Genomic DNA, 70,591 nt, shown 5'->3' on the forward strand with positions numbered 1-70,591 from the left:
CAAGCAGGGGATGAAGATGGGTCATAGATTCCGGTGGCCTGAAGCTTCCTCGTGTCTCTCAGAAGAAACAGGCTCCTTGGTGTTGCTTCCTTCGCATTGCATTCCTCTTTTATTCAATGTACCCCTCAAAACCAAAAGCTTCTAGGGCAAGATGCTAGTCCAGGAGCCACAGGGAAAAGGAGCTGGCACAGTGCATGGTCCTAGACCTTCTTGGCTTCCAATCCCAGTGGCATTTGTGATCCTCAGGTTACCTTCCACTCACTGGGAGCATCTGCTCCTTTTCTGACTGGCAGCCTGGACCTGTTGAGTAGGCAAGTGTGACATGCTGCCCACGTGCAGCTTCTCGTCTTTTCCTTGTGCTCATTGTCCTTGGACTACGTAGCTGAAATAACCCCATACTTCACTGACTGAAGTTCAGTCTTGCCATGGTGATACCAGACACTCTTGTTTTCTCTACCCCTGTCTTTCTGTAGGGCTTCAAGGAAGAACATGAGGAGCAGGGAATATTCCTGGGACAGTTCACATTCCTGGCGGTGCTGAATCCCAGTCAGACCTTCCAGCTGAAGGTATGGGGACAAAGAGGGAGGAGAACTGTAGGAGAGGAGGAGAAATGCGGCTGGATGGGGAGAGGCTTCCCTGCCAAAGGAAGCAGCAGGAAGGAAGCTGTTGAACAAAGCCATCGCTGCGGCACTATTCTGTCAGTGCTCACGTGCCAGAGAGGAAAAGGCGACTCATTTCTTCTTGTAATTTCAGAACGAGCTCCCTGGGGTCGTGAAGTACATCAGGCTGCAAGTGCTGAGCAACTGGGGCCACCCGGACCACACCTGCGTGTATCGGTTCAGGGTGCACGGTGATCCGCCCAAAGACGGGGGAGAGGTGCCGGTTTCAGTTGTCAATAAATTCCATTAGTTTTCACCAAGTCAGGTTCCGGTCTGCTTTGCCTGTGATGTTGACTGGTCCTCCCTGAGCTAACTGGAGCTCCCTGTCCTTCTCTCAACCCACCAGCTTATGGGAGACTTGAGGAGTACACAGCAAGATTTTGCTTATTAGGGAAAACAGGAGAACTCAGTCACAAATCTGCAGAAAGCCTGACATCCACATTCTTGTTGCCTACACAGGAACATCAGCAAGGCCCTGCCTGTACACCAAAGATCAAATTAATGGACAGTTTTCCTGTGCAGAAAGCAACTAAGGATCAACTCAATGGAACCATCTGTTATTAACTGTTTTGGCAAGAGGCAGATGCTACTTCAGCTTCCATCTTTCAATCTGTTGCCCATGAGAAATTGGAAGTGTGGTTTTTTGTAAGAAGGAAACCTTAATTGGAAAGTTGGTTCATAGACTTATTTGCCTCTCTGGGCACATATTGAGTTCATAGCCCAGGAAAAGTTACAGAGTGATTAGCAAAGCAATCTCAGGACAGTTAAGAGATCCCATAACTGCATGAGTTTCTTTCCTTTTCAGCCCGAGTTCCCCAACCCCAAGGCAGGAGCAGGCAGGGCACTGGTGCGCTCGGGTCGCACCAGGGAGGAGAGAGCAGGAACAGCATTTGGAACCCAGGGCTGGCAACAGCAATTTGTGCTCTGAGCTGGGGCTTAGTCCATGTGCAAGCCCAGCATGGATCCAGATAACAAACTGAGGGTGTCAGTTCACCCCCGGTGCCACACACACGGCACCTTCTTCCATCTCCTCCTCAGGATGAGCTGTTTTCCAGCCCCTTCCACCTCAGCCCAGCTCTAGACACCTGCACTCTGGCCCAGGGCTGACTGGGGCTGGTGACCCTCGGGGCAGCAGCAGGAACCGCTCTGACCCTGGTTGTGGGGCTGTCCCTGGGCTGAGCCCTCGGGCCCAGGTCTGGTGAACTGGGCCATGGTGGGGCCCAGGGGTGGTGAGGCAAACAGGTCCCCCTGTCTGTCCGCGCTGGGAGACACTTGCTCCTGCAGCACCCCTGGTACTGATCCTGAACCTGGTCCATCTTCATCCAGAAGTACACTTTAGTTTGGGGTTTTTTTCTTAAAACTGAAGATAATTCAGGTAGAGGTACAGCCTGTTTAGATATCTGAGTAGTCTGGGGACAGAGGCCAGTTAGGGGCTAGGGCCCTCGGGGGTGGGGGATCTTTCTGCCACGTGTCGTTGGCCTGGTGCTCACAGCTGGGAAGGGACTTTCCAAAATCCTGGTGGGAGGTGCCAGATGTGGCCACCCCCGGCAAAGCCTCAGGATCTTCTGCCAACCTGCCCTCAGATCATCTCTTCCCATTAACCAGGAGTCACTACGGGTGTTGCTGTTCTCCTTCGGGCAGTGTGGTGCTCACCAGGCACAGCCAGAGCTGTTCCTGTGCCAGGAGAAGACTTCACACAGAGCCTTGGCTGATGGTGATAGTTCCCACCAGCCGTCCAGCTCTGGAAGGTCCAGATGCCACAGAGGGGACACGGACTGGTTGTCACTTCTCTTGCAGGAACAGGGTTGAACAGCAGAAGGGAGGTGGGATGAGAGGGTCCATGAGGTCAGAAAGCACATTGGACAGCTGGTACAGTCATGATGACAGCAGAGGGAGAAGAGAAAGAGATGCAGTGACCTGGCTGGGACAATGCTTCTGACGTGACACCTGCCACACAGACACAGAGACAGATACATCACCACGTAATGCAGAAGGCAGAAGTTAGAACACATGAATCACCATGGATCAGCTAGAAACCATCCAAAGTGCATGTGGGAAGGATGATATACCTGGTGACAAGAACATCATCTGCCAAAGGATGCAACAGGAGAGCACTCGAAAATGAAAGATTAGATAATTTGGAGCAGTAGCTGACCTAACAATATCAAAACTAAATACAAATTCTGGATGGTTGCCTGTGGACATAACATGACATACGTAGAAGACAACTGAACAGGGAGAATGAATAAATTGGTATAATATGAGTGAAATATCAATGACACACAGAATATACCCTCCCGGTAGAAACTAAAGCTACGCTATTTTTTTAAAAAATGGAGTACAGGGAAAAATTAGGGTTACCCTTCCCCTTAAAAATGTTTTTATTTCATGCGGTTATTTGATGGCATCAGTGTGGAAAGTTTTTCTTTCCTTTTAGTCTCTATGGAGACAGACAGAGGCCTTGGTGGGTCCTGGAGCAGGTGGGAAAGGTGCCTGGGAGGGAGGAGAGCACGGGGAGATATGGAACAGAGGTGGAGAGAGAGCAAAGAGCCGGTGCTGGCAGTGAGGACACTCCTGCTGTGCAGGTGCTGCTGAGGTCACAGCCCCCAGAGCAGGTGACAGACATGAATGGGCCACTGGCTTGTGCTGGTCCCCGTGGAGCAGAAAAACTCCTGCAGCCTCTGGAGCTCCACACAGGAGCAGTGTCGCCACCACGACGGTCCTTTCTCCAGCCCTTGTTCCACCCCATGGACGTCAGGCTCAGGTCCCACACGATCCAACACGTCCTCAGCAACCACCGCTCCCCTTCCCACCCTTTGCTGTCACACACACACAGTTGCCCTCAGCCCATGGCCCGCCCCTGTGAAACGTCCATGAAATGTTACAACTCCCCATTGAGCTCATGGAGTCCGAGGCTTTGGGCTCTGTCTGTTCCGTGGCCACTCCGGACAGCACAGGTGTCTGTTCTGTGGGGTCACGGGCACCAAACCCAGCTCGGGTGGGAACCAAGAGGGTCCCCTCGTGTTCAGGGCCCAAAGCGCCATCTGTAGCATCTGCCCGTCCTTTTGAGTGCCCAGAGCCTCCTTCTTGGGGCCCAGATCCTCATGTTATGGTCGCAACGTGTCTTTTATCAACCACAGATGTTCGGATTCCACAGTTTCATGTTTAGGTGGAGCTCGTTGCCTGGCAACAACAGCCCAGAAGTCTATGGGGAGTCAATGGACCAAGGACAGCCAATCACATTTGAGAAGGTGGGGCAAGTCATGTGATTGATATGTAACCAGCCAATCCAGCTTTGAGGCCTGCAGGACAGGTGGCTAGAGTTGACCAATCTAGGCAGTGTTCAGGGGCGGGCTGTGCTGGCTGCACCAATCACACCTGGCGGGAGAGCGGCACACAAATGATTGATAAGCCATCCATCCAATCACTTGATGGGAGGAGCCAGGAGGAAATGCGAGACAGCCAATCAGAGGAAACAGCGCCTCAGGGCAGGGTGGGCCCCAAACCAGGGCAGAGTGACAGCCCAGGCAGCCAATCCCAGACAGCACCAGCTCAGGGCAGGAGACTGACAGCCCTCCCAACCAATGGCAGTGGAGAGTGATGTGAGCAGGAGGCGGCACTGCGGCCAGCCAGGCCGAGCTCTGACATGGTGCCCATCAGACCTGCCCCGAGCTCGAGCAGCCCCGGCCCAGCCCCGGGGCCCCTTCCTCTCTGCCGCCCTCCCCTTCCCTCCCGTCACCCCGGCCACCCCCATGTTCCAGACCCCGCGTCTCCGTGGCACCACCCGCTCACACAGTCGGCATCCCGGGCCGTGCCGCTGGAACGCAGCCATGGGCCATCTGGCTTCTCGCCGCCACCGCCGACTGCGTGCAACCGTCATGGCCCCTGCTGTCCCCTGGGCCACGGCCAATGGCAGCGGAGCCGCTGGCAGCGCAGAGCCCAACCCATCGGGGCTGCTGAATCCTGGCGAGATATCGCTGCCAGGCTGGAGAACCTGCCTGTGAGAGTGCGCCACGTAGAAGCTCATGTGCCCGAGAGTCGGTCACTGAAGAACCCGATCCAAACAACCAGCAGGGGGATCGAGCTGCCGAGATTAAAGTGGCTGAGGTAGATTTGCACTGGCAGGATGAAGGTGAATTATTGATGGCCCATTGGGCCCACGGTGCCTCAGGTCGTCGAGGAAGGGATCACAGAATCACAGAATCACAGAATGTTAGGGATTGGAAGGGACCTCGAAAGATCATCTAGTCCAATCCCACTGCCAGAGCAGGAACACCTAGGTGAGGTTACACAGGAAGGCGTCCAGGCGGGTTTTGAATGTCTCCAGAGAAGGAGAAACCACCACCCCCCTGGGCAGCCTGTTCCAGTGTTCCGTCACCCTCACTGAGAAGAAGTTTCTTCTCACATTTAAGTGGAACCTCTTGTGTTCCAGCTTGAACCCATTACCCCTTGTCTTACTGTTGGTTGTCACCGAGAAGAGCCTGGCTCCATCCTCGTGACACCCACCCTTTATATATTTATAGACATTGATGAGGTCACCCCTCAGTCTCCTCTTCTCCAAGCTAAAGAGACCCAGCTCCCTCAGCCTTTCCTCATAAGGGAGATGCTCCACTCCCTTAATCATCTTCGTTGCCCTGCGCTGGACTCTCTCCAGCAGTTCCCTGTCCTTCTTGAACTGAGGGGCCCAGAACTGGACACAATATTCCAGATGAGGTCTCACCAGGGCAGAGTAGAGGGGAAGGAGAACCTCTCTGGACCTACTAACCACCCCCCTTCTAATACACCCCAGGATGCCATTGGCCTTCTTGGCCACAAGGGCACAGTGCTGGCTCATGGTCATCCTGCTGTCCACCAGGACCCCCAGGTCCCTTTCCCCTACACTGCTCTCTAATAGGTCATTCCCCAACCTGTACTGGAACCTGGGGTTGTTCCTGCCCAGAAGCAAGACTCTACATTTCCCCTTGTTATATTTCATTAAATTTTTCCCCGCCCAACTCTCCAGCCTGTTCAGATCTCGCTGGATGGCAGCACAGCCCTCTGGCATGTCAGCCACTCCTCCCAGCTTGGTGTCATCAGCAAACTTGCTGATAGTACACTCAATTCCCTCATCCAAGTCATTGATGAATATATTGAACAGTATTGGTCCCAGAACTGACCCTTGAGGCACTCCACTAGATACAGGCCTCCAACCAGACTCCGCCCCATGGATCACAACTCTCTGGCTTCTCTCCTTCAGCCAGTTTGCAGTCCACCTCACTACCCGATCATCCAATCCACACTTCCTCAGTTTAGCCATGAGGATGCTGTGGGAGACGGTGTCAAATGCTTTGCTGAAGTCAAGGTAGACCACATCCACTGCTCTGCCATCGTCAATCCACCTTATTATGTCTTCATAAAAGGCTATGAGGTTGGTCAAGCACGACTTCCCCTTGGTGAAGCCATGTTGACTGTCCCTGATGACCCTCTTATCCTTGATATGTCTTAAGATGGCACCAAGGATAAGGTGTTCCATCACTTTCCCAGGGATGGAGGTGAGGCTGACCGGTCTATAGTTGCCCGGGTCCTCCTTCTTGCCCTTTTTGAAGACCGGAGTGACATTTGCTTTCCTCCAGTCCTCAGGCACCTCTCCCGTTTCCCAAGACTTGGCAAAGATGATGGAGAGCGGTCCAGCAATGGGATGCAACATATGGATGGGCTCGTGATCGAGGGATGCACTCAACCATGGATGCTCTTGCACAGGTTATTCACCATTGTGAAACATGCGCTACCATGAAGCAAGCCAAGCGGTCAAAGCCTGTGTGGTATGGGGGCGATGACTGAAGTGTAAATGTGGAGAGGCCTGGCAAATTGACTATATCACACTGCCAGAAAATGGTCATGGCAAGAGCTCTGTGCTTACAGTGGTGGAGCCACCACCGGATGGCTGCAAACATACGCCCTGCCCCACGGCACTGCCCGCAACACTGTCCTGGGCCTTGAAAAGCAAGTCCTGTGGCGACGCAGCAGCCCAGAGAGAACTGAGCCAGACAACGGGACTCATTTCTGGAACCTCCTCGTAGACGCCTTGGCCAAGGAGCACGGCAGTGAGTGGGTCTGTCACATCCCCATCATGCACCAGCCTCCGGGAAAATCGAGCGGTGCAACGGACTGTTAAAGACTATGCTGAGAGCAGTGGGTGGTAAAACTTGAAGAAACTGGGATTCAAATTTAGCCAAGGCCACCCCGAGAGCACCCAGGTGCCCAGGGCTGAGCTGACCCTGAGCCTCCCAATGGGGCACCCTGACCTCCCTCCCCAGGCGCAGGGTCACAGTGGGGCCCTTTGTGACCTCACTTGCTGGCGCCCTGTTGCGGGGGAGTAATTGAGGGGTTTTGCTTGCTGCAGAACAATGTTTAGATTTCTTAAAGAGAAGCGCGACTTCAAAGAGTTCGGTGGCAGGTTCACTCTATTATTTACTGCATGGGGGAAATACGGCAAGCTGAATGCTGCTGACCTTCTCTCCAGGTGCCTGTACCTGTTCACGAAGGAAACTTTCAGTCATCTTCCCTTCCTGAAAACTGTTCACTCCAGGGGGCTGTGTCTTGGAGCTCCGGAGACAAACTTTCAGGTGAGGCCGTGTCCGTTGCGGTGCAAACTGTCAGGATTCCTCTTTCCCTGATAACCGTTCGCTCCAGAGTTTGTATTTTAGAGCTCCAGCAGCAAACTTAGAGGCAAGGCTTTATGACCATATGCAGAGCAGACTTTCAGGAGACAAAATTCTCAGAAAATAAAAAATTTAATGGAGTAGAATAGCAGAAGGGCTGGCTCAAGCTGGGTACCTGCGCAGAGGTCCGCCCCAGCATAGAAAACTACAAACTTTTATATCTTTACAGACCATTCACACCAAGATCCAAGTCCAATAGCAAAATTTTACCACCAGGTCCTTTGCTCCCCATTGGACCCTTTTTCCCTGAGTCCACATGGGCCTCTGTTTTGTTCAGTTGTAGACATTGGTTTTGGTCCATATCCTTGAAGGTGACATTTTGTCTGGATAAATCCTTCTCAGTGAAGTGCAAAAATAGGCCCGGCTTTGCAGATGTCTGTGATGTCTCTGCGTTAGCCTTGGATCGTTGTTTTCCCAGTCAGTTCCATTTTTCCCAGCAAAATGCAAGCTCGACTTTATCATGCAAGGCGTTTAGTGTAGTCTACGGTTGCTTTTGGCAAATACGAGCTTAAAATTTTAGCAAATCTAGTCTACTAAGTAACATGAATTGAAGAGTATATTAAAAAATCATACAAACTTATATCTCTAAATAATCCATTACATTTGGTGTGCGTCTACTTAAGCTAAATGATGAATATTGAAGTTGAATTAGGCTCATCCAGTGACCCGTGAGTAGTAAAATCGTAGCCATACAGCTCACTTATTTAGCAGGGAGAGCTCAAAGTGGGCTCATCCAGGCTGTCGTATTTCTAGAATGAAGTGGTTGACTCATAGTCAAATTGCGCAGAGTAGGAAAAGTCTGCACGAGACTCCCTGCCCCCACAAGCCACCGGCGTTCAGTTGCCGTTCTGCTTCCCTGTGGGTCTCCTGGAAGGAGTTCTTGGCCTGGCTGTGGCTCAGGCCCTTCCCTCCTCTGCAGCCTGGACCAAACTGCTGCTGGTTTGGCTGAGGGGGGGTCGAGTGCGCCTGCCACACTCCACCCCCTTGACCACAGTCAATCCCCTTCATTCTCTCATAGACTGGTAGTGTGGTTACCTCTTGCCTCTATGTCATAAATACATGGCATGTTGTAGTTCAGTGGTAAGAGTCCAATTGTTTGATAAACTATTCGGTTTAAATGCTAATATCATCTATATACGGTGTTAGCGTGCATGTGAACTTTTGTTTAAGCAGTTAACTTCAATAATATAGAATATCACTATAAATTGTATTATCAGGGTGTTTGTCACAACAAATAGAGATCCTTTGCTTATATGTGTACTGGGCTTTTATACATAAAATGATTGTAAGGAACAAGCACAATAATGTTAGAGTTAACAGAATTACAACTGGATGAAGCATCACATTCAAAGTTCCTGTTCTGGTCGGTGACCATCCAAATAGTCTTCCACTTTAGTCCCAACAGGACATGATGTGCCTTCAGCAGCAATAGGATGATATATTGTACTTTCATCTTACAGGAAGCTGGAAGACAAAAAGATGAAATAGACTGGTCTCGGCAGTGTTTGCCGGACAGGTTATGCCATTAGACATATGGGAAACTGCATTGTGCACTAATTCTGCATTTTGTAGCATTGCTTTTATCTTTGTCTGTAGGAATCTTAAGGATATATGGTGAGGTGTCTTTATGATTATTCACAGGCCTATTATCTAAACCCAGAGGTTCTACTTGTAGTTCATGTGCTTTTCTACATCCCACCTACAGTGGCTTGAGTGTCCTTACAATACTCCTCCTTGCCATTCTTGCACAACTCCCATGTATTCCACCCCCCTCAGTCAAGAAACTGCTTCTGCTGGGGCCAGCAAAGCCGGAGATGTTCACTTGGATTTGTGTAGTACAGGGCAAGTTAGAGAGGTACATAATAAACACATACAGGAGGAGGAATAAACATATCTGTACAATGATGCTTTAAATCAGGTGTTCCATTCATTTTATCAAGGAATTAAATGAGCCATTCATCCAGGCATCATCAGTAGATTGCTCCATTTGATGCACAAAGTCTTGGAGATGTTAAATGTTGTCTTTCATGTTGGCTGATTCGTCACTTATGTTGAAGCAACAGATGTTTTTAAAATTGAAGCAGCTTTTTCAGCCATTACCTGCTGAGGGAAAACAATAATATAAAACATTAATACCAAAAATCACCTAAGATGGTATAACTCAATAATACAGATACCAGGGTTGGCATGCTGGTAAAATATATTGTCAAAAGATCTGCAGTTGTCGGTCTACCCTTAATGCAAAAGTCAGATGAGTTAGTTACAGTAGAGGCAACCCAAATCTAAGTATTTACATGGAGAGATATCAGCAAAGGAAGGAAGATGCTCAGACAAGAGCAAGGTGGGGCAGCAGGGGAGATGTCTCCAGCCTGCAGGGAAAGAGGTGCAGGGGATGCCACAGCATAGGACAGGCTGTCGTGGAGATGATCAAGGGATGTAAAGAGGCTGAAAGCCCCCAACAGACATGAGCTCCTTCTCCCCTTAGCTGTGGCTGTTGTCTCCAGCTCTGATGCCTGTGAGGAGACACCTTGTCCTTACAGCACAGGGGCCTCATGGCCTCCTTGTCCCCAGCCAGGAACCTGGGAGTTGTGGGACCATAGTCCTGCCCTTGGCCTTGCACAGCCCCACATCACACTGTCCCAGGAACAGCCCTGGGCAACATGGGAGGGACAGGATCTGCCTTCCCAGGGGATGGGGGTCAGGGCTTGGCCCTTTGATTAATGAAACACATCCAGGTTTACTGATCATCAGAGAGAACTTCACCTTGATTTTCCTGACCTGTCATCTCTGCCTCCAGTTTTCTTCTCTAACCAAATCTTGGAGTCATTTCCTCAATAGTGTCCTTCAGTGGGACTCATAAACATTACAAGAAACTTTGGAGTTTGAATCAGACTTTGACTTCTTGAGAGGTTTTATTCAACTTCCCCTCAGGGTCTGAGGTTCATGGGCTCAGCACCAAAGCCACCAGATGGGTCATTAAAGCGCCTTGGGCTGCTCCTGTGCTGCTGAGCTGGGCTGGGCTCCTGGGACAGAGGGAGCTCATGGCAAGCGGCAGCGCTGCAGAGAGACAGCTCTGCCCAGGAGCAGCTCCTCTGCAAAGCGCAGCAGGGCTGAGGGCTCTGTCTGGGGGTCTCAGGGAGACGAGCAAGGCAGAGAGAGATTAAAGGTGGTCAGGATGGGGAGGATGACTGAGAGCTCACGGAGGAGAAATCTCAGCAACCCTTGCCATGGTAAGTCTGTGGGTGCAGGGCAATGCAACTGTAGCTCCTGGAGGCATCTCTTCAAGTTAGCACAGGCACAGCTTGTGGGATGTGTAAGGAGGGGGCTCTTGTCAGGCAATTTTGAATAGCTGTGTAGCTGGGTGAGTGCCCAGGGCTGTCCTGCAGAGCAGGGTCCCTGCACCCCAGGGCTGTGCCAGGGCAGGGACTCTGCCGCCTGCCAGGGTCAGCGCTCAGCCTGCCCAGGGACATCCCCACGGTGCTGTGGGGAGAAGCTGTGGGGGGAAGGGATGACCCCTATCAGGGCAGGAAAGGTGCTTCTGCTGTTAAGGGGGTGCTGTGTGGATCAGAGCTGCTCACAGCTCCAGATCACCCCCAGGATTTTTCCAAGTGGATGCCTCAAGCAGAAGATCAATGCAAGGATTAGCAAACAGATAGGGAGCTTTCCTGAGGCTGTCTTTTCAGTTTCCTATCCCGAGGGTTGGGGGGTGCAGGACAGGTTAAAATGAAAATGAGCTCTCATGCTTAAACAAGTCACTGTGACTCCTGAACTGCAATTCAGAGTCATCAGTACATCTGCCAGAAGCCTCATAACATCCCTTCAGCTGCTGCTCTGCCTGTGCACAGCACCAGCATCACATCTGCTGAACCCCTCAGCCTTTGACCTCTCCTGTTTTCCAACCTGCAAACAGGAAGATGCCCCCAGGCAGTGCCCTGTGAACAGGCAGGATCTGTAGGGCCAGGGTGAGGGCACAGAGGGTGGGATGGGGTCTGTGAGCATTGACAGGGAAAAGACATGGACAGGGAAACTGTTCCCAGGGGGAGAATGTCCAGGCAGCAGGGAAATGATCAGAAATGAGAGGAAACTAAACCTGGAATTGTTCTGGGAGGGGGAACACAGAAAACTCCCTTTCATCCTCTGCAATGCAGATCGCTCTTCTGAGCAGCCCCCTCGCCTCCTCTCCCACCCAGCAAAGCCTCTGCCCTCAGGGCCGGGGGCTGCAAGGCATGAAGCAGCTGCTGTGCAGCCAGAGCTCCAGTTCCCTCTGCAGAGCAGAGGGGCTGAGAGCAGCTGCCCGGCAATGCTGGTGTGTGGGAGGTGGCTGCACAGCTGGGGAAGGGTGACGCTGTCTGAGTGCCCGGCTGCCTCTGCCCCGGCCTCTCTCACACCCACCCTCAGCGCATTTTCCTTCTTGCTCTGGGTCACTGTTGTTGTGATCTTGTTCTTGCTGTCGGGCTCTCTGGGGATGGGAGTTTCAGCTGCACAGTCACAGCCTGATCTTGTGGGTCCTTTCCTGCAGGTGTGTCCATGGGAACACGTGTCCCAGCTTTGCTCTGACCTGTGGGGCTGTGGGCAATGCAGTCTGTGGGGCAGGGGAATGAGCATTATCTGAATTCCCCACAGAGAAGTGCAGAGATGCTATGATGGAAGAAATGCAGTTCGGTTTGTGAAATGAGCTGTGTGTGTCTTGGGATAGAAGTGGGGTGCTGAGACCTGAGGAAAGGGTGGGACATGTCATGGTCTGAGGTGGGTCCCTCTGCTCTCAGCAGTGCCCAGTGGCTTTTCAGGGTAACATGCCAGTGTGATCAGCCTCCATCTCAGAAAGGGCAGCTGGAGCAAGACAGAGGGACAGAGCAGCTGCCCTCACTCTGCACTGACCCACAGGCATCCTCTGGTCTCGCAGGACTCGTTCTGTTCTCCCTGAGTGCAGCAGAAATGCTGAGGGTTTCTGACACCCAACAACACTCTCCAGTGGAGTTGCAGGAAGCTACAAAAAGACAAGCCTCTCAAACTGCCTTGTTCTGTCCTGGTTCCTTAACACTAGGAGAGCAGATGCTGACAGTACCTTCTGCACCGGGAACGGGTCCATCTGACACAGCTGAACCCCAGGACTGGATCCTGTTCTCCCATTCCATGACCCCTGCTGCAGAGCAGGGCTGACTCCTGGGCAGCCAGCGGGCACAGGCCCTGCTCCTCACGGCACCTCCAGCCAGCACCACCCAGGGCTCAGCCACGGACCCGAAGGAAGGTCTGGAAAAGGACAAGGGGTGTGGAGCAGGGGAGGGTGTGTGAGAAATGGCTTGGATTTCGCTCAGAGAAGTCTCCTGTAACTTGTCACTGTCTTTTCTTTTTGAGTCAGTGCCCTATGCCCAGAGGCTGTAGATGTCCAACAGCAGCTCCATCACCCAGTTCCTCCTCCTGGCATTCTCAGACACACGGGAGCTGCAGCTCTTGCACTTCTGGCTCTTCCTGGGCATCTACCTGGCTGCCCTCCTGGGCAACGGCCTCATCATCACCACCATAGCCTGTGACCAGCACCTCCACACCTCCATGTACTTCTTCCTCCTCAACCTCTCCCTGCTGGACCTGGGCTCCATCTCCATCACTGTCCCCAAATCCATGGCCAACTCTCTGTGGGATACCAGGGTCATTTCCTATGCGGGATGTGCTGCCCAGGTCTTCTTTTTAGCTTTCTTGTTAGGTGCAGAGTATTCTCTTCTCACCATCATGTCCTACAACCGCTACATTACCATCTGCAAACCCCTGCACTACGGGACCCTCCTGGGCAGCAGAGCTTGTGTCCACATGGCAGCAGCTGCCTGGGCCAGTGGGTTTCTCAATGCTCTGCTGCTCACGGCCAATACATTTTCACGGCTACTCTGCAAGGGCAATGTCCTGGACCAGTTCTTCTGTGAAATCCCCCAGATCCTCAAGCTCTCCTGCTTACAGTCCTACTTCAGGGAAGCTGGGCTCCTTGTGGTTTGTGTCTGTTTAGGATTTGGGTGTTTTGTGTTCATTGTGGTATCCTATGTGCAGATGTTGAGGGCCGTGCTGAGGATCCCCTCTGAGCAGGGACGGCACAAAGCCTTTTCCACGTGCCTCCCTCACCTGGCCGTGGTCTCCCTGTTTGTCAGCACTGCCATGTTTGCCTACCTGAAGCCCCCCTCCATCTCCTCTCCTTCCCCTGACCTGGTGGTGTCTGTTCTGTACTCGGTGGTGCCTCCAGCAATGAACCCTCTCATCTACAGCATGAGGAACCAGGAGTTCAAGGATGCCCTGTGGAAACTCGTATCTAAGTGTTTTCCGAAGCAATAAACTGTCCATCTCATTCTACATAGCAGTTTTAATGTAACAACTTAGAGGCCCAGCCTCTCATCTCTGTTTTCTGTTGCTATTGATGTTTTTTTTATTGTGATAACATTGTCATCCCCTTTCTAAATTGCTTTCTGCTTTTCTTTTATAACCACTGGGTGTGTAAATGAGGAGCCACGATCTGTGTGTATTTAAAGAAAGTAAAGGGTCCTGTAGTGACTTGTTTTTCAATATATATTCTTCCTGCAAGGCCTTTTGGAGCTGCAGGGACAGTTCCTGTGTGCATGGGAGGAGTGGAGAAGAGTCCAGCCTGGCAGCACTGCCAGGGAGCAGCAGCGCTTGGCCTTCCAGAGCTGTTCTCGTTCCACTCCCACACTCTCCTTCTCATCCCTTGTGTTGGTGCAAGGCCTGAGTGCTCTGGCAGCCTGGTCACCGTCCTGCTGTGTGTCAGTCCTGTGAGCACAGGCAGGGACAGGCAATGGGCACTGCTGTGACAGAGCTGGCCTCAGAACAGCCTTTCCAGAAAGAAAGGTGATCTCCTATGGGCAGGGCCTGAAGGTTTAGCTCTTTTTCAAAGCTTCACTGTAGAACACGCTGAAGTGACATGCAGATGCAAACATCAGTGTACAGCTGCACAGTGTGTGTGTGCAGGGCTGGGCACACAGCAGTGTCCTCTCACAGCCAGGCCTCATGCCAGAGACCTGCAGGACCAGCAGAGCAGGGGCTGGGCTGTGCCCCTGTGCACTGGACACCCCATGGAAGCTGCCCCAGGGCATCGTCATGAACTGGCCCCTCACAACCACCATTTCCAGCACTGGCCTTTCTCCCCATCTCGTAGAGGTTGTTCTTCCCTCCACGGATGGACACTGAATGAGTTGTTCAGCAGTCTGAGTTTGTATTGTACAGATGAGATGTGAGCATGCACATCATGTACATGAGGTGACATGAACACGAGTGAGCACAAACACCATGAACTATTCCTTCGGGTTCCATGAAGGCCTGTGGCACAAAAAAGGTCTTGAGGTCACTTCATGGTGGGAGGAACACTCCACGGGAAATCACCTGCATGCAGCACTGGGATGTTCTTCCTTGAATTGAGGTCCCCGTGTCCATTCCTCATGATGTGGGACATCTCAGATGAGTGCAGAGCAGGGTGACACACCACAGGGCTGAGGTGTCTCTCGACCCTTTGGAGTGGCAACAGGAGGTCAGAGAGACACTGTGACTCCTGCCTCTGTATGTAAAATGGAGAGATCTGTCTCTGAACATCTCTGGGTGCAGAAGGATTCCATGAAGCCAGCTCAGATGTGAACACCTCACAGAACCCTGACATTTCTGTGTGTGGCTCCAGGAACAAACCCCAGTGGCCCAGTGAGATTCATCTCAGCTGCCTTGGACAGACTCATTGCAAGTGCTCCAGTCTGCTATGTCACCCTTGCCCGTGATTCCATATTGTGCTCTCAAATGTGCCATAGAAACCAGAATGGTTCTGGGGTCCTTAGAAAATGCAGACCTCAAACCCATCTTCAAGAAGAGCACAAACAGGAACTCAGAGAATTGCAAGCCAGCCACCCTATCTCCCTTCCTGGGAAGGGGATGGGACACGTCCTCCTGCAGCCATTTCCAGGAATGTGATGGACAAGGAAAAGATTGCTGAACACAAATGGACAGTGGAAAGAAAGCCATGTTGTGTACAGGGCATTTGCAAGGCCTCAGACATAGTCTCCTTCTGGGCAGAGTGCTGCTGATGGGGCTCAAGAAGTGGATGCTGTTTGGGAAGTCGGCTGAACCATCAAGCCCAAATATCATCAGTGGTACAAAGTCCTCCGTGCAGCCAGTTACCAGTGTCATCTCTCAGTGACCAGCACTCGGGCCAACACTGTTGAACGTCTTTATTCTCCCCTTCTATGATGTAACAGAGTGCACTTTCAGTGCCTTTGAGGATGATGTAAACTTGGGTGGGTGCCTTGAGCAACCTCCCCTGGTTCACCCTGCCCTGAGCAGGAGAGTGAGACAAGATGAGTGAGACAAGGGCTCTCTTCAAACCTGAGGTATTCTGTGATTTGAAATAATTTTTGACTTGGAGATGTTTCTGGAGAGAGAATAGGTAGAAGAATCATAAAAAAAAAAAAAGACAGAAGAGGAGATATAGAAGGTGTTAACATAAATACAGCAGTTCCAGTGAGGAGTGCTTTTCACTTCACGTTGTTACTAAGAAATATATTTGACGAATTTGAACACGGAGAGGAAGCGAGATGGGTGTCTGCAGCCTGCAGGGAAAGAGGGGCGGGTGTAGGACCATGTAGAACAGCCTGTGATGGAGATGGCAAAGGGCACTGGTGAGGCTGGAAGGGACCAACAGAACCCAGGTCTCTGTCCCCTTGGCCATGGCAGTTGTCCCTGCCACTGAGGCCCAGGAGAAGACATGTTGTCCTCATGGCACTGGGGCCTCGTTGCCTCCTTGCAGCCCCATGGAGAAGGTGGAAGTTGCTGTACCAGTGTTGTCCTTCCCTCGGCCTTGCACACCCACATCCCACGGTCCCAGGAAGAGCCCTGAGCCGTGTGTGAGGGACAGGATTCCCCTTCCCATTGCCTGGAGGTCATGGCTTCTCCTTTCTGCCTCAGAGAGCAAACCAAGGGGTTTCTGAGCATCAGAGGTGAAGAAAAGACTAAAAGGAGACCTCACGGTGGCTACAGCTTCCTCACAAGGGGAGAAGGAAGGGTAGGTACTGATCTCTTCTCTCTGGTGACCAGTGACAGAACCCAAGGGAACGGCAGGACGATGTGCCGGGGGAGGTTCAGTTGGACATGAGGAAAAGGTTCTTCACCCAGAGGTGCTGGACACTGGAACAGGCTCCCCAGGGAGGTGTCACGGCCCCAACCTGACAGTGTTCAAGAAGAGACTGGACAACGTGGGGTGTCCTGTGCACGGACAGGAGTTGGACTCGATCCTTGTGGGTCCCTTCCAACTCAGGACATTCTATGATTCTATGGAATACTAGGTCAAAAGTCCATGTTTTCCTTGCATAGATGAGTTCTAAACATACACATCATGTGCATGTCCACTGTGTGCATGTGATGAGATGAACCCAAGGGAGCACAAATGCTATCAGCTATTCCTTAGGGTGCCATAAAGGACAGTGGGACAGAGACGGTGTTCAGGAGTCTCTTCCAACCTGTGTTATTGTAGGATTCCATGAATCTTTTCCTTGGAGAGCTCTTTCACATCAGAATAGACACAGGTAGAGGAAGAAGAAAAGAAAGAGGCAGAAGCAGAGATATAAAATGCCCCCGTGTAAATACAGCAGCTCCTCTGAGGAACGTTTCTCCACTCAGACCCTTCATAGGAAATCTATTAGATAGATTTGATGAAACCAGCTTAGTTTTACCTGCTCACACACTGGAGCACAAGGAGGGTGATGGCTGGGTACGATGTCATGTGCTCAGCTGTGTCTCAGGAACTCATAGTCCAGTAGGAAGCCAATGGCTGTGGAGGGGACTGTGAGTCACTTGTGCCCCTGCAGGGGATAGGCCAACAGCAGGAACATGGCTGGGAAAGGGACTGTGAGGTCACACATACGAGACGAGCAATCAGGCCCAATAAGCACAGCTTTATGAAAGGCAGGTCCTGCTTGACCAACCTGATCTCCTTCTATGACAAGGTGACCGGCTTAGCAGATGAGGGAAAGTCTGTCGTGGGGGAGTGAATCCACCACACAGGCTGTGGATGCTGTGCACTTAGACTTCAGTAAAGCCTTTGATATCGTATCCCACAGCATCTCCTGGAGAAGCTGCAGCTCAAGGCCTGGATGGTATATCTGAGATGGATAAAGAACTGGCTGGAGGGCCGGGCCCAAAGAGTTGTGGTGAATGGAGCCAAATCCAGTTGGTGGCCGGTCACAAGTGGTGTCCACAGGGCTCAGTATTGGAGCCAGTTCTGTTTAATCTCTTTATCAATGATCTGGATGAGGGGATCGAGTGCACCATTAGTAAGTTTGCAGACGACACTGAATTGGGTGGGAGTGTTGATCTGCTGGAGAGTAGGAAGGCCATACAGAGGGATCTTGGCTGACTGAGGCCAGTTGTCTGAGGTTCAACAAGGCCAAGTGCTGGGTCAGGTACTTGGGTCACAACAACCCCCAGCAACAACACAGGCTTAGGGAAGAGTGGCTGGAAAGCTGCTTTTTGTAAAAAAGACCTGGGGGTGTTGATCGACAGCAGTTGAACATGAGCCAGCGTGTGCCCAGGTGGCCAAAAAGGCCAATGGCCTCCTGGTGTGCATCAAGAATAGTGCAGTGGGCAGAACCGGGGCAGTGATCATCCCCTTTACTCGGCGCTGGTGAGGCCACAACTTGAATCCTCAGTTCAGTTTTGGGTTCCCCACTGTAAGAAAGACCTTGAGGTGCTGGAGTGAGTGCAGAGGAGGGGACAAGGCTGTTGAGGGTCTGGAGCACAAGTCTTCTGAGGAGCAGCTGAGGGACCTGAGGGTGTTTAGCCTGGAGAAAAGGAGACTGAGGGGAGACCTTTTCACTCTCTACAACTATCTGAAAAGAGGCTGTAGCATGGAGGGTGTTGTTGTTCTCCTGAGTAGGAAGTGATAGGATGAGAGGAAATGGCCTCAGCTTGTGCCAGGGAAGGTTCAGAATTGATATTAGGAGACATGTCTTCATGGAAAAGGTTGTGAAGCAGTGGAACAGGCTGCCGACAGAAGTGGTTGAGTCACCATTCCTTGTTCCTTAGCCGAGCTTCTAGGAGGATCTGTTCCATGATCTTCCCAGGCACAGGTAAGAGGCTGACAGGTCAGTAGTTTTCAGGATCCTCCTTTCTCCAGCAGAAACACTGCCACACAGCGCAGCTTGGAATGGACATGAGGAGGAAGAAATGTCACTCAAAGGGTGGTGCTGTGATATGAGAAATCATCCAGAAGGAGCATGAGATCAGTCCACCTCCTTGTGTTTCAAGGAACAGAGCACGAGAGTGGAGACACATCAGTCAATGTATGGAAATACCAGGGCGAGAGCAAGGGGAGGAAGTGAGATGGGTGTCTAGAGCCTGCAGGGAAACAGAAGCAGCTGTGTGACAGTGTAGGACAACCTGTGGTGGAGATGGCAAAGGGCACTGGCAAGGCTGAATGTCGCCAAGAGAACCCAAGTCTTTGTCTCCTTGGCTATGGCAATCATCTCTGCCACCAAGGCCTATGAGGAGCCAGGTTGTCCTCAGGCACTGGGGCACCTCATTGCCCCCTTGCACACCCCAGTAAGGCTGGGAACTGTCACACCATTGTCCTTCACTCAGCATTACACAGCCCACATCCCCCTGCCCCAGGAAGAGCCCTGAGCAATGGGTGAGGGACAGGATCTGCCTTCCCAGGGGCTGGGGGTCAGGCCTTGGCCTCTCTGCTTCATCCAACAAAACCAGGGTTTTCTCAGCACCTCAGCTGCCTGCACATGACCCTTTGTTTATCTGCCATCATGGCCTCCAGTTATCTGCTCTAACGAGCCCCTGGGGAGGCTTTGCTGGTACTTGCCCTCAGTGGAACTCATTAATACTTCAAGGGACTTAGTACATTTTTCTTCTGACTTTGACTTCTGGAAAGGTTTGTGCAATCTCCTCTCAGCACCTGAGGTTCAAGGACTCAGCACCAAATGCACCATGGGGCTCATTACACTAAAGAAAGCTCTAAGAAAACATGTCTCTTCTTGTAATTTCCTTCTAGTCTTGTACAGTTAATTAGAGAGGTTTCCTACTATAGTTACGGAGAGTGATTTCAAAAACATTCTAATAAAAATGACGTGGGTTTTTTTTTTTTGTTAAAGGGTATAGTTTATTGTGTTTCAGTGTGGAGAAGAGGTGATTGCAGCATTATCTGATACTGACCCAGGGTCTCTCCTAAGGAGGTCTGGACTGGCTGGAGAAGCTGTCCGTTGAGCTCTGACACCGTGTGGACAACCTTGCTCCTCACCTCCCCAACCCCATCATTTCTCTCATTGGCCACCTGGAACTTGCATCCCTTTTCCTTACCCCAGACTTCTCCACTGCAGTCTGCAGCTGGATGTTCCAGCTCCTTTGCACCAGCTCCCACCTGCTCTCCTTGGAGACCTGGCTGCACACAGACAAAGAGGGACTTTTCTTTACTTTTGAACAAACAAAATAAAACTGATAAGATTCATGATTAAAAGAAAGCACACTCCTCAACTGTATGCCAAGGACAAACTGCCACCAATGATGTTCACTGTCTCCAAGGCATGCAAGAAATGATTTAGACAGAAAGGAAATTAGAAAATAAACACAATAAAAGAGTTGGCTAAAGACAGAATTAGACAGACTACTGAAAGACAAGGAAGCTTTTAACTCCTAGAACCTGGAAGTGGCAATTGGATTGTTGACAAATGTCTGAGTGATCAAAGAGTAAGGGGAAGGGAAATCCAGATAGTAATACAAGTGCTTGTGTGCAGTTCAGCTGCTGGAAATGGTACTTCAGATGCACAGCCTAACAGAGAGAGTGCTGAGAAGGCAAATCTTGTGGAAGATCTGACGTTCTCCTCTTGCTCTTAATGCGCATCCTGAAAAGTCTCATTTTGATCTCATGGGAAAACACTGATACTTAAAGTATTCAAAACAAAGAAAGGAGAATTACAACACCAACAACATTTGATGCTTAAAGTTGCAAGAAGACATTTCCTTCACTCTACATCTTTCACTTGGTTTCTTTTTCCATCCATTTTTAGAAAATGTTCTCTAGACTTCTATCCTACCAAAGCCTACAGCATTAAGAAAGATAATCCTTGTGTCTTGCACAGAGTCAAAGGCACCAAAAAATCCACTGCCCTGGACTGTCAATGCCACTTTTTACTCTTGGCACAGTGTGAGTCATGCTCAAACCTGTTGGCCACTCTTGCCTGATGGAGGAAAGAAGGATAAAAAGGTTAATTGAACTGTTCTTTTTACACATGGTCATGTTGACAGTGATCTCAACAGATCTGTGTTATCTGTCTTTCTATGTGAGTATAGGGAAAAATAAATATTTATGTAGAGGTAAATGTATAGTAAAATGCATAGGTGCATCCAGTTACTCAGCAAAACACATTTCCTACCAGCACTCTCAAAAGAAGAATCTTTCTTCTGAGAAATTGCTGTTTCAATACTGTCTTTGTCACTCCATCCCCTACCCCACTGGCCACTGGGACCAGGGTTCCCTCAGCTGCCTTCCTTGTGCTGACAATATCTTTGGAGAAGCCCTCCTGGGTGCGCTCCCCTTGCATGGCCATTTCAGCCACTGCTCAGCGCTGGCTTTGCTGGCTCCATCCCTGCACCCCCAGGCCAGGTGTCTGTCTGTCTGTCTCCTGGGCAGCCTGTTCGCCTCCAGCCTCCCCGCACGTCCTTCTGCTGTTTGGTCTCCTAAGGCAGGGGGTTGCTGTGCACCCATGCTGACCTCTTGCCAGGCCCTGCTCTACTCCCTGTCCATCAGATTGGCTTCTTCCTGGGCTTTGAGGATGTCATCTCTGAAGATCCAAGAGAGTTTAACAGCCCCTTTGTTCTCCAGGACAGCCCAAGGAGATCCTCAGTTAACTGAAATCAGCTCTCCTGCAGGACTGCACTGTTGTTCTGCAGTTGTCCTGCTTCTCCACCATCTCACAGTCACTGCAGCCATGGCCGCACTCATCCTTCAGATCCCCAGCCTGATCCACCTTGTTTGTCAGTAAGAGACCAGCCCTAGTCAGCTCGTCCAGTGTTTGTCTCAAAATGCTGTCTTCCACACCCTGCGGGAACCTCCTGGGTTGCTTGTGCCCAGCCCTGCTGCCCTCCCAGCAAACCAAGAGATGGTCCAACTTGCCATGTAATCCAGGACCTGTGACCATGAAGCTTCCTCCAAGGCAAGGGCTGTGCACGCCAGGCTCCCCTCTTCACAGAGCTCATCTCCACCTCCTCATCCACCCGCCTGCCTTCCTGAGGAGCCCTGCCCACCCATGGCTGCCCTCCCACCACCGAGCTGTCCCACCAGGGCTCTGCAGTCCCCATGGGGAGCACGTTGCTGCCTGCCCAGCAGAAACGACAGTGCTGGGTAGGAAAGAGGAGAGGCAGGTAAAGGAGCAGTGTCTGGGAGGTTGGCTGGGAGGTGACCCCTGGTGCCAGAAGAGGATGATGCAAGGTGAGGCATCATGGGAGGGAGGTGGATTTTGAGGTCACATCTTTGGAAACCTCCCACCTCGGCACGTGATGAGACAGGCCTGGTGATGTCACCTGGATGCTGGGAAACACCCCCAGCAGTGCTGAGAGCTTGGGAGATGCAGAAGGGGAAGATGACACGGCTGGAGGTGGGTTATGATGCCACTTCTATTGCAGTTACGGGGGGTAGATGTAGGCAAAGCCAACATGCCTGGATTATTACTTGTGAGGTCACCTCATGACAGCAATGTGATTGGCCAGAGGTAGGCAGGTATCATGAAGTCATCAAGGACACCAGATGGGAAGGCTGCAGAAAGATGAGTGAGCCCCTGGTGAGGCCCTGCCCTGGGCTGAAACCACCTGTACGTGCCATGGGAAACTGTGGCACATGCATGAGAAGCTGAGGGATGTGAGAAGGGACCAGCTGTATGGGCAGCTCCGTGTGTCCCAGCTGGGCCTCACAGGTGGCTGCAGATGTGACCAGGTTGGCCAGACTGCACAGAGGGGAGCACTGGGGACTGTCTGGGCAGTCAAGTCTTGCAAGGCCATCAGTGCCTGGAGGAGCCACCAGTGATGCCACTGAAGTCCCAGAGGACCAAGGCAATGGAATCCAAACTATCAAATTTGAGTGCAAGTGGGGAAAACCTGAGCCCACTGGGGAAAAAGTAACTGATGATGGCTATGAATTATGAGGAGATCGGGGCAGAGAAAGGGAGGGATCAAGGTGGATCATGGAAGAAGCAGCCTGTGGAAGAGTGGGGAGGAGGGAGATTCAAGGGACCAGCTGCCCGTGGGGAGGTGGCTGGTCAGTGCTGGTCTGGCCAAACCCCCTGCCTGATCACCATGGTCTGTCCTGCTTATTAGACTGGTTTCAGTTGGGGTAGAGTTAATTATCTTCATAGCAACTTGTATGGGGCTGTGTTTTAAATCTGTGATGGAAACAGTGTTGATCACACCCCCATGTTTCAATCATTGCTGAGCAGTGTTTACACAGAGTCAAGGCCTTTTCTGTAGGTTGGGGGTGCCCAAGAAATTGAGAGGAGACACAGCTGAGACAGCTGACTCCAGCTGACCAAAGGGGTCTTCTATACCATATGAAGTCATGCTCATCAGTAACATCTGGGAGACGAAGGAAGAGGAGAACTTCCAGAGGGATGGCGTTTGTCTTCTCTAGTAACTGCTGTGTGTGATGGAGCCCTGGTTTTCTGGAGATGGCTGAACACTCACTTGCCAATGCAAAACAGGAGATAAATTCCTTATTTTTCTTTGATTGCACACACAGCTTTTACTTTACCTATTAAACTGTCTTTATCTCAACCCATGAGTTTTCTTTTACTTTTCTGATCCTCCCCTCATCCTGCCACACCAACCATGTGGTGTTGAGATGATGACCAGGGTTAAACTACAATATTTCTTAAACACTGATCCTGGCTATTTACTGTGCGAGGGGGTTCACTGTTGTGTGTGTGTTTGGGTGTAAATGTATGCACATACTTTCTTGGTCAGTTCTAAGTGAGGCTAGCAAGGAGGAGGAAGACCCCGGGATCTGGAGAAACCCAGGGTTGGAATGTCCAAGTGGATAATATCTCTGAGTCTGGGCTGACCCAAACCCCAGGTCCACACTGGAGGGACTGCAGGAGTGTGTGGAACTGCAAGTAAGTTCTACCTGGGATGTACAGACCACTCGTGCAACCTTCACACCAGATCAGCCTGAGAGGAGGAACAGGACAGGGTCAGTTGTGTTGCTCATGGTTGTGTAAATGCTGCTGTTGGTGTGGTGGCTGTGAAGGTGCTGTTGCCTGTTGGAGCTGGTCTGTATCAGACTGTCTGTGTTCGTCTTTGTTTCCCTGCAGATACCTGCATTTAGTGCTTTCCCTTTGATGACTCCACCTTGGGCCATGTCTCACTCTGTGGGGTCCTGTCACTGCCCACCTCAGGCACACCCGGTCCGTGTGTATCTCATGGGCTCTCCGGGCAGCTCCTGATTCCTCTCCTGGAGGATTGTCCTCTGCCCCATCATGCACTGGGACGGTGCATATCTCAGTGACCATTCACCATCTCCACTGTCAACAGACAACAAGGGATGTGTCCTGCTGCATCCTGCTGTTGCCCTTGCCCATGGATCAAGTGAAACAGCAGCCCCGATTCGCAGGTGTCAGAGAGGGAACGACCACTGAGTTGCCCATGGGCAGCCCCAAGGCCACCAGGGCTGCTCCTCCATGGGGCAGCATTTGCCTCCTGGACCCTCCTGCATCCTGGGGCTGCTCCCCCAGCTCCAGAGGAGTGTGAAGAGGTGGGACCTGAGACAAATTTGTTTCTGCTGCTTCATTTATTGAGTTTATCAAAAACTAAGGAGCGCATATACATATGTACACGAGGTCTTTGGTTCAAGAAAAGACAAGCAGGAGGCCAAGAATTATATTCTTACAGCCATGAACTAAAAAACAAAGCCCAGCAAAAGCACTATGGAAAAATATAGACACATAAGAAGAAAAGTTAGTCCTGGCTATTTCTCTTGCAGCACTAGTGACACAGTGTGAACCTTAGTAACCTAAAGTAGTGAGTATTGAAATAGTTTCCTCAGGGCATCCTTGAGCTGCTGGTTCCTCATGCTGTAGATGAGGGGGTTCACTGCTGGAGGTACCACTGAGTACAAAACAGACACCACCAGATCCAGGATGGGGGAGGAGATGGAGGGGGGCTTCAGGTGGGCAAACATGATAGTGCTGACAAACAGGGAGACCACGGCCAGGTGAGGGAGGCACGTGGAAAAGGCTTTGTGCCGTCCCTGCTCAGAAGGGATCCTCAGCACGGCCCTCAAGATCTGCACATAGGACAGCATGATGAAAATAAAACATCCCAAAACCAGAAAACCAATGAGAGCAAGAAGACAAATTTCCCTGAGGTAGGAGTGTGAGCAGGAGAGGTTGAGGATCTGGGGGATTTCACAGAAGAACTGGTCCAGGGCATTGCCCTTGCACAGTGGCAGTGAAAATGTATTGGCCGTGTGCAGCAGAGCGTTGAGAAACCCACTGGCCCAGGCAGCTGCTGCCATGTGGACACAAGCTCTTCTGCCCAGGAGGGTCCTGTAGTGCAGGGGTTTGCAGATGGCAACGTAGCGGTCATAGGACATGATGGTGAGAAGTGAATACTCTGCTCCAACCAAAAAGGCAAATGTTAAGACTTGAGCAGTGCATCCTTGATAGGAGATGGCCCTGGTGTCCCAGAGGGAATTGGCCATGGATTTGGGGACAATGGTGGAGATGCAGCCCATGTCGAGGAGGGCGAGGTTGAGGAGGAAGAAGTACATGGGGGTGTGGAGGTGCTGGTCACAGGCTATGGTGGTGATGATGAGGCCGTTGCCCAGGAGGGCAGCCAGGTAGATGCCCAGGAAGAGCCGGAAGTGCAAGAGCTGCAGCTCCCGTGTGTCTGTGAATGCCAGGAGGAGGAACTGGGTGATGGAGCTGCTGTTGGACATTTGCTGATGAGCATGGGGCACTGTCACAGGAGCAAAAGACAGTGATAAGTTAGGGGAGACTTCTCTGAGCAAAAGCAAAGCCATTTCTCACACACCCTCCCCCCGCTCCACAACCCCTTGTCCTTTTCCAGACCTTCCTTCAGCTCCGTGGCTGAGCCCTGGGTGGTGCTGGCTGGAGGTGCCGTGAGGAGCAGGGCCTGTGCCCGCTGGCTGCCCAGGAGTCAGCCCTGCTCTGCAGCAGGGGTCATGGAATGGGGGAACAGGGTCCAGTCCTGGGGTTCAGCTGTGTCAGATGGACCCGTTCCTGGTGCAGAAGGGACTGTCAGCATCTGCTCTCCTAGTGATAATGAACCAGGACGGAACAAGGCAGTTTGAGAGGCTTGTTTTTTTGCAGCTTCCTGCAACTCCACTGGAGAGTGTTGTTGGGTGTCAGAAACCCTCAGCATTTCTGCTGCACTCAGGGAGAACAGAGCGAGTCCTGTGAGACCAGAGGATGTCTGTGGGTCAGTGCAGAGTGATGGCAGTTGGTCTGTCCCTCTGTCTTGCTCCAGCTGCCCTGGGCTGGCACCTTTCTGAGATGGAGGCTGATCACACTGCCATGTTACCCTGAAAAGCCACTGGGCACTGCTGAGAGCAGAGGGATCCACCTCAGACCATGACATATTTAGCCCAGGACACACATGGATCATTTCACAAGCCCAACAGCATTTTCTTGGTCACAGCATCTCTGTGCTTCTCCGTGGGGCTTTCAGATAACACACATATGCTGTAGGACGTTTGCATCCTGGAGGGAGGATCACAGCTTGGAAGGAAACCTCAAGGAAACAGCCAAGGGTCCTAATGATGGCATTTGATTCAAGGAGACTCAGCTCATTCCCCAGCCCCACAGACTGCATTGCCCACAGCCCCACAGGTCAGAGCAAAGCTGGGACACGTGTTCCCATGGACACACCTGCAGGAAAGGACCCACAAGATCAGGCTGTGACTCTGCAGCTGAAACTCCCATCCCCAGAGAGCCTGACAGCAAGAAACAGATCACACCAACAGTGACCCAGAGCAGTGGAGAAAGAAGGAAACTGCGGTGAGGGTGGGTGTGACAGAGGCCAGGGCAGAGGCAGCCGGGCACTCAGACAGCGTCACCCTTCCCCAGCTGTGCAGCCACCTCCCACACACCTGCATTGCCGGGCAGCTGCTCTCAGCCCCTCTGCTCTGCAGAGGGAACTGGAGCTCTGGCTGCACAGGAGCTGCTTCATGCCTTGGAGCCCCCGGCCCTGAGGGCAGAGGCTTTGCTGGGTGGGAGAGGAGGCGAGGGGGCTGCTCACAGGAGGGATCTGCACTGTGGGGGATCATAGGGAGTTTTCTGTGTTCCCCCTCCCATAACAATGCCAGTTTTATTTTTCTGTCATTTCTGATCATTTCCCTGCTGCCTGGAGATTCTCCCCCTGGGAGGTGTTTCCCTGTCCATGTCTCTTCCCTGTCAGCACTCAGACGCCATCCCACCCTCTGTGCCCTCACCCTGGCCCTACAGATCCTGCCTGTTCACAGGGCACTGCCTGGGGGCATCTTCCTGTTTCCAGATTGGGGAAAAGGACAGGTCAGACTAAGGCTGACGGGTTCAGCAGATGTGATGCTGGTGCTGTGCACAGGCAGAGCAGCAGCTGAAGGGATGTTATGAGGCTTCTGGCAGATGTACTGATCATTCAAAGTTGCAGCTCAGGAGTCTCAGTGACTTGTTTAAGCATGAGAGCTCATTTTCATTTTAACCTTTCCTGCACCCCCCAACCCTTGGGAAAGGAAACTGAAAAGACAGGCTCAGGAAAGCCCGCTATCTGTCTGCTAATCCTTGCATTGATCTTCTGCTTGAGGCATCCACTTGGAAAAATCCTGGGGGTGATCTGGAGCTGTGAGCAGCTCTGATCCACACAGCACCCCCTTAACAGCAGAAGCACCTTTCCTGCCTTGATAGGGGTGGCTCCTTCCCCGCACAGCTTCTCCCCACAGCACTGTGGGGATCTCCCCGGGCAGTGCTGACCCTGGCAGGTGGCAGAGTCCATGTCCCAGCACAGCCCTGGGGTGCAGGGACCCTGCTCTGCAGGACAGCCCTGGGCACCCCTGGGTGCTCATCAATATTCACAGCTGTTCAACATTGCCTGCCAAGAGCCCCCTCCTCACAGATCCCTCAAGCTGTGCCTGTGCTGACTTGAGGAGATGCCTCCAGGAGCTACAGCTGCATTGCCCTGCACCCAGAGACTTACCATGGTAAGGGCTGCAAAGATTTCTCCTCCGTGAGCTCTCAGTCATCCTCCCCATCCTGACCACCTTTAATCTCTCTCTGCCTTGCTCGTCTCCCTGAGACCCCCAGACAGAGCCCTCAGCCCTGCTGCACTTTGCAGAGGAGCTGCTCCTGGGCAGAGCTGTCTCTCTGCAGCGCTGCCGCTTGCCATGAGCTCCCTCTGTCCCAGGAGCCCAGCCCAGCTCAGCAGCACAGGAGCAGCCCAAGGCGCTTTAATGACCCATCTGGTGGCTTTGGTGCTGAGCCCATGAACCTCAGACCCTGAGGGGAAGTTGAATAAAACCTCTCAAGAAGTCAAAGTCTGATTCAAACTCCAAAGTTTCTTGTAATGTTTATGAGTCCCACTGAAGGACACTATTGAGGAAATGACTCCAAGATTTGGTTAGAGAAGAAAACTGGAGGCAGAGATGACAGGTCAGGAAAATCAAGGTGAAGTTCTCTCTAATGATCAGTAAACCTGGATGTGTTTCATTAATCAAAGGGCCAAGCCCTGACCCCCAACCCTGGGAAGGCAGATCCTGTCCCTCCCACATTGCCCAGGGCTGTTCCTGGGACAGTGTGATGTGGGGCTGTGCAAGGCCAAGGGCAGGACTATGGTCCCACAACTCCCAGGTTCCTGGCTGGGGACAAGGAGGACGTGAGGCCCCTGTGCTGTAAGGACAAGGTGTCTCCTCACAGGCATCAGAGCTGGAGACAACAGCCACAGCTAAGGGGAGAAGGAGCTCTTGTCTGTTGGGGGCTTTCAGCCTCTTTACATCCCTTGATCATCTCCACGACAGCCTGTCCTATGCTGTGGCATCCCCTGCACCTCTTTCCCTGCAGGCTGGAGACATGCCCCCTGCTGCCCCACCTTGCTCTTGTCTGAGCATCTTCCTTCCTTTGCTGATATCTCTCCATGTAAATACTTAGATTTGGGTTGCCTCTACTGTAACTAACTCATCTGACTTTTGCATTAAGGATAGACCGACAGCTGCAGATCTTTTGACAATATATTTTACCAGCATGCCAACCCTGGTATCTGTATTATTGAGTTATACCATCTTAGGTGATTTTTGGTATTAATGTTTTATATTATTGTTTTCCCTCAGCAGGTAATGGCTGAAAAAGCTGCTTCAATTTTAAAAACATCTGTTGCTTCAACATAAGTGACGAATCAGCCAACATGAAAGACAACATTTAACATCTCCAAGACTTTGTGCATCAAATGGAGCAATCTACTGATGATGCCTGGATGAATGGCTCATTTAATTCCTTGATAAAATGAATGGAACACCTGATTTAAAGCATCATTGTACAGATATGTTTATTCCTCCTCCTGTATGTGTTTATTATGTACCTCTCTAAATTGCCCTGTACTACACAAATCCAAGTGAACATCTCCGGCTTTGCTGGCCCCAGCAGAAGCAGTTTCTTGACTGAGGGGGGTGGAATACATGGGAGTTGTGCAAGAATGGCAAGGAGGAGTATTGTAAGGACACTCAAGCCACTGTAGGTGGGATGTAGAAAAGCACATGAACCACAAGTAGAACCTCTGGGTTTAGATAATAGGCCTGTGAATAATCATAAAGACACCTCACCATATATCCTTAAGATTCCTACAGACAAAGATAAAAGCAATGCTACAAAATGCAGAATTAGTGCACAATGTATTTTCCCATATGTCTAATGGCATAACCTGTCCGGCAAACACTGCCGAGACCAGTCTATTTCATCTTTTTGTCTTCCAGCTTCCTGTAAGATGAAAGTACAATATATCATCCTGTTGCAGCTGAAGGCACATCATGTCCTGTTGGGACTAAAGCGGAAGACTCTATTTGGATGGTCACCGACCACAACAGGAACTTTGAATGTGGTGCTTCATCCAGTTGTAATTCTGTTAACTCTAACATTATTGTGCTTGTTCCTTACAATCATTTTATGTATAAAAGCCCAGTACACATATAAGCAAAGGATCTCTATTTGTTGTGACAAACACCCTGATAATACAATTTATAGTGATATTCTATATTATTGAAGCTATCTGCTTAAACAGAAGTTCACATGCACGCTAACACCGTATATAGATGATATTAGCATTTAAACCGAATAGTTTATCAAACAATTGGACTCTTACCACTGAACTACAACATGCCATGTATTTATGACATAGAGGCAAGAGGTAACCACACTACCAGTCTATGAGAGAATGAAGGGGATTGACTGTGGTCAAGGGAGTGGAGCGTGGCAGGCGCACTCGACCCCCCCTCAGCCAAACCAGCAGCAGTTTGGTCCAGGCTGCAGAGGAGGGAAGGGCCTGAGCCACAGCCAGGCCAAGAACTCCTTACAGGAGACCCACAGGGAAGCAGAACGGCAACTGAACGCCGGTGGCTTGTGGGGGCAGGGAGTCTCGTGCAGACTTTTCCTACTCTGCGCAATTTGACTATGAGTCAACCACTTCATTCTAGAAATACGACAGCCTGGATGAGCCCACTTTGAGCTCTCCCTGCTAAATAAGTGAGCTGTATGGCTACGATTTTACTACTCACGGGTCACTGGATGAGCCTAATTCAACTTCAATATTCATCATTTAGCTTAAGTAGACGCACACCAAATGTAATGGATTATTTAGAGATATAAGTTTGTATGATTTTTTAATATACTCTTCAATTCATGTTACTTAGTAGACTAGATTTGCTAAAATTTTAAGCTCGTATTTGCCAAAAGCAACCGTAGACTACACTAAACGCCTTGCATGATAAAGTCGAGCTTGCATTTTGCTGGGAAAAATGGAACTGACTGGGAAAACAACGATCCAAGGCTAACGCAGAGACATCACAGACATCTGCAAAGCCGGGCCTATTTTTGCACTTCACTGAGAAGGATTTATCCAGACAAAATGTCACCTTCAAGGATATGGACCAAAACCAATGTCTACAACCGAACAAAGCAGAGGCCCACGTGGAGTCAGGGAAAAAGGGTCCAATGGGGAGCAAAGGACCTGGTGGTAAAATTTTGCTATTGGACTTGGATCTTGGTGTGAATGGTCTGTAAAGATATAAAAGTTTGTAGTTTTCTATGCTGGGGCGGACCTCTGCGCAGGTACCCAGCTTGAGCCAGCCCTTCTGCTATTCTACTCCATTAAATTTTTTATTTTCTGAGAATTTTGTCTCCTGAAAGTCTGCTCTGCATATGGTCATAAAGCCTTGCCTCTAAGTTTGCTGCTGGAGTTCTAAAATACAAACTCTGGAGCGAACGGTTATCAGGGAAAGAGGAATCCTGACAGTTTGCACCGCGACGGACACGGCCTCACCTGAAAGTTTGTCTCCGGAGCTCCAAGACACAGCCCCCTGGAGTGAACATTTATCAGGAAGGGAAGATGACTGAAAGTTTCCTTCGTGAACAGGTACAGGCACCTGGAGAGAAGGTCAGCAGCATTCAGCTTGCCGTATTTCCCCCATGCAGTAAATAATAGAGTGAACCTGCCACCGAACTCTTTGAAGTCGCGCTTCTCTTTAAGAAATCTAAACATAGTTCTGCAGCAAGCAAAACCCCTCAATTACTCCCCCGCAACAGGGCGCCAGCAAGTGAGGTCACAAAGGGCCCCACTGTGACCCTGCGCCTGGGGAGGGAGGTCAGGGTGCCCCATTGGGAGGCTCAGGGTCAGCTCAGCCCTGGGCACCTGGGTGCTCTCGGGGTGGCCTTGGCTAAATTTGAATCCCAGTTTCTTCAAGTTTTACCACCCACTGCTCTCAGCATAGTCTTTAACAGTCCGTTGCACCGCTCGATTTTCCCGGAGGCTGGTGCATGATGGGGATGTGACAGACCCACTCAGTGCCGTGCTCCTTGGCCAAGGCGTCTACGAGGAGGTTCCAGAAATGAGTCCCGTTGTCTGGCTCAGTTCTCTCTGGGCGTTACCACAGGACTGGCTTTTCAAGGCCCAGGACAGTGTTGCGGGCAGCGCCGTGGGGCAGGGCGTATGTTTGCAGCCATCCGGTGGTGGCTCCACCATTGTAAGCACAGAGCTCTTGCCATGGCGGGTTTGTGGCAGTGCGATATAGTCAATTTGCCAGGCCTCTCCACATTTACACTTCAGTCATCGCCCCCCTATACCACACGGGCTTTGACTGCTTGGCTTGCTTGATCATAGCGCATGTTTCACAATGATGAATAACCTGTGCAACAGCATCCATGGTTGAGTGCATCCCTCGATCACGAGCCCATCCATATGTTGCATCCCTTCCTCGATGACCTGAGGCATTGTGGGCCCAATGGGCCATCAATAATTCACCTTCATCTTGCCAGTGCAAATCTACCTCAGACACTTTAATCTGGGCAGCCCGTTCCCCCCGCTGGTTGTTCGGATCAGGTTCTTCAGTGACCGACTCTCGGGCACATGAGCTTCTACGTGGCGCACTCTCACAGGCAGGTTCTCCAGCCCCGCAGCGATATCTCGCCAGGATTCAGCAGCCCTGATGGGTTGGGCTCTGCGCTGCCAGCAGCTCCGCTTCCATTGGCCGTGGCCCAGGGTACAGCAGGGGCCACGACGGTCGGACGCGGTCGGCGGTGGCGGCGAGAAGCCGGATGGCCCATGGCTGCGTTCCAGCGGCACGGCCCGGGATACCGACTGTGTGAGCGGGTGGTGCCACGGAGACGCGGGGTCTGGAACATGGAGGTGGCCGGGGGGACAGGAGGGACGGGGAGGGCGGCAGAGAGGAAGGGGCCCCGGGGCTGGGCCGGGGCTGCTCGAGCTCAGGGCAGCCCTGACGGGCGCCATGTCAGAGCTCGGCCTGGCCGCCCGCGGAGCCGCCTCCTGCTCACATCACTCTCCACTGCCATTGGTCGGGAGGGCTGTCAGTCTCCTGGACGGAGGTGATGCTGTCTGGGATTGGCTGCCTGGGCTGTCACTCTGCCCTGGTTTGGGGCCCACCCTGCCCTGAGGCGCTGTTTCCTCTGATTGGCTGTCTCTCATTTCTCCCTGGCTCCTCCCATCAAGCGATTGGACAGTCTGCCTATCAATCATTTGTGTGACACTCTCCTGCCAGGTGTGGTTGGTGCAGCCAGCAGAGCCCACCCCTGAACACTGCCCAGTTTGTTCAACTCTCACCACCTTTCCTGCAGGCCTCAAAGCCTGATTGGCTGGTTACATATCAATCACATGACTTGCCCCGCCTCCTCAAATGCGATTGGCTGTCCTGGGTCTGGGGTAACAGTGCAACAGGGTTACAGTGAGAACACTCGTGGGTTGAGACAAAAACAGGTTAATAATTGGAATTAAAAAAAAATAGATGAAAAATTTAAAAATGACATTTAAAAAGTGAAAATAAATATGCAGTAATAAAAATTATACCTATGATAATGAAAAGGAAAATACCAAAGAGAAAGGATCATGGAATCATAGAATGTCCTGATTTGGAAGGACCCACAGGATCACGGAGCCCAACTCCTGTCCCTGCACAGGACACCCCACAGGTCACACCGTGTGTCTGAGGACGGTGTCCAGTCTCTTCTTGAACACTGTCAGGTTGGGCCGTGACACCTCCCTGGGGAGCCTGTTCAGTGTCCAGCACCTCTGGGTGAAGAACCTTTTCCTCATGTCCAACTGACCCTCTCCTGCCACATCTTCCTGCCATTCTCTCGGGTTCTGTAATTGGTTCCTAAAGAGAAGCGATCGGCATCAACCCCTCCTACTCCCCTTGGGTGGATGCTGTAGACCGCCAAGGGATCTCCTCTCAGTCTCCTCCAGGCTGAACAAACCCAGTGACTTCAGCCACTCCTCATACGGCTTCCACTCCAAACACTTCACCATCTTGATGCCCCTCTTCTGGACACTCTCCAGTAGCTTTATCTCCTTTCATCCTGTGTCCCCAGCGCTGCACACAGTGAATGCTCCAGGTGAGGCCGCCCCAGCGCAGAGCAGAGCGGGACAATCCCCTCCCTGCCCGGCTGGCCGTGCTGTGCTGGATGTACCAGGACACGGGGCCCTCTTGGCTCCAGGGACACTGGCGGCTCATGTTCAACCTGCTGTCGACCAGAACCCCCACATCCCTCTCTGTGGATCTGCTCTCCAGCATCTCGTCCCCCAGTCTGTCTGTACAGCCAGCGTTGCCGTGTCCCAGGTGCAGAATCCAGCACTTGCTCTTGTTGAACTTCATGCAGTTGGTGATTGCCCAGTTCTCCAGCTTGTCCAGATCCCTCTGCAGGGCCTCTCTGCCATCCAGAGTGTCAACAGCTCCTCCCAATTTTGTGTCATCAGCAAACTTGCTAAGCAATCCCTCAAATCCTGAGTCTAAGTCATTTATAAACACATTGCAGAGTGCTGGCCCTGAGATGGATCCCTGTGGAACGTGCTGCTGACTGGTCACCAGCCCGACATGACCCCATTTACTAGAACCCTTTGAGCCCGGCCCGTCAGCCAATTGCTCACCCACTGCACTGTGTGTTTACCCAGCTGTGTGCTGGACATCTTGTCCAGGAGGATCCTATGAGAGACACTATCAAAGGCTTTACTGACATCCAAAAAGATCTCATTGACAGGCTTCCCTTGGTCAGCTACGTGGGTAACTTTATCCTAGAATGAAATTAAGTCTGTCAGGCAAGACTTTCCCCTCATGAACCCGTGCTGGCTGGGACCAATGACTGTGTTGTTGTTCAGATGTTTTTCATCTGAATGAGTTACCCGGAGTTACCCCCGTGTCTGTGTCTTTCTGGCCAGGGGTCTGTCCTGAGAAAGGGATCCAGCCTCTGTCACTCTCCGGAGAGACAAACCCTGTGTCCATGGCACTGAGAACACAAAGGGTCACCCGTGCAAGACCACCCTTCATCTGAACCACTTAGGTATGTACTTGTGGATGGGCTATCAAGCCTTATAGCGTAAATGCCCGTGTAATTGGCACTGCCCAGAATGGCTACTGCAGACGCAGACTGCTGTGCTGCAGAGCATAAAGCAAATTGAGTGAGGAGCACTGAGGCCAATTCTGTTTCATGTCTTTATCAATGATCTGGACAAAGGGATTGAGTGCATCCTCAGTAAGTTTGCAGAGAACACCAAGTTGGCTGGGAGTGTTGATCTGCTGAAGCGTGGGAAGGCCATACAGAGGGATCTGAACTGGCTGGATCGTTGGGCTGAGGCCAGTTGTATGAGGTTTTACCAGGCCAAGTGCCAGGTCCTGCACTTGGGTCACAATAACCCCACAAATGCTCCAGGCTCTGGGGAGAGCGGCTGGAAAGCTGCCCCATGGAAAAGGACCTGGATCTGTTGGTCAACAGTGGCTGAAAATGAGCCAGCGTGTGCCCAGGTGGCCAAAAAGGCCAATGGTATCCTGGCTTGTATCAGCAATGCCTGGCAGCAGGACTGTGAGAAAGCTGCCAGAACACTCAGGCCTTACACCAACACAAAGCATCAGAGACAGTGGAAGCTGAAAGAGGGCATGGCTGGAAGACTAAGCACTGCTTATCCCTGAATGTTCTGCTGTCTCTCTGTTCCCTTCCACCCACCCACACATGCAGGAACTGTCCATGCAGCTCCAAAACGGCACTGGAGGAAGGACCCAAGGAAAAAAATATAATTGTTCCAGGTACATTTCCTTTGTTGAAACACACGGGAAGCACAGCTCCTCATTTACACAGACAGTCATAAAAGAAGACAGTGAAATCGAAAGGGGATGGCAATATTATCAATAAATAAAAAGCAACCACCAATAAGAAAAAAAAAAAAACGAAAGTCTGAGCCTGCAATGATACAACTGTTAAGCAGAAGATGATGGGCAGTTCATTGCTCCAGAAAACATCCAGTCATCAATGTCCATAGGGCATTCTTGAGCTCCTGGTTCCTCATGCTGTAGATGAGAGGATTCACAACTGGAGGAACTACTGAGTACAGAACAGAAACTATCACACCCAGGGATGGGGAGAAGATGAAGGGGGGCTTCAGGTAGGCAAATGCACCAGTGGTGACAAACAGGGAGACCACAGCCAGGTGAGGAAAGCAGGTAGAAAAGGCTTTGTGCCGTCCCTGCTCAGAGGGGATCCTCAGCACGGCCCTCAAGATCTGCACATAGGACAGCACAATGAACACAAAAACCATAAAAATTAAACAGGCACCAACAACAAGAAGCCCAACTTCCCTGAGGTAGGTGTCGGAACAGGAGAGCTTGAGGATCTTGGGGATTTCACAGAAGAACTGCTCCACAGCATTGCCCTTGCACAGTGGCAGTGAAAATGTATTGGCTGTGTGCAACAGAGCACTGAGAAAACCAGTGGCCCAGGCAGCTGCTGCCATGTGGACACAAGCTCTGCTGCCCAGGAGGGTCCCGTAGTGCAGGGGTTTGCAGATGGCAACATAGCGGTCATAGGACATGATGGTGAGAAGAGAATACTCTGCACCAATCAAGAAACACACAAAGAAGACCTGGGCAGCACATCCCGCATAGGAAATGACCCTGGTATCCCAAAGAGAGCTGGCCATGGATTTGGGGACAGTGGTGGAGATGGAGCCCAGGTCGAGGAGGGCGAGGTTGAGCAGGAAGAAGTACATGGGGGTGTGGAGGTGCTGGTCACAGGCTATGGTGGTGATGATGAGGCCGTTGCCCAGGAGGGCAGCCAGGTAGATGGCCAGGAAGAGCCAGAAGTGCAAGAGCTGCAGCTCCCGTGTGTCTGTGAACGCCAGGAGGAGGAACTGGCTGATGCAGCTGCTGTTGGACATTTGCTGCCGATGGGCATGGGGCACTGTCAGAAGAAGAAAAGACAATGACAAGTTAGGGGAGACTTCTCTGATCAAAATCAAAGCCATTTCTCACACATCGCCCCCTGCTCCACACCTTCTTGTCCATTTCCAGACCTTCCTTCAGCTCCGTGGCTGAGCCCCGGGTGGTGCTGGCTGGAGGTGCCGTGAGGAGCAGGGCCTGTGCCCGCTGGCTGCCCAGGAGTCAGCCCTGCTCTGCAGCAGGGGTCATGGGAACGGGGGGCAGGGGCCAGTTGCGGGGTTCAAAGTTTTCACCTGAAACTGCTGATGGTGAAGAAGAGCCTGTCAGCATCTGCAATATCACCGAGAATGAAACAGGACGGTAAAATGAAATTTGAAATGTTTGGGTTTTTTACAGCTTCATAGAATCACAGAATGTTAGAGATTGGAACAGACATATGTAGAGTCTTGCATCTGGGCAGGAACAACCCCAGGTTCCAGTACAGGTTGGGGAATGACCTATTAGAGAGCAGTGTAGGGGAAAGGGACCTGGGGGTCCTGGTGGACAGCAGGATGACCATGAGCCAGCACTGTGCCCTTGTGGCCAAGAAGGCCAATGGCATCCTGGGGTGTATTAGAAGGGGGGTGGTTAGTAGGTCCAGAGAGGTTCTCCTTCCCCTCTACTCTGCCCTGGTGAGACCTCATCTGGAATATTGTGTCCAGTTCTGGGCCCCTCAGTTCAAGAAGGACAGGGAACTGCTGGAGAGAGTCCAGCGCAGGGCCACAAAGATGATTAAGGGAGTGGAGCATCTCCCTTATGAGGAAAGGCTGAGGGACCTGGGTCTCTTTAGCTTGGAGAAGAGGAGACTGAGGGGTGACCTCATTAATGTTTATAAATATATAAAGGGTGGGTGTCACGAGGATGGAGCTAGGCTCTTCTCAGTGACAATCAACAGTAAGAGAAGGGGTAATGGGTTCAAGCTGGAACACAAGAGGTTCCACTTAAATGTGAGAAGAAACTTCTTCTCAGTGAGGGTGACAGAACACTGGAACAGGCTGCCCAGGGGGGTTGTGGATTCTCCTTCTCTGGAGACATTCAAAACCCGCCTGGACGCCTTCCTGTGTAACCTCACCTAAGTTTTCCTGCTCTGGCAGGGGGATTGGACTAGATGATCTTTTGAGGTCCCTTCCAATCCCTAACATTCTGTGATTCTGTGATTCTGTGACATTGAAAGATCATCTAATACAATCCTGCAAGTGCCCTGGATTGTTCTTGGGTGTCAGAAACCCTCAGCATTTCTCCTGCACTCAGGGAGAACAGAGCGAGTCCTGTCAGGCAGGAGAACGCCTGTGGGTCAGTGCAGAGTGAGGGCAGCTGGTCTGTCCCTCTGTCTTGCTCCAGCTGCCCTGGGCTGGCACCTTTCTGAGATGGAGGCTGATCACACTGCCATGTTACCCTGAAAAGCCACCAGGCACTGCTGAGAGCAGAGGTTTGCAGGTTGTAAAAAAGGACAGGTCAGCCTAAGGCTGATGGGTTCAGCAGATGTGATGCTGCTGCTGTCCGTGCGCAGAGGAGTGGCTGAAGGGATGTTCTGAGGCTTCTGGCAGATGTGCTGGTCACTCAGAGTTGCAGTTCAGGACTCTCAGTGACTTGTTAAAACTTGAGAGCTCCTTTTGCATTTATCCTTTCCTACGCTCCCTTCACTCCCCCCAGTCTTGGAACAGGAAACTGAAAGGACAGATTCGGGAAAGCTCCTTATCTTTGAAGTAATATCTGTACCCAGGCAGCAGAAGAACCCTGCCCTGCCTGGGGTGGCTCCTTCCCCCCGACAGCTTCTCCCCACAGCACCGTGGGGATCTCCCCGGGCAGGCTGAGCGCTGACCCTGGCAGGCGGCAGAGTCCCTGCCCCGGCACAGCCCTGGGGTGCAGGGACCCTGCTCTGCAGGACAGCCCTGGGCACCCCTGCCTGCACATTTACATTTACACCCCACAGCCATCCTTGGGAGAACACAGCATTCACGTATTGTCACTCTGACAGTGCAGAAGGAAATCCCTGCTCTGCAGCACATCCTCCTCCTCTGATCAGACAATCTCTGAGAGCTGTACTTACATCTCTTGCAGGCTCTGTGATTTCCCAGCTTTCTGAGATACTACCATGGTTTGCAGATGCAATGGTCAGTGGCCACAGGCTTAATATCTGAGAAGATTTCTCTCCCAGTGAGCTCGCAGCATCCTCCCACCCCCGACTGTGTTTCCCTCTCTCTCCCTGGCTCCTCTGCCCTCGGTGCTGCACGCAGAGCCCTCAGCCCTGCTGCGCTTTGCAGAGGAGCTGCTCCTTGGCAGAGCTGTCTCTCTGCAGCGCTGCCGCTTGCCATGAGCTCCCTCTGTCCCAGGAGCCCAGCCCAGCTCAGCAGCACAGGAGCAGCCCAGGATGTCCCTTTCTCTGTCCCCTCTGGGCTCCCTTGTGGTGTTCCTGGATCTCCAGGGGAATGTCCTATGAAACAGTGTGAAGTAATCAATGATGTTTCTTCTCTCACCTCTACAGAGACAGTTCATTAATGCAGTAGCATTTTTCATATTGGAAAAGAATTTGGGCATGAGAAACATTTTTTCTTGTCCCATCGTTAGATAGGACACCCCAAAGCTTATACCAAAGGCTCAAATTTTTCCAAGCTGGCAAGGAGTATCTTTAGTTGAGGGAATTTAGGCATTTTATTCTGGTGCTATACTCCTAGGGCTAGAGAGACACTCATCAATCTTTGGCCATGTCATGTCTGTGCTCTGAAGCAAAGCCTTTGCACACATGGGCTCTTGGACACCTGGTACCAGGTTTCCTTGTGGAAGGTCAGAGCTGGGCTGGTGCCACAGCTGGGGTGGTTGAGACCAGATGTGAGGCAATGTCCTCAGCCAGGGACCTGACTGGGTGAGCTGGAGCTGTTAGTGTTGCAGACAGAGCTGTGGCACGGATGGAATAAACTGCCAAGGCAGGGTGGCAGAAGTTAGTTCATCTGGTCTTCAAGGACCGCAGCCTCCAAGCACAGCAACAGCCCAAATCAAAACTCGGTCTATACCTGTGAGGCAATTCAAGGGCCCCATAATGAGCGGTTTCTACTGCAGGAAGAGTCCTGCCTCACTTCTGCTGCTGAATCCTGTTGTAGGAAACAATCACCTTGCCAATAGAATAGGCCCGGGCAAGAACTCTCAGCAAAGCATATTTTAAAAACAATTTTGCAAGACCGGGTGTTCCACCCAAAAGTAGGTACACAGAACTGGGCAAAAAGCCTACGCTTAGATACCCCATAAATCCAGGGTGCAAATTCCCTCCCCTGCTCCTCATTGGTTGGATACTGCAGGATTTACAGACTACCCGACACCTGCCTCAGTTTACCTGTCTCATTCATCTAATTCTAACAACTCTCTGACCTTGTTGATTTTATTAAAATATGGATTTCTGGCTCTTTGGTTACCCTATCGCTTAGCTTAACTTTTTAAATACAGTAATCAGTTTGCATTCCGGGATTATTTCGAAGAGACTTTGTTTTACATTAAGGATTCATAGTCTGATGTCTCTCAGTCCTCCCCCCTGCTGGGGTCAGGTGCCAGATCAGTTGTAAAAGCAACATTCCTCCTTCAATGGCTCCTTACAACTCGACCTCCACATTGAAACAGAAGAGACAGCAAGATGGGAACACACAGCACACAGCTCTGAAAACCCCAGCACAGAGACTTCTCAGAATGGGGATTTCACCAATGGCCCCAAAACCCACAGAGAAGCAAACACCCCATAAATGACACACGTGAGGCCAACAAGAGTTTGTTTTTAATTCTGGCTTGGGCTTTTCTGCCCACTGGTGCTCAGTGAGTGTTTCTGAGAAGCGATCCCAGCCGTGGGTGCAGGTTGCAGCTCCTCCTCGAGGGGCCTGTGGGCAGGCGGGCCAGCCGGCAGAGCTGCCCCTGGCTCTGGAAGGGCTCTCTGAGCTCCTCCTGGCCAGAGGCAGCACTGGCTGCTGGTGCCCTTGGGGCAGCTTGGTCCCTGCTGGGCAGCTTTGGCGCTTCCTGGACTCTTCCTCCTCCTCTCCAGCATCGCAGGTGTCACATACTGTGTCCTCCCTCATCCCAGGCTGCAATCTGCCTTGGTCACCACTGGCTGCTTTTCTGATTTGTAACTCCAGGGCACTGAAGCCTTCCTGCTCCTCCTCCTCCTCCCGCTGTGTGCTGAGGGGTCACAATCCGTGATCTCCACAAACTGGCTGTGGACGTCATAGCACCGCCGCGGGGATCTGCTCCGCTCCCTCTGCCTTGGCTGAGTTTGTTCCTGAGCAGCTTTGGCTCTGGAAGGACACTGGGAGCTGCTGTTGGAGGGCCCTGGAGCTGCATCATCCCTTAGGGCTCAGTCACAGCATGGAGGACTTGTTCTCCAGCTCCGTGTCCTCCTCACTGAGCGATGCTGCTCCGTGATCTCCACAAACCGGCTGCGGAGATCATAGCCCCGCCGCGGAGATCATAGCCCCGCCGCGGGGATCTGCTCCGACCTCTCTCCCTTGGGCGGGTTTGCTCCTGAGCAGCTCTGGGGGCAGGAACAGCCTGGGAGCTGCTGCTGGAGGGCACTGGAGGTGCTGGTGCAGACTGGGAGCTGCTGTTGGAGGGTCTTGGAGCTGCCTCATCCCTGTGAGTGCGGTCACAGCCCAGGGGACTGGTTCTCCTCCTCCTCCCGTCTGAATGTTCATAGTCCGTGGTGTCCACAGCCCAGCTGCGGAGATGGTTGCCCCACTGCGGGGATCTGCTCCGGGCCCTCTCCCTGGCACCGTTCTCCTGGCAGTGGGCAGAAGGGCTGAATCCCTGCTCCTCTTTGCTGCTGTCCTCTCGCGCAGTGTGGGGCACACGGTCGCGGGGTTGACAGCGCAGCGGGCACGCAGCTTTCCTTCTGGACACCAGCCTGACGCAGTCGTGGAAGAAGCGACGCAAGCAGGAGCCCATGGAGGAGCTGCTGTTGATCCTGCCTGGCCAGATGGGCCACAGCCGGCCCGCAGCTGCCTCCCGGGCACCTGCCTGGCTTTGCTGGCTGCTGCTGGCTGGTGCGGAGGAGCTGCTGTCCTCTGCAGAGTCCTCCATGCCCCCCGCCATGTCCTGCAAAGAGAGCTGTGAGAAGCTCCTGCCCTTTCCTCCTGACAGGACCCACCAGTGCGGAACCCCCAGAAGCTGTGAGGGAACAGCTAAGGGCCTCCCAAAGGCTCCTGGAGGCTGCAGAGGGGCCAAGGAGGACAAATGGGATGGATGCAGGTGGGATGCTGGGAGAGGGAGCCGTGCTGCAAATGTGCAGAAAGCTGCTGTGTGGGAGGGAAAAGAGAGCGCTGCCAAGATCCCTGAAAGAAACCCGCTGTCCATCTGGTGCCCTGACCACCTCCCCACAGCCACCTTAGTCCTACAGGGCAGACCCTGCGGTCCCACAGAACCCACCTGCTTGCTGCCGGCCGCCCACTGACTGAGGAGGGAAAGGGCGTGTGATGGTGCCGGTGAGGAAGAAGCCCTTTGTCCAACTTCCAAATCAGAGCACCTGGGGAAAAAAGAGGGGTCTCTGCTGAGGGCTGTTCTTGCAGCCTCTTCTGGGTTCAGGCATTTTCTTGGAGCACTTTATATGACAGAGAGAATATGTAACTAAGACCACAAATGGGAAATTTGATTGGGCTGAACGATGCAGGTGGTAATTGTCTGCTATGACAGAAACACTCCAGAGGATCTGAAGAAAAATAGCAAAGCCAGGAAAAGGAAACGTATTCTGAACACAGCTTAAAATTTGTGATTACCTGATGTAAAACAGTAAATAGGCTTGCTGCCTGAGAACTGTGTCGATGTCGCAAAGAACCACAGTCTCGTCGTTCATCTGGTACCACAGTCCATCGCTGGCCTGCAAAGAAGAGTGTCGGTATCTGGAGATGAACGGCACAGCTCCTCCACAAAAACACAAGCCAAAACCTGCCGAACCAGGAGTGTTCCAAAACAAATCCGATCCAGCCCCTGAGGAAACCTTCTCCACTCAGATCCTTGGCTGCCAGAACACGGCCAGGAAAGTTGGTTTTCCTCGGGATACATTTTTCCCTTGTTCAGAAGGAAGTTGCTTTTCACCTTGATGTAGCGGAAGTAGTGTCCTGCACGGCAGCTGCCACCTCCATGCACCAGGACGGCGTATAAGGAGTAGAGGAGCGGTTCTCCAGCTGTCTGAGACATGTACGGGCAAAGATCCAGGTACTGGGGATACTCCACAACCTACGGAGAGAGCAGGAGGGCTCAGCAATGATCCAGAAACATTTGAGGACACAGCCTCTCAAGGCTAAAGGCCAGAAGTGTAGAAATGCGTCGTTTGGAATCATCAGCACTTGGTTTTCCCTAAAGCAACATGTCACCTTTTGGGTGGCAGGAAACTGATCTGGGCCAAAGCAGCTCTGTGGGAGCAGAGGACACGCTTGCCTTCCCATGGGAACTGTCCCCAGAAGGGAACATGAGAATCTCAACATGAGCTGCTTGTGACAGAACGTCTGGCGTTGGGAAACCCGCTCCAGGAAGAGAACGTTGCCCTCCAGTTGTGTACACACCTTGCTGATCTTGTCGCCGGTGAAAGCTTCAAACCTCTTCAGACACACCGTGAGAACCTTGGGCGCGCGATGGACCGTGAACCTCTTGGAGGCGGCAGTCATCTTGTCACACCTTGAAAGCAAGTACAGAGCCAAGGGCTGAAACGCACCATTTTTTCCCCAAAGGCCAGACAGCCTTTCCTGTCTCACACATCCCGACGCTATTTTAAGGCTATTCAGTACCATGAGGCCATGTTGAAAAACCTGCCTCTCATTACTGTGCCTTAAACCAATGTGAAAACATGACTTCTGCTCAATGACACCTTCACGCAGCATCTAGTATTAATATGTCATTAGTAATCATCTTACTTGCTACATTTAAAGCAGTTTTCGCCATCCAGGTGCTCGGGTTTCACAAAGTCCTCCAGAGCTGTGGTGACAGATGCGGCTGCCTGGAGGAGTGAGAAGGGAGAGCCCTGAGCTCTGGGAAATGCCCTCGCCCAAACACTTAGGAGGAGTTTACACAAGAAAACAGCTCGATGACGCTGAGGAGACCCACTGTGAACCCGCAAGCAGTGTCCAGAAGGAGGCAGAAAGAGGGTGTGATGCTGAACATCTTCCTCATTCCCCAGGGATTCCCAGCACTCCCCAGAGCCACCTCTTCATGGCACCGCACAGTTCAGCGACGATGGTGTGCGGGCCACCAGTGATGGAAACAACACCCCCCATGAGCTTGGGAGCCAGACGGGTGTTGAGGGAGGGCAAGGGAAGAAGGAGGAGGGTACGTCACAGTGCAGAGAGGGGCACGTGTGCCTGTCCAGCTGAAACCAGCACCGACAGGGAGACCACTGCCAAGGCCTCTGCAGGAGAACACAGTCCATTCCACCTCCTGCCCACCATGAAGCTCTCTCGTTGTTTGTCGGATACATTTTTAAGCCAACTGTGTGGATTCTGGAAAGCTCCAGTGGCCTTGGGACATCTTGAAGCACAATTACAAACCCTCTTACTTTGATATCCAGAGGAACATCCAGGAAGGCCTCGTAGGAATCGGAAACCGCTTGGCAGCTCCAGCACGTGACTGGAAGGCAAATGGAAACGCTCAGCGAGAGGGGAAGTCGACTGACTGTGCCGGGTTACGCTCCTCACACCCACTGCGCCAATCACACAATCAGCTGCTATCGCAGGCAGACAGGAGGGCACAGACGATTCCAAGGAGAGCAGTAGCTGTGGAAAAGTACCTCTGGATCTCAGAAAGCCCCCAAAGATCTGATGGACGATGGTAGTCGCTTGAGAGGAGATGTCCAAGCTGCAAACCAATGGGAAGGCAGAGAGTTATCTCCTCCAAGAGCCTGGCTTTGTCTGAAAGCCCTGGGCATAGTTTTCCTTGAGGGGAGGACATCAAGGAGTCCAAAGGGCTTGGGAACGCTGGAAAGACAATTTGCTTGTGCTTACTTGCTGCTTCCGCTCAGACAAGCTCTCTGCATGGCATCCACGGTGCAGCGTAAGAACTCGTGGGCGTCCTCCTGCCTGCCATGCTCGAAATTTTCTCCTATTTCTAAGGAAGAAGAAGTTACTAGTTCTCTCCTACGCGAATGGCATAAAACATGTCACAGCAGCTGGACTGACTTACGTGTGAGAACATCAACAACAGCCCAAGGCTCGATGGCACTGGCTGAGGAATGCAGGACCTGTTTAACGTGCGCTTCCATTCTGCACATCATGCAGAAGCCTTCCTGGCCACCTGGAGAGGGAGGGAGATGGGGAGGGAGAGAGGGAAGCTCCTCAGGTTTCCAGAATATCCACAGCAATGGGAAACCTAAGAAGTTGTAAGAATTCTCCACTCCTCCCAAGGGGCCCAAGTCCCAACAAGCCCGGGACGTTTAAGTGCACAGAAAACTTTCTTCAGAGGGATGCTGAACTGACGGAAGCTTTCTGTGCAATAAGCGAAGGAGATTAACTTGCAGGAATAGGGACCAAGAGCCCGGGCTAGAAACAGGTGCCTTTCTAAAGATGAATACATCCAGGTACAACAAGCCGCTTCTAGGCTTAAGTGTTCAAAGAACACCAACTCAGGGAGCTGATCAGCTTCCAGATTCTGGGAGCCCTTGGGCAGTGCCCAACAGATGTACAAGGAAAAGTTCTGAAAAGTACTGACAGGCCCGGCTGTGCTCCCCAGAGAGCAGGTGGTTGGCCAGAGGCGGGGTGTAGGTCAGGCACTGCAGGACGGAGTTGAGGAAGCACGTGTTGCCCAGGTTGTGCAGTCCCGCTCCAGCTCTCTGGCTGTGCTGCCAGCCCATGTAAATCTTCTGCGGGGGAAAGAGGATCCTCTGCGGCAGAGCCATTCCTTCAGCAACGACTGCCAAGAAAGCACATTGGAAGAGAGATGAGACCATGTTATTGCACAAAAGCATATTTAAAAGCTGAGTTCTGTACAGGAGCACCCAGGAAAACAAGGTCTATCCTGCAACACAGAAACACTATGGGAAGCCTCACACTGCCCTTGAAATTTCCTGATGAAGGCACAGTTTTGGAAAATAGTGTGTTCCCCTGCTCACTTTGCCGAAAGTGCAACAAACACACACTCTGACTTCAGTGGCTTGGGCAACATTCCTTTCCCTCTGGAGTCTTGAACTGGATCATCCCCCAGCGTGTCAGGGCTGGAGGGTGCCCAGCAGACCCCAGGCAAGACAGGGAAAGCCTTTAGTGCAGCGGGTAAGGATCTCGCTTCAGACGGGCAGGAAAGGTCTCTGTCCCACAGCACGGCTGCCTCCTGCCTGCCCTGCTGCCTCTCGCTGCCCGTGCCCTGGAGCAGGAGCTGGGTCTCCTCTGCCCACAGAGGCTGTGCTGGGGCCGGCTCCCAGCTCAGAGCAGCCCTGGCATTCAGGCAGCATCATGACCACCACCCGTGGGACCCGCCCTGCCAGCGTGTGGGGAAACATGATCCTGGTGTTGAGCAGGGAGCGCTCGCTGAGCCCCCGCCCTGCCCAGACAATCAGGGCCCCTCACTCACCCATCTCCAGTTGCTGGGCCATGCACAGCTCCTGGGGCTCCACTGGAGATCCGCTCCCCTGTGGAGCCCTGTCCTCCTCCAGGGCCACCCTGGTGGTGCTGAGATGTTTCTCTGCCATCTTGTGGGTCCAAGCAAAGAGTTATAGGTGGAGAAGGGGGAAGCTTTGGCAAAATGCCAGGGGTCTGCCGGGGGCGGCTGGGAAAGTCTTGGGTTGCACTCGGGGAGTCTTCAGCACAAGTCTGCCGGGGGCAGAGGGAAGTCTGCCAGGGGCAGCTAGAGTTAGGATATGGCTGGACTCGATGGTCTTAAGGGTCACTTCCAACCAAAATGATTTGCTAAATCTCTGAAAGACGTGGGCTACGCTCGGGGGCTCTCGCCAGCTCCGTGCTCCTGCCCTGTCCCGTTGCCGTCCTGTCGGACAGTGCGGGCTGGGGCCACAGCTGCGCTGAGCACAGGCAGGGCAGTGGCTGTCACAATGTGAGGTCACAAAGGGCCCCACTGTGACCCTGCGCCTGGGCAGGGAGGTCAGGCTGTCCCTTTGGGAGGCACAGGTTCAGCTCAGCCCTGGGCACCTGGGTGCTAAATTGGAATCCCAGTTTCTAAAAGTTCCACCACCCATTGCTCTGAGCATAGTCTCTAACAGTCCGTTGCACCGCTCCATTTTCCAGGAGGCTGGTGTATGATGGGGATGTGACAGACCCACTCAATGCTGTGCTCCTTGGCTCAAGGTCTATGAGGATGTTCCAGAAATGAGTCCCATTGTTTGGGTCAGTTCTCTCTGGGCTGCCGTGTCACCACAGGACTTGCTTTTCAAGGCCCAGGACAGTGTTGCGGGCAGTGCCGTGGGGCACGGCATATGTTTCCAGCCATCCACTGGGAAGGGGAGCGGTGGTTGGTGAGGATGTATTGGATCGTGTGGGAGATGAGCCTGATGTTGATGGGGTGGAAGAAGGGAAGGAGAAAGGACCGTCGTGGTGGCGACACTGCTCCTGTGTGGAGCTCCAGAGGCTGCAGGAGTTTTTCTGCTCCACTGGGGACCAGCACAAGCCAGTGGCCCGTTCATGTCTGTCACCTGCTCTGGGGGCTGTGACCTCAGCAGCACCTGCACAGCAGGAGTGTCCTCACTGCCAGCACCGGATCTTTGCTCTGTCTCCACCTCTGTCCCATATGTCCTCATGCTCTTCTTGCTCCCAGCTACCTTTCCCACCTCCTCCAGGACCCACCAAGGCCTTTCTCTTTCTCTTTAGAGACTAAAAGGAAAGAAAAATGTTCCACACTGATGCCATCAAATACCTGCATGAAATAAAAACATTTTTAAGGGAAAGGGTAACCCCAGCTTTTCCCTCTCTGAATGTTTATAATAAAGGTACTGCATTTTTTGAAAAAATAGTGTTGCTTTAGTTTCTACCAGGAGGGTGTGTTCTGTGTGCCGTTGACATTTCACACATATTATACCAACGTATATATTCTCCCTGTTCAGTTGCCTTCTATACATGTCTTGTTATGTCCATAGGGAACCATCCAGAATTTGTATTTAGTTTTAACATTGTTAGGTCAGCTGCTGCTCCAAATTATCTAATCTTTTATTTTCGAGTGCTCTCCTGTTGCATCCTTTGGCAGATGGTGTTCTTGTCATCAGGTACTTAATCCTTGGTGTTCTTGTCATCAGGTACTTAATCCTTCCCACATGTAATTTGGACGGTCTCTGGCTGATCTATGGTGCTTCACTTGTTCTAAATCCTAAGTAGAATAGGCCCATGGAGCGTCTCTCAGCAAAGTATATTTTATTAGCGATTTTGCAAGACTGGGTATTTCTACCTAAAGGTAGGCACACCGAATAGGACAAAAAGCTCCTGCTTATATCCCCCCCCCCTCATATCCCGGCCGCAAATTCCTTCCCCTGTTCCCTATTGGTTGGTACTGCAGGGTTTACAGACCACCCGATGCCTGCTTCAGTTTACCTGTCTCATTCATCTAATTCTAACAACCCTCTCCCCTCATTGATTTATTTAAAATATGGATTCCTGGCTCTTTGGTTACCATTCCCCCTAGATTAATTTTTTAAACAATTAATAAATAAGTAATCAGTTTGCATTCCGGGATTATTTCGAAGAGACTTTGTTTTACGTTAAGGATTCGCAGTCTGATGTCTCTCAGTCCTGCCCCCCGCTGGGGTCAGGCGCCAGGTCCTCAGTTTTCTAAAAACTACATTCCTTGGTTAAACATTCCTTAAACTGCTCCTGCAAGAGAAGTGACAACCAGTCCGTAGTCCCCTCTATGGCATCTGGACCTTCCAGAGCTGGACGGCTGGTGGGAACTGTCACCATCAGCCAAGGCTCTGTGTGAAGTCTTCTCCTGGCACAGGAACAGCTCTGGCTGTGCCTGGTGAGCACCACACTGCCCGAAGGAGAACAGCAACACCCGTAGTGACTCCTGGGCAATGGGAAGAGATGATCTGAGGGCAGGTTGGCAGAAGATCCTGAGGCTTTGCCGGGGGTGGCCACATCTGGCACCTCCCACCAGGATTTTGGAAAGTCCCTTCCCAGCTGTGAGCACCAGGCCAACAACACGTGGCAGAAAGATCCCCCACCCCCGAGGGCCCTAGCCCCCAACTGGCCTCTGTCCCCAGACTACTCAGACATCTAAACAGGCTGTACCTCTACCTGAATTATCTTCAGTTTTAAGAAAAAAAACCAAACTAAAGTGTACTTCTGGATGAAGATGGACCAGGTTCAAGATCAGTACCAGGGGTGCTGCAGGAGCGTCTCCCAGCGCGGACAGACGGGGGTCCTGTTGGCCTCACCACCCCTGGGCCCCACCATGGCCCAGTTCACCAGACCTGGGCCCGAGGGCTCAGCCCAGGGACAGCCCCACAACCAGGGTCAGAGCGGTTCCTACTGCTGCCCCGAGGGTCACCAGCCCCAGTCAGCCCTGGGCCAGAGTGCAGGTGTCTGAGCTGGGCTGAGGTGGAAGGGGCTGGAAAACAGCTCATCGGGAGGAGGAGATGGAAGAAGGTGCCATGTGTGTGGCACTGGGGATGAACTGACACCCTCAGTTTGGTATCTGGATCCGTGCTGGGCTTGCACATGGACTAAACCCCAGCTCAAAGCACAAATTGCTGTTACCAGCCCTAGCGGCCAAGCGCTGTTCCTGCTCTCTCCTCCCTGGTGCAACCCGAGCGCACGACTGCCCTGCCTGTTCCTGCCTTGGGGCTTGGGGAACTCGGGCTGAAAAGGAAAGACAGACTTGTGTAGTTATGGGATCTCTTAAGTGCCCTGGGATTGCTTTGCTAATCACTCTGTAACATTTCCTGGGCTATGAACTCAATATGTGCCCAGAGAGGCAAATAAGTCCATGAACCAACTTTCCGGTTAAGGTTTTCTTCTTACATAAAACCACACTTCCGTTTTCTCATGGGCAACAGATTGAAAGATGGAAGCTGAAGCAGCATCTGCCTCTTGTGAAAACAGGTAGCAGCAGATGGTTCCACTCAGTCAATCCTTAGTTGCTTCCTGGACGGGAAAACTGTCCATTAATTTAATCTTTGGTGTACAGGCAGGGCCTTGCTGATGTTCCTGTGTAGGCAGCAAGTGTGTGGATGTCAGGCTTTCTGCAGGTTTGTGACTGAGTTTTCCTGTCTTTCTTAAGAAGGAAAATCTTGCCATGTTCTCCCGAAGTCTCCCATAAGCTGGTGGGTTTAGAGAAGGACAGGGAGCTCCAGTTAGCTCAGGGAGGACCAGTCAGCATCACAGGCAAAGCAGACCAGAACTCGACTCGGTGAAAATTAATGGAATTTATTGACAACTGAAACTGGCACCTCTCCCCCGTCTTTGGGCGGATCACCATGCACCCGGAACCGATACACGCAGGTGTGGTCCGGGTGGCCCCAGTTGCTCAGCACTTGCAGCCTGATGTAATTCACGACCCCAGGGAGCTCGTTCTGAAACGACAAGAAGAAATGAGTCGCCTTTTCCTCTCTGGCACGTGAGCACTGACAGAGTAGTGCCGCAGCGATGGCTTTGTTCAACAGCTTCCTTCCTGCTGCCCTGCCAGGGCTTTTGATCTGCCCTGGTCAAGACGTTCTATCCTGCTCTACCTCATTGGGCCATGAGAACAGCAAAGGAAGAAGCAGCGACCAGATGCCTCAGCAAATACACTGGGAAGTTCTCGCCTGCTTTGGGGCACAGGCTTCCACAGTCACAAGACCCAGTGCTGGTGTTAGTATAATGTCTCGTTGTCTTCTCTAGAAAGCCACAGAAACAGAATGGCCTCCCTGTCACGACTCACTGCCAGCACCAACAGAATCCTCAGGAAGCCCAGTTTTTCTGGTCTTTAACTGGCAGACCAGCAGTCGTGCATCCTACCGGATGTGGTTGCTGCTGTCCACTTGGGTTCCAGACAGTCAAGCTGATTCCGCTTTCAAATGTGGCGCTTCTAAGCACTGAAGTTTAAACCCAAAACGAAAGAGAAGACCGGCAGTCCAGGTATACACCACCAGGAAGTTAAAGCAGAAGAAAGGCCAGCGTGGCACACGCTCAAGGACAGGGCTGCCTGTAGCTCTTTGTCAGGGAAGCCTCTCCCCATCCAACCGCATTTCTCCTCCTCTCCTACAGTTCTCCTCCCTCTTTGTCCCCATACCTTCAGCTGGAAGGTCTGACTGGGATTCAGCGCTGCCAGGAAGGTGAACTGTCCCAGGAATATTCCCTGCTCCTCGTGTTCTTCCTTGAAGCCCTACAGAAAGTCAAGGGTGGAGAAAACAATAGTGTCTGGTATCACCATGGCAAGACTGAACTTCAGACGGTGAAGTACGGTGTTATTTCATCTACGTAGTCCAAGGACAATGAGCGTAAGGAAAAGATGAGAAGCTGCAGGTGGGCAGCATGTCACACTTGCCTACTCAACGAGTCCAGGCTGCCAGTCAGAAAAGGAGTAGATGCTCCCAGTGAGTGGAAGGTAACCTGAGGATCACAAATGCCACTGGGATTGGAAGCCAAGAAGGTCTAGGACCATGCACTGTGCCAGCTCCTTTTCCCTGTGGCTCCTGGACTAGCATCTTGCCCTAGAAGCTTTTGTTTTTGAGGGGTACATTGAATAAAAGAGGAATGCAATGGGAAGGAAGCAACACCAAGGAGCCTGTTTCTTCTGAGAGACACGAGGAAGCTTCAGGCCACCGGAATCTATGACCCGTCTTCATCCCCTGCTTGGAAATGCTGTGCAACCCCCTGCCCCCCACTCCAGAGAAATCACTTACATAGACAGCAAAGTCCTTTGGAGCTCCAGAGATACTTTCTCCATGGAACGCTGTCCCTGAGACATGGTCCATGGTCACTGCTGTGGGAATGACTGGCACAGACAGCTTGATGAACACATGTCCCTGGCTTCCTGGGAAGGGCCAGCACTTTCCAGGATGGTTTTCTGGCTGAAAGGAGAAGAAGAAACTACATTCACATGGAGAAGGTTGCCCTGGCTTTCACACCTGCCATGAGCATCAGAGGATTAAGAATTCATTTGGCCTATCAGTTCTGCTCTGAACCACAGCCAGTGCCTTCAGTCGCACCCTGTGGGTACGGAACAGAGAAGCAGTTGTGAGAATTCACGTATCACAGGGCCATTTCAGGAGAGAAGCCCTTCGATGGCTGGGAGCTCGGTGTGCTACTTGTAGAAGCTCAGCAGCCTCTCCTGGTCCAGAGCCCTCACCAAGAACAAGCAGGGGATGGTGTGGCTGAAAGGCCCCTGCCCAGAGCAGGTGGCAGCCACAGGCCCCCCTGGATGAACCTTTCCTGTCAGGGGAAGCCCTCGCTGCCTCTCATCCACCGCCACCTCCTTCCCCTGGCACCAGCCAGCTCTTCAGATTGTGCAGGCAGCTCAGGAGCAGGGCCAGGACGGCTTCAGAGCCCAACGTGGGGCCCTCCAGCAGTGCAGGCTCTCAGCAACCGCTGGTGCTCACTAAGAGCACATCCCAGAGCTCTGCAGGCATCTCTGCCCTTCTCCTTCCTTGCAGTGCTGACACTTTGCACAGCGCCTGGGCAGACACAGACTGCAGGAGCAGCCTGGTCTCGTAGAAGCTCCCGTGGAGAACCTGGGGCACTCTGGGAGAGGGAGGAGGGAGACACTCAGCAGGGAGACACAGGAGGAGAGCAGGTCCATGCGAGAAGGAGGCAGGAAAGGAAGTTTCGAGGAGCAAAGATGGGGGGAAAGGCAACTCTGAGCAGCGTGTGTGCTTCATTCTCCTGACCTTCCTTTTACTGCTTCTTGGTGCTCCTACCTCCAGAATAAGCTCAGGGGACCTCACGTAATCCATCATGGGCAGGGAATACAAGAACACCTTCGCTTTGGCAGTCCGGAGGGATGGAGAAGACTTGGAACGAATGACGGCAGCCCCTGGAATTTAAAACATGAGCACAATCATCAGGCAGTGTCAGGAGGAATATTACACTGTTGACTTGGAAAAGGCTTCTCAGTTGTCATCCATGTCCTATGGTGGGTTCCCCTCTGTCTTACTGCCATGACCCCTCTGGAACACATAGCAGGGAGTCATTAAACTGTCCTATTTGGCCATGGAAATAGGCAAGACTGTGAACCAGCCTTTCAGTTCTTCCCATGGGGTCTGGCCCGTTACAGGCTCTGTCAGCGGGAGCACTTTTAGGGCACAAGGTGACCCTTGACTTCTCACCCATTCTCTCTTACTCATGGGCACATTCTAATGCCCATTTATCAATCTGGACAGGAAGCACTTTGGAACTGGTTTGTTTGTACAATGCCACAGCACCTGCTGATTTGAGGGCGTAATCAGGCATCGGGACCTGGATCTCTTCCAGCTTCTCCAGAGCTTGATTGATGATCTCCTGAACAGCCTGGGAAGGAAGGCAAAGGAGTGCGTCATTTGGAAGGAAAAGGAACAGGGCGAGCAGCTCCCCATGCAAGGCCAGCCAAGGTGAACGGGGACAAGGCAAATCTCATACGGAAGCAACACCCAAATTGCCTGGAAGCCTCCCTAGTTTGCTCTGCTGTGATATATGGGTATCAGAAATGGGTCTGCTCACTCCAGTGCTCTGAATGCTGGAGCTGTGTGAAGGGGCTTTTCCTGTGGAGAGGCCCCAGGCCAGGCAGCACGGACAGAAAAGCCTTCTGGGTGTGAGAAAGGACCGGCTTAACTCTGGACCTCTGAGACCATTCTTTCTTTCCAGTCCTCCCTTGAGGAGGACCCAAGATCTGGACGCAGAGGAAGGTATGACTCAGACAGCCATCATTCCCGTCATGGCTCTCTCTTCCCCATAAGGAAGTGTGGAGCAACAGGAAAAAGAAGTGTGGCCATGACAGCACTTGTTCCAGCAGCACCAGCCTGTTGGCTGGGACAGGAAATGGGTAGGATATGTGCCGGAGGGAGGATAAAACCCCTCAGTAGATCCTTCTGCCTTGTGCCCTTACCCGTCCAGTAAAGCCTGGGAGCTTTGCTTGCTTCACGCCTTCCTGGAGAGCCCGCTCCACGACATCCTTTGCGCTCCAGTGCAGATGATAAAGCTCTTCCTGGAGCTTACGGAGCTGGTCTGGCAGGGGCAGGGTTTCATGCAAGTCTTCTCCTAAGTCTGCTGCAGTTCTCCAGAGGGTTAAGGTGCTGTGTTGTCCCACGTGGTAAACACCTGTCAGATAAACACCAGAGCTTAGAACTTTCCCGCTCCCCTTTCTGTGTCTCTCCCAAGTGCCATAGATGTCTCTCCTCTTGTCTTTGACAGTCGCTATCATGGCATATGTGCTACACAATAGATGAACGTTCCTTGCCCTGGACTGTGCTCCTTGTCGTACAGGAGATTCTCAACCCCTGGGGCAGGAGAGCTCAGCCACAGATTCTCCCTCGGCTGAAGAGAACTGGCTTAGCCCTCCTGGGGAAGGCAAGTCACCCCTTCCTCACCCCCACACCCATCCCGCTGGAGCAGGGACTGGCACAGCTCTGTTGGGGACTTTCTGCTCTTAGCTCAGCTCCTCTGATCACAGTGAGGGAAGCGGAACAGGACAGAACAGAGCCCCGAGTACCTCCTAAAGCACCAACCTCAGGTCAGAGCTCTGCAGAGACTCACCGAAAGAGAACAGTCCTAGAATCAGCACCAGGGTTGTTGTTTTCAGAGCCTTCATCTTCCTGCAGAGCAGCAAGGAGGAAAAGGCTGGTGAAGCTGGTGATACCCGTGCAGATCAGCAGCAGACTGGACAGCAGCAGCAGGGACTGCAGCCCTTGAGCCTGGCGTTCCTGGCGTGTGTGTTGGCTTGGTCCTGCACCAGCTCGATTCACTGCTGTGGTTGTCACCAGCTGCACCAGTAGGGGATTTGTCATGGCAGCGATTGTTTCGTTAGGGACAAAGGGCTCAAGATTGACTCTGGACTAAGAGCAAGAGCTGCAACAAGAGCTGTGGCCACACTTCCCGTCTGTGGGGCTGGAGAGGGGTTCTTTGGAAATGGAAGGGACAGAACGAACGCCTGTTTCTCCAGCCCACCATCCGATCGCAACTTGTGCTGATCCTGTTCTTCACCCTCCCAAGAGAAGGTTCAGCCTGTGCCCCTACAGTTCAACAGCTGCCAGGCAGGGGGTGTGTGTCTCCCCTCTCGCAGCATTTCTTTAGCAGCCCGGGTTCTCTCTGGCCCTTCTCTTGGCATAACTGCAGACAAATGCAGACTGGGGAAAGAGGGAGGGAGGGCTGAATGTCAATGTGTTCTGGCAAGCAACGGGCAACCAAGGAAGCGCCAAAGAAACACTCTGGTGATCACACTCCCTGCATGTGATCCAAAATGGACCTGTCCCTTACTCTGCAGAGATCAAAGGCTTTCTGGGCCTCGCCCTTGCGCTCATGAAGAGACTGAAAGCTGGCTGCTGCCTTCCACCAGCTCCAGACCGAGCTCTCAGGCTGCCCTTGGGTTCCTCTCCTGTCCAGCCCCCACCCACCCCAGCTGATGAGTTGGAAAACACCCCTGGGGAAAGGGGAGGAGGATTTTTCAAACATACCCGTTCAAACGTTCAACCTTCTCTGTGTGTCTCTTGGTACCTGCTAAGGTGCAGGTAACAAGCATCTTGCTTGCTCAAGAGCGAGCCAAAAACTCTGCGATCTTTGTTCCCTCAAGATCGAGAGTGACAAAGGCGCAGGGAGACCCCTGGTCTTATACCCTGTTGTTCCGACCTCAGCGCTGATGCTGCTTTGTGACATCAATGGCAGTGGGTGATCTCACAATGGAAGAGGCTGCACCACGTTTGGAGGTCAAGTCCCACCTGACAGGAGCAGGTCTTGCAGTCCTCTCTGCAAGGGAAGAAATCCTTCACCACAGAAAGACGGGAAAGGTACAGGAACATGTTACTCTCAGAAAACAGACTCTGTCAACCACTCTTCCTCTTGTTTACCAAAGTTCAGACAATGTTAGAAAAGAACCACAAAAAAGTAAGATTCTTAGTCTTTTTTTATGGACCACATTAAGTTATCAGGACTCATTGAGAGGGCTTTAAACTAGATTTGAAGGGAGAGGGGGATGAAACCAGATGTGGCAGAGGCACAGCCAAGGGCGACATGCTGGCATCTGAGGATAGTGCTAATGATGCCCTTCGGTCTGCCGACCCAATGCAATCAATGGCCCAGCTGAAGTGCATCTTTACGAATGCACACAGCATGGGCAACAAACAGGAGGAGCTGGAAGCCCTTGTGAGGCAGAAAAACTATAATTTAATTGTCATCACAGAAACATGGTGGGATGACTCTCAGAACTGGAGTACTGCAATGAATGGCTATAAACTCTTCAGAAAGAACAGGTGAGGAAGGAGAGGAGGTGGGGAAGCAGTGTATGTTGGGGGGGGGTTTGATTGTCTGGAGCTTGATGAGGGTGATGAAAGGATTGAGTGTCTCTGGGTAAGAATCAAGGGGAAGGGCAACAAGGTGGACATCCTAGGGGATGGTCTGTTACAGACCACCCAACCAGGATGAAGAGGCAGAAGAAATATTTTTCAGGCAGCTGGGAGAAGTCTCCCAGTCACCAGCGCTAGTTCTTATGGGGGACTTCAAGCTACCAGATGTCTGCTGGAAGTACAACCCAGCAGAGAGGAAGCAGTCTAGGAGGCTCCTGGAGTGTATGGAAGACAATTCCTGACACAGCTGGTCAGTGAGCCTGCCAGGGAAGGAGCCCCACTGGACCTGTTGTTTGTAAATAGAGAAGGACTCATTGGAGGTTGCCCTGGGTGTAGTGATCATGAAATGATTGAGTTTACTATCCTTGGAGAAGTTAGAAGGGTGGTCAGCAGAACTGCTACTTTGGCCTTCAAGGGCAGACTTTGATCTGTTTAGGAGGCTGCTTGGCAGAGTCCCTTGGGAGGCAAACCTGAAGGACAAAGCAGTCCAGGAAGGCTGGTCTGTCTTCAAGAAGGTGATCTCAGAGGTGCAGGAGCAGTTGTACCCGTGTGCCGGAAGGCGAGCCGGCGGGGAAGAAGGCCAGCCTGGCTGGACAGAGAGCTGCGGCTGAAACTGAGGAATAAAAGGATAATTTATAACCTTTAGAAGGAGGGGCAGGTGGCTCAGGGGGATTACAAGAATGCTGTGAAGTTATGCAGGGATAAAATTAGAAGGGCCAAAGCCCAACTAGAGCTGGGCCTGGCTACTGCTGTAAAAGACAACAAAAAATCTTTCTAGAAATATATTAGCAACAAGAGGAGGGCTAAGGAGAACCTCCATTCCATGATGGATGCAGAGGGAAAGATAGTGACGGAAGATGAGGGAAACCCTGAGGTATTAAATACCTTCTTGCCTCAGTCTTTAATAGTCAGAACAGTTGTGCTCCAGGTACCCAGCCCCCTGAGCCCCAAGACAGGGATGGGTTGCAGAATGAAGCCCCAATAATCCCAGGGAAAATGGTTTGCGACCTGCTGCACCACTTGGACACCCACAAGTCTATGGGGCCAGATGGGATACACCCTGGGGTGCTGAGGGAGCTCGTGGAGGTGATCACTGAGCCACTTTCAATTATTTAGCTGCAGCCCTGGCTAAGTGGGGAGGTCCCAGTTGACTGGAAGTTGGCAAATATGACACCCATTTACGAGAAGGGCAAGAAGGACGATCCGGGGAACTAAAGACCTGTCAGTCTGACCTCGGTGATGGGGAAGGTCATGGAGCAGATGATCTTGAGAGACATCAGGCAGCACATACAAGACAACCAAGAGATCAGGCCCAGTCAACGTGGATTTACGAAAGGCAAATCCTGATTGACCAACCTGATCTCCTTCTATGACAAGGTGACCCAACTAGTAGATGAGGGAAAGGCTGCGGATGTTGTGCACTTAGACTTCAGTAAAGCCTTTGACACCGTATCCCACAGCATCTCCTGGAGAAGCTGCAGCTCATGGCCTGGATGGTGTATCTGTGATGGATAAAGAACTGGCTGGAGGGCTGGGCCCAAAGAGTTGTGGTGAAGGGAGCCAAATCCAGTTGGAGGCCGGTCACAAGTGGTGTCCCAGGGCTCAGTATTGGGGCCAGTTCTGTTTAATCTCTTTATCAATGATCTGGACGAGGGGATCGAGTGCACCCTTAGTAAGTTTGCAGATGACACCAAGTTGGGTGGGAGTTTTGATCTGCTAGAGGGTAGGAAGGCTCTACAGAGGGTTCTGGAGCTGCTGGTCCATTAGGCTGAGGGCAACTGTCTGAGGTTTAACCAGGCCAAGTGCCTGGTCCTGCACTTGGGTCATAACAACCCCCGCACCACTACAGGCCTGGGAAGGAGTGGCTGGAAAGCTGTCTGTTGGAACAAGACCTGGGAATGTTGATTGACAGCAGCTGAACATGAGCCAGCGTGTGTCCAGGTGGCCAAAAAGGCCCCCAGCATCCTGGCTTGTATCAGGAATAGTGTGGCCAGCAGGCCCAGGGCAGTGACCGTCCCCTGTGCTGGGCACTGGGGAGGTCAAACCTCAAATCCTGGGGTCAGTTCTGGCCCCCTCACAACAAGAAAGACCTTGAGGTGCTGGAGCGAGTTCAGAGAAGGAAAGGAGTTGGTGAGGGGCCTGGAGCACAAGTCTTATGAGGAACAGCTGAGGAACATGAGGCTGTTTAGCTTGGAAAACACCAGACTGAGGGGAGACCTTCTCAGTCTCTACAGCTACCTAAAAGGAGGTTGTAGCATGGTGGGTGTTGGTCTCTTCTCCCAAGTAGCAAGAGATAGGACAAGAGGAAATGGTCTCAAGTTGTGCCAGGGAAGGTTCAGATTGGATATTAGGAGACATTTCTTCATGGAAAAAGTTGTGAAGCAGTGGAACAGGCTGCCCAGGGAAGTGGTGGAGTCACCATCCCTGGAGGTGTTTAAAACATGTTTAGATGGGTTTCTTAGGGACATGGTTTAGTGCTAGAGTTGGGTTAGGTTATGGTTGGACTCGATGATCCTGAGGGTCTCTTCCAGCTGAAATTATTCTATAATTCTATTGACAAATCAAATTCAGGGCAGTTATTCCCTTTAATGCCAGTTACAGGCCTGCAGTGTTACGTGAGGTGCCAAGGCTCTCACACACCCCTACATGCACTGGGCAGGGGCAGCGATGGTCCTGTCCAGGGCAGCCATCCCCATCCACAGTGAGTGTGGGACAGACACCCCAGACAGCATTGCAGACAGATTCAGTGTCTTTGTGCAAGAAACTCATTCCCACTTCTGAAGCATCGCAAGATCTGTCCCTTCTCTATCCAGGAGATGTAGGGCAGCCCTTGAATAGGAAGCGCATCACGCCAGGTGTCCATGCGTGTAGCTACACTTCCAAATCTCCTTTTTTTCTTTTCACCACCCTGTTCTCACCCCCTTGATAACACAATCAAGGAACAGACAAACCATTGTCACCTTGGGCCTGTCAGCAGCACCTTGTCATTCCTAGAGATCAGTGACACGTCTGCCCAAGTACCTCAGGGGCAGCAGAGACGCCACTGACAAAACACACGTTTCCTTCCAGGTCTGTCATTCCCAGCCCTGTTTCTCTCTGGCCTTGGGGACAGCAGGGCTTGCTTACTCTCCTGTTGCCCAATTTCAGCCCTAACTTTCCATCTGCCAACCCCTGTGACATTGCTCTGCTCTGAAGTCAAATATTTGCACACATGGGGACCTGGATTCTTGATACCAACCAGATTTCCTGAGAACTCTCAGAGCTTGGCCGGGTGCTACAGCTGAGGTGCCACAGCCCAACTGTGCACTGATGCCCTCAGCCAAGGGCACAGCCAGGACAAGCTGCAGCCTGTGCTGTTTGACACCCATGGAGTCACCGCCAAGCTGTGGTGGGACAAGTCACACAGCTTGGGGTGCTGCAATGAGTGGGTAGAGGCTTTTCAGGAGAGACGGGCTGGAAGGATCAGCAGTGGGATTCCCTCAGAGTGAAGAAGTTGCTTGGATGTATGGAGCTCCTTTATGTGGGGAGTGACAAGATGGGTTTTCCCTTGTGAGTGAGGGCACCAATGACAAAGCCTGTGGGGGCACATGGCCATGCACAATCTGGTGCCACCAAAAGTGGGGCACAGCAGTCAGGGAGAGGCACCAGCATAAGGAAGAGAAGAGCAGCACTGAAAGACTGTACTAGGGAAATTGGAAGTTATTTCCTTTTTCTTGAATAAACTCCTGATGGAACCCTGCTACTGCTGCCATTCTAGTGGCCACTTTCTGAGCTCAGGAGAGTCCTGGAGGCTGAGGCCCCTTTTCTTTAGCTGGCACCGGGGGCTCCCCGGGCGAGTGGTCCCTGCCCTGGCTGGAACTGGAGCGAATGCAGCTGCAGCAGTGCAGGGAGAGTCCAGACCTTGAGAAACTTTGGGGTTCCCCCATCATCAATCTCTGAAGTTTTAAAAGGAGAAGTGGCCAGTGCTGTACCGGGCCAGGAGAATAACCCCATCCATCAGGACAGACCAGGACCTGACACGCTGAGCAGTGACCCTGAGGAGAAGGGCCTGGGCACTACAAGGGCCGCCACACAAGCCCGTGCTGCACGCTCACCATGAACAAGGCAGCTGCACACGGGGCTGCATGAGGAGGAGCGTGGGGACCCAGACACCTGGAGTTCTCATCCCATTCGGTTCAGCACTGGTGTGACCCCACACACATGGGTGTGTGTCATTGTGCGGCTTCCCAGTTTGGAGAAGCAGGGAGGAACTGGAGAGTGTAGGGCTGTGCCAAGGCAGGGTTCAGGACCTTGTGCACATGGTGTGGGATGCTGAGGGACCTGGGCTGCTCTGGCCCAGCAGCGCTGGGGAGGCTGCAGCAGTGTAGGAGTAGCCTGAGAGTGCTGGAAGGGTGGTTTCAGAGATGGTGGAGGTTTTCTTCACAGTGGGAAACAGCACGAGAAATAATGGCACAAAGTGCAGCTGGGGAGGTCCAGGCTGGACATGAGCAGGAAGGAATGTGAGTGGAAGGGCAGTGCTGTGGTGGAGCAGGTCACCCAGAGGCAGTCTGCATCAGCCCAAGGCTTTGTGCTTCAAGGAACAGCTGGGGAGGATGGAGAGAGATCAGCAAAGGAAGGAAGATGCTCAGACAAGAGCCAGGTGGGGCAGCAGGGGGGATGTGTCCAGCCTGCAGGGAAAGAGGTGCAGGTGATGCCACAGCATAGGACAGGCAATTGTGGAGATGATCAAGGGATGTAAAGAGGCTGAAAGCCCCCAACAGACATGAGCTCCTTCTCCCCTTGGCTATGGCTGTTGTCTCCAGCTCTGATACCTGTGAGGAGACACCTTGTCCTTACAGCACAGGGGCCTCATGGCCTCCTTGTCCCCAGCCAGGAACCTGGGAGGTGTGGGACCATAGTCCTGCCCTTGGCCTTGCACAGCCACACATCACACTGTCCCAGGAACAGCCCTGGGCAATGTGGGAGGGACAGGATCTGCCTTCCCAGGGTTGGGGGTCAGGGCTTGGCTCTTTGATTAATGAAACACATCCAGGTTTACTGATCATCAGAGAGAACTTCACCTTGCTTTTCCTGACCTGTCGTCTCTGCCTCCAGTTTGCTCTCTAACCAAATCCTGGAGTCATTTCCTCAATAGTGTCCTTCAGTGGGACTCATTAACATTACAAGAAACTTTGGAGTTTGAATCTGACTTGGACTTCTTGAGACGTTTTATTCAACTTCCCCTCAGGGTCTGAAGTTCATGGACTCAGCACCTAAGCCACCAGAGGGGTCATTAAAGTGCCTTGGGCTGCTCCTGTGCTGCTGAGCTGGGCTGGGCTCCTGGGACAGAGGGAGCTCATGGCAAGCGGCAGCGCTGCAGAGAGACAGCTCTGCCCAGGAGCAGCTCCTCTGCAAAGCGCAGCAGGGCTGAGGGCTCTGCCTGGGGATCTCAGGGAGACGAGCAAGGCAGAGAGAGATGAAAGGTGGTCAGGATTGGGAGGATGACTGAGAGCTCACTGGAGGAGAAATCTTTGCAGCCCTTGACACGGTAAGTCTCTGGGTGCAGGGCAATGCAGCTGTAGCTCCAGGAGGCATCTCCTAAAGCTGGCACAGCCACAACTTGTGGGGTCGCTATGGAGGGGACTCTTCTTCAGCTATTTTGAAAATCAAAGCAGATGGTTTTGCAGCCAGGGGTGCCCAGGGCTGTCCTGCAGAGCAGGGTCCCTGCACCCCAGGGCTGTGCCAGGGCAGGGACTCAGCTGCCTGCCAGGGTCAGCGCTCAGCCTGCCCGGGGAGATCCCAACAACACTGAGGGGAGAAGCTGTGGGGGGAAGGAGTGACCCCCGGCAGGGCAGGAAAGGTGCTTCTGCTGTTGCGTTCTCCGTGGGTCAGGGGTGTTCCTCCAAAAGGAGGTTTCAAGGAGAAGAGCTGTACAAGTATTACTATAAAGATATGGAGCTTTCTCAAATCTGTCCTTTCAGTTTCCTGTTCCAAGACTTGTGGGGGGGTGTAGGAAAAGATAAATGAAAAAGGAGCTCTCAAGTTGTAAGCAGTCACTGATACTCCTGAACTGCAACTCAGAAACATCAGTGCATCTGCCAGAAGCCTTACAACATCCCTTCACCACCCCTCTGCCTATGGACAGCACCTGCATCACATCTGCTGAATCCCTCAGCCTTAGTCTGACCTGTCCTGTTTTCCAACCTGCAAACAGGAAGATGCCCCCAGGCAGTGCCCTGTGAACAGGCAGGATCTGTAGGGCCAGGGTGAGGGCACAGAGGTGGGATGGGTTCTGTGAGCACTGACATGGAAAAGACATGGACAGGGAAACACCTCCCATGGGGAGAATCTCCGAACAGCAGGGAAATAATCTGAAATGAGGGGAAACTAAACCTGTAATTCTTATGGGAGAGAGAAGAGAGAACAGAGAACAGTGCAGATCCCTCCTGTGAGCAGCTCCCTCGCCTCCTCTCCCACCCAGCAAAGCCTCTGCCCTCAGGGCCGGGGGCTCCAAGGCATGAAGCAGCTGCTGTGCAGCCAGAGCTCCAGTTCCCTCTGCAGAGCACAGGGGCTGAGAGCAGCTGCCCGGCAATGCTGGTGTGTGGGAGGTGGCTGCACAGCTGGGGAAGGGTGACGCTGTCTGAGTGCCCGGCTGCCTCTGCCCTGGCCTCTCTCACACTCACCCTCACCGCATTTTCCTTCTTGCTCCACTGCTCTGGGTCACTGCTGTTGTGATCTGGTTCTTGCTGTCAGGCTCTCTGGGGATGGGAGTTTCAGCTGCACAGTCACAGCCTGATCTTGTGGGTCCTTTCCTGCAGGTGTGTCCATGGGAACACATGTCCCAGCTTTGCTCTGACCTGTGGGGCTGTGGGCAATGCAGTCTGTGGGGCTGGGGAATGAGCTGAGTCTCCCTGAATCAAATGCCATCATTAGGACCCTTGGCTGTCTCATTGAGTTTTTCTTCCAAGCTGTGGGCTTCCCTCTAGGATGCAAACCTGTCCTATAGCACGTTAGCATTATCTGAATTCCCCATGCAGAAGTGCAGAGATGCTATGATGGAAGAAATGCCGCTGGGTTTGTGAAATGAGCCATGTGTGTCCTGGGACAGAGGTGGGGTGCTGAGACCTTAGGAAAGGGTGAGACATGTCATGGTCCGAGGTGGATCCCCCTACTCTTCATTGCACACTCATCAAACACCGACGAGGGCTCCAGCCAGGACGTTCTCCTGGAAAAAGAAAAGTGTCTTTTTGTGGGAGGGTCTGTGGGAAATGGCTTTGCTTTTTCCCAGAGAAGTCTCCCCTAAATTGTCACTATATTTTCCTCCTATGACAGTGCCCATGCTTGGATACAGCAAATGTCCAACAGCAGCTCCATCACCCAGTTCCTCCTCCTGGCATTCACAGACACACGGGAGCTGCAGCTCTTGCACTTCTGGCTCTTCCTGGGCATCTACCTGGCTGCCCTCCTGGGCAACGGCCTCATCATCACCACCATAGCCTGTGACCAGCACCTCCACACTCCCATGTACTTCTTCCTCTGCAACCTCTCCCTGCTGGACCTGGGCTCCATCTCCATCACTGTCCCCAAATCCATGGCCAACTCTCTGTGGGATACCAGGGTCATTTCCCCTGCAGGATGTGCTGCCCAGGTCTTCTTTGTATGTTTCTTGTTTGGTGCAGAGTTCTATCTTCTCACTGTCATGTCCTACGACCGCTACATTGCCATCTGCAAACCCCTGCACTACGGGACCCTCCTGGGCAGCAGAGCTTGTGTCCACATGGCAGCAGCTGCCTGGGCCACTGGGTTTCTCAATGCTCTGCTGCACACGGCCAATACATTTTCACTGCCACTGTGCAAGGGCAATGCCCTGGACCAGTTCTTCTGTGAAATCCCCCAGATCCTCAAGCTCTCCTGCTCAGGCACCAACTTCAGGGAAGCTGGGCTTCTTGTGGTTAGTTTCTGTTTAGGATTTGGGTGTTTTGTGTTCATCGTGGTGTCCTATGTGCAGATCTTCAGGGCTGTGCTGAGGATCCCCTCTGAGCAGGGACGGCACAAAGCCTTTGCCACGTGCCTCCCTCACCTGGCCGTGGTCTCCCTGTTCCTCAGCACTGCCATGTTTGCCTACCTGAAGCCCCCCTCCATCTCCTCCCCATCCCTGGACCTGGTGGTGTCTGTTCTATACGCATTGGTGCCTCCAGCAGTGAACCCCCTCATCTACAGCATGAGGAACCAAGAGCTCAAGGATGCCCTGTGGAAACTCATGTCTTAGTGTTTTATGAAGCAAGAAACTGCCCATCTGCTTCTGCATAGGAGTTTTAATGTAACTAATTAAAGGTCCAGCCTCTCATCTGGATTTTATGTTGTTATTGGTTGTTTTTTAATTGTGATAACGTTGTCATCCCCTTTCTAATTCTCTGTCTGCTTTTCTTTCATAACCACTAGTGTAAATGAGGAGCCGTGCTCTCTTTGCCTTTAAACAATATAAATGGCTCTGTAGTGACTTGTTTTTCACTATATCCTTCCTGCAAGGCCTGTTTGGAGCTGCAGGGACAGCTCCTGTGTACATGGGAGGAGGGGAAAAGAGTCCAGCCTGGCAGCACTGCCAGGGAGCAGCAGCGCTTGGCCTTCCAGAGCTGTTCTCGTTCCACTCCCACACTCTCCTTCTCATCCCTTGTGTTGGTGCAAGGCCTGAGTGCTCTGGCAGCTTGGTCACCGTCGTGCTGTGTGTCAGTCCTGTGAGCGCAGGCAGGGACAGGCAATGGGCACTGCTGTGACAGAGCTGGCCTCCGTAACAGTACTTCTGTAAAGAAGAGTGATCTCCTCAGGGCAGTGCCGGAAGGCTTAGGTCTTCTTCAAGTTTCTGTCAAGAACATGCACAAGAAGGTGGCCACAGATGCAAACACCAGTGTCCAGCTGCACAGTGTGTGTGCAGGGCTGGGCACACAGCAGTGTCCTCTCACAGCCAGGCCTCCTGCCAGAGACCTGCAGGACCAGCAGAGCAGTGTCTGGGCTGTGCCCCTGTGCACTGGACACCCCACGGAAGCTGCCCCAGGGCATCGTCATGGACTGGCCCCTCACAACCAGCATTTCCTCTCTCCCCAGCTCAGAGAGGTTCTTTGTCCCTCCATGGAGGGACACTGAATGCGTATTTCAGCTGTTCATGTTGCATCATACGGATGAGATGTGAGCATGCACATTATGCATGAGAGGTGAGATGAACCCGAGTCAGCAGAAACGCCACGAGCTATTCCTGTGGGTTCCATTTTGGCCTGTAGGACAGACAGGGTCTTGAGGTCGTTTCTCGTTGGGAGTAACATCCCATGGAAACTGCCTAAATGCAGCACCGGTTGTGCTTCCTTTAACCAATGTCCCTGTGTCCATTCCTCATGATGTGTGACATCTCAGATGAGTGCAGAGCAGGGTGACACACCACAGGGCTGAGGTGCCTCCCGTCCCTCGGGAGTGGCAACAGGAGGCCAGAGGGACACTGTGACTCCTGCCTCTGTGTGTGAAAGGGACAGACTCTGTCTCTGAACATCCCTGGGTGCATAAGGAGTCCATGAGGCCGGCTCAGATGTGGACACCTGACAGAACCTGACATTTCTGTGTGTGACTGCAGGAACAAACCCCACTGGCCCAGGCAGATCAATCTCACGTGCTCCTGTCTGCTATGTCATCCTTACCTGTGAGTCTGAATTGTGGTCTGAAATCTGCCAGAGCAATCAGAGGGGTTCTGAGGTCCTTGGAAAAGGCAGTTGTCAAGCCTGTCTTCAAGAAGGGCAGGAATGAGAACTGTGAGAATTACCGGCTGGTCAGCCTGTGTCCTTCCATGGGAAGGGAATGGGACAAGTCCTCCTGCAGCCATGTCCAGGCACTTGGAAAACAAGAAAGGGATTGCTGAACCCAAATGGGCAGGGAAACAAAGCCATATTCTATACATGGAATTTCACAGGGTGTCAGACATGGTTTCCCACGGTGTCCTTAAAGTGGGATTGGTGCTCTCTGGGCTAAAGAAGTGAATGCTGGGGGGGAAGCTGGCTGGATGATGAAGCCCAAATGTCACCAGTGGTACAAAGCCCCCCCTGCAGTCAGTTACCAGTGGAATCCCTCAGGGACCAGCACTTGGGCCAACACTGTTGAATGTCTTTATTCTCCCCTTGAATGAGGTGACGGAGTGAACCTTCAGCTCCTTTGTGGATGGTGCAAAGCTGGGCAGAGGCCTTGCACAACCTCACCTGGTTCACCCTGCCCTGAGCAGGACAGTGAGACAAGATGATGTTCAAACCTGAGTTACTCTGTGATTCAAGGAATCTTTCCCTTGGAAAGGTTTTGGAAGACAGAATAGGTGGAAGAATAAGACAAAAAAAAAGGAAAAAAGAGGCAGAGGAGGAGACCTAAAAGGTGTCAACAGAAACAGAGCAGTTCCTGTGAAGAATGTTTCTCTACTCAAATTGTTAGCAGGAAATCTATAATCAGCTCCCCAAACTCCCTGTTTTGCTCATTGGCCCCCTGGGATTTACATCACATTTCTTTATATCAGATTCTGCACTGAAGTTTGCACCTGATTGTTACAGCTTCTTTGCAGGAATTACTTCATGTTTCCTTAGAGAACCGGATTAAACAGGCACCGGGGAATTTTTAATTAGAGGAAACAAAGAAAGGAGAAAAAAAAGAAAACACAATAGAACTTAATGATGTTTCTCAGTTCTATGGTTAAATTAAGTAGTTTCCAGTGAGGTCCATTGCCATAATTGAGTCGCCTATAGGGAGTACGACAGCAACTGCTGAAAGACTTTACCTGTCTGAAGCTCAAAGCAGGGAGAGAGCTGAGAGGCTCTGAACGAGCAAAAAGTGAGAGGAGGAAGAACCTCTGGGGAGCAATGGAAAGTGCAAATGTCCAGACAGGCTTCTGAAGAGACGACTGCATACATGGTGAGCTGAATAAGGACAGGTAGAAACTCCTGGATGTTCAGGGGGATTTATACACATTGTGATAGACAGAATTCTGGCAATGCGAGCACAGGGAAAGGTCAATGTTTCAACTCCCACACTACATATACATTCTGAAAATTCATATTTTAGCAGTATAGAAATTTCACAGACATTTTATTGGAAATATTGAATTATTTCATCTGATTAAGAAAGTGTGGCGTTTTTTGTTCTTGTTGTTGTTGTTGGTTTGGTTTGTTTTTTCAGTTTTCTGGGAAGTTCTCAGTTTTTCAGGATGAGCTCCATGGTCTCACTATAAGCACCCAGTGCAAACCTCGAGAGGCCCCAGTATACCTGAGGTGTTTGCCTGGACTGGCAGGTATCAGACAAGACTGATAAAGACATGTTGCTTCCATCATTTACTTCTAGTATTCAAGACTTCTGTGCTTAATTAGAAAAGTTTCAGCACTGTAGGCAAAGAGGCAGGTACATGAAGAGCACTGAGAAGAAGTGATAGAAGAATTATCCAGTTGATATCACGGAATCATAGAATCGTTTCAGTGGAAAGAGACCCTCAGTATCATCGAGTCCAACCATAATCTGACTCAAGCACTAAACCATCTCCCTTAAGAACCTCATCTAAACTCCTTTTAAACACCTACAGGGATGATGACCCCGTGACTTCCCTGGGCAGCCTGTTCCAATGCCCGACAACCGTTTCCATGAAGAATTTTTTCCTAATATCCAATCTAAACCTCCCCTGGCACAACTTGAGGCCATTTCCTCTTGTCCTATCACTTGCTACTCAGGAGAAGACACAAACACCCTCCCTGCTCCAACCTCCTATCAGGCCATTATAGACAGTGGTAAGGTCTCCCCTCAGTCTCCTTTTCTCCAGGCTAAACAGCCCCAGTTCTCTCAGCCGCTCCTCCTAAGACTTCTTCTCCAGCTTCTTCACCAGCTCCATTGCCCTTCTCTGAACTCACTCCAGAACGTAAAGGTCTTTCCTATAGTGAGGGGCCCAAAACTGAACACAGGATTCCAGGTGGGGCCTCACCAGCACTGAGGACAAGGGGATGATCACTGCCCTGATACTGCTGGCTGTGCTATTCTTGGTGCACGTCAGGATGCTGGTGGCCTTTTTGGCCACCTGGGCACACACTGGCTCCTGTTCAGCTGCTGTCAGTCAACACCCGCAGATCCCTTTCTGTCGGTCAGCTTTCCAGCCACTCTTCCCTGAGCCCGGAGCCTTATTGGGGTTGTTGTGACCCAAGTGCAGGACCTGGGACTTGGCCTTCTTGAGCCTCAGACAACTGGCCTCAACCCATCAATCCAGCTCGTCTAGATCCCTCTGTATGGCCTTCCTACTCACCAGCAGATCAACACTTCCCCTGCTGTGCTGTGCTTTATTTGGTGGCCAAAACAGCTTTGAGAACACGCTGACATTTTTGTTGTTGCTGAGCAGTGCTGGCACAGCCTCAAGGCCTTCTGTGTTTCTCAGTCTGTCCCAAAAACAAGAGGGCTGGATGTGGCTAAAGGGTGGGAGGGGACCAAGCCAGGACAGCTGACCCCAACTGACCAAAGAGATATTCCACACCATATGGCATCATGGTCAGCAACCTCATACAATTGTTCTCAGTCCATCATTTCATCCGGTCCAGATCCCTCCGGGTGGCCTTCCCACCCTCCAGCAGATCAACACTCCCACCCAATTTGGTGTCACCTGCAAGCTTACTGAGGGTGCACTCAATCCCCTCATCCAGATCATTGATAAAGAGTTTAAACAGAACTGGCCCCAATACTGAGCCCTGGGAACACCACTCGTGACCGGCCACCAACTGGGTTTGACTCCATTCACCACAACTCTTTGGGCCCAGCCCTCCAGCCAGTTCTTTATGCATCGCAGATACACCCATCCAGGCCATGAGCTGCAGCTGCTCCAGCAGATGCTGTGGGATACGGTGTCAAAGGCTTTACCGATGTCTAAGTGCACAACATCCACAGCCTGTGTGGCAGATTCATTCCCCCACAACAGACTTTCCCTCGTCTGCTAAGCCGGTCACCTTGTCACAGGAGGAGATCAGGTTGGTCAAGCAGGACCTGCCTTTCATAAAGCCATGCTGATTGGGCCTGATTGCTCGTCTAGTATGTGTGACCGCACAGTCCTTTCCCAGCCATGTTCCTGCTCTTCCTGGGTAGGGGCTGTGGGTACTTTGGCAGAGGTTCTTTCCCAGCCACGTTCCTGCTGCTGGGCTGTCACCTCCAGAGACAGAACTGACCCCACAGTCCCCTTCACAGCCACACGCTGCTTACTGGATTATGAGTTACTGAGACACAACTGACCTCATAATACCACACCCATCCATCCCCCTCCGTAGCACCCAGGACCCAACCAAGACTGAAGTGTGTTCTACATGGTCCTACACCTGCCCTTCTTTCCCACAGGCCCTAGACACCCATCTTGCTTCCTCACATTTTTTCAAATTTGTCAAATATATTTCCTACTAACAATGTGAGTGAAAAGCACTCCTCAGTGGAACTGCTATATTTATGTTAACACTTCTATATCTCCACTTCTGCCTTTTTGTTTTTACTATTCTTCTACGTATTTTCTTCCAGAAACCTCTCCAAGGCAAAAAGTATTTCAAATCACAGACTAACTCAGATTTGAAGAGAGCCCTTGTCTCACTCATCTTGTCTCACTCATCTTGTCTCACTCTCCTGCTCAGGGCAGGCTGAACCCGGGGAGGTTGCTCAAGGCCTCCATCCAGGTTTGCACCATCCACAAAGGCACTGAAAGTGCACTCTGTTACATCATGGAAGGGGAGAATAAAGACGTGCAACTGTGTTGGCCCAAGTGCTGGTCACTGAGAGATGACACTGGTAACTGGCTGCATGGAGGACTTTGTACCACTGATGATATTTGGGCTTGATGGTTCAGCCAACTTCCCAAACAGCATCCACTTCTTGAGCCCCATCAGCAGCACTCTGCCCAGAAGGAGACCATGTCTGAGGCCTTGCAAATGCCCTGTACACAACATGGCTTTCTTTCCACTGTCCATTTGTGTTCAGCAATCTTTTCCTTGTCCTTCACATTCCTGGAAATGGCTGCAGGACAACATGTCCCATCCCCTTCCCAGGAAGGGAGATAGGGTGGCCAGCCTGTTATTCTCCCAGTTCCTGTTTGTGCTCTTCTTGAAGATGGGTTTGAGGTCTGCATTTTCTAAGTATCCCAGATCCATTCTGGTTTCTACGGCACTTTTGAGAGCACAATATGGAATCACGGGCAAGGGTGACATAGCAGACTGGAGCACTTGCAATGAGCCTGTCCAAGGCAGCTGAGATGAATCTCACTGGGCCACTGGGGTTTGTTCCTGGAGTCACACACAGAAATGTCAGGGTTCTGTGAGGTGTTCACATCTGAGCTGGCCTCATCGGCTTCTCATGGAGCCAGGGATGCTCAGAGCCTGTTCCTTTTCAACACAGAGGCAGGATTCACAGTGTCTCTATGGGCTCCTGTTGCCACTCCCAAAGGACAGGAGGCACCTCAGCCCTGTGGTGTGTCACCCTGCTCTGCACTCATCTGAGATGTCCCACGTTGTGAGGAATGGACATGGGGAGCTCAGTTCAAGGAGGAACATCCCAGTGCCGCATTCAGGTGGTTTCCCATGGGATGTTCCTCCCAATATGAAGTGACCTCAAGACCTTGTCTGTGCCACAGGCCTTCATGGAACCCCAAGGAACAGTTGATGGTGTTTGTGCTCACTCGTGTTCATGTCACCTCACAGACCTGATATGTGTGCTCACATCTCATCTGTACAATACAAACTCGGACTGCTGACCTACTCATTCAGTGTCCATCCATGGAGGGAAGAACAACCTCTGTGAGCTGGGGAGGGAGCCCAGGCCTGGAAATGGTGCTTTTAAGGGGCCAGTCCATGATGATGCCCTGGGGCAG

The 70,591-nt window shown here is 52.0% G+C and overlaps 3 protein-coding genes across 3 annotated transcripts; 1 reads left to right on the forward strand and 2 right to left on the reverse strand.

Annotated features, from left to right (window-relative positions):
• Positions 1-24,389: 24,389 nt before the first annotated feature.
• Positions 24,390-25,316, reverse strand: LOC136000376 (olfactory receptor 14J1-like). Its single transcript, XM_065654151.1, has one exon. The coding sequence runs from the start codon at positions 25,314-25,316 to the stop codon at positions 24,390-24,392; it is 927 nt and encodes a 308-aa protein (XP_065510223.1).
• Positions 25,317-35,356: 10,040 nt separating this feature from the next.
• On the reverse strand, positions 35,357-36,289 carry LOC136000311 (olfactory receptor 14A16-like). The gene has a single exon (XM_065654089.1). It carries the CDS (start codon positions 36,287-36,289, stop codon positions 35,357-35,359), a length of 933 nt encoding a protein of 310 aa, XP_065510161.1.
• Positions 36,290-63,058: 26,769 nt separating this feature from the next.
• Positions 63,059-63,973, forward strand: LOC136000312 (olfactory receptor 14C36-like). The gene has a single exon (XM_065654090.1). The coding sequence runs from the start codon at positions 63,059-63,061 to the stop codon at positions 63,971-63,973; it is 915 nt and encodes a 304-aa protein (XP_065510162.1).
• The last annotated feature ends 6,618 nt before the right edge of the window (positions 63,974-70,591 follow it).

This window comes from Caloenas nicobarica, chromosome 32 (genome assembly GCF_036013445.1).
Source record: "Caloenas nicobarica isolate bCalNic1 chromosome 32, bCalNic1.hap1, whole genome shotgun sequence".
NCBI lineage: Eukaryota > Metazoa > Chordata > Aves > Columbiformes > Columbidae > Caloenas > Caloenas nicobarica.

Excerpts from the sequence above, each read along its gene's own strand:
- LOC136000376 (XM_065654151.1), bottom strand. The coding sequence starts at position 25,316 with ATGTCCAACAGCAGCTCCATCACCCAGTTCCTCCTCCTGGCATTCACA.
- LOC136000311 (XM_065654089.1), bottom strand. The coding sequence starts at position 36,289 with ATGTCCAACAGCAGCTGCATCAGCCAGTTCCTCCTCCTGGCGTTCACA.
- LOC136000312 (XM_065654090.1), top strand. The coding sequence starts at position 63,059 with ATGTCCAACAGCAGCTCCATCACCCAGTTCCTCCTCCTGGCATTCACA.